This window comes from Coregonus lavaretus (assembly GCF_964263955.1).
Source record: "Coregonus lavaretus genome assembly, chromosome: 9".
NCBI classification, from domain to species: Eukaryota; Metazoa; Chordata; class Actinopteri; order Salmoniformes; family Salmonidae; genus Coregonus; species Coregonus lavaretus.
Genome location: NC_139996.1, coordinates 54,639,523 through 54,711,611, shown reverse-complemented (window position 1 = coordinate 54,711,611; position 72,089 = coordinate 54,639,523).

The following is a 72,089-nucleotide window of genomic DNA, read 5'->3' as shown; positions in this document are numbered from 1 at the left end:
TTATTTACATAAGTATTCAGACCCTTTGCTATGAGACTCGAAATTGAGTTCAGGTGCATCCTGTTTTCATTGATCATCCTTGAGATGTTTCTACAACTTGATTGGAGTCCACCTGTGGTAAATTATATTGATTGGACATGATTTGGAAAGGCACACACCAGTCTAAATAAGGTCCCACAGTTGAAAGTACATGTCAGAGCAAAGCCCAAGCCATGAGGTCGAAGGAATTGTCCGTAGAGCTCCGAGACAGGATTGCATCGAGGCACAGATCTGGGAAGGGTACCAAAAAATAGATGCAGCATTGAAGGTTCCCAAGAACAAAGAACCACCAAGATCGGCCAAACTGCGCAATCGGGGGAGAAGGGCTTTGGTCAGGGAGGTGACCAAGAACCTGATGGTCACTCTGACAGAGCTCCAGAGTTCCTCTGTGGAGATGGGAGAACCTTCCAGAAGGACAACCATCTCTGCAGCAACTCCACTAATCAGGCCATTATGGTGCAGTGGCCAGACGGAAGACACTCCTCAATAAAAACCAAGATTGAACTCAGTGGAGGCACCTAAAGGACTCTCAGACCATGAGAAACAAGATTCTCTGGTCTGATGAAACCAAGATTGAACTCACGTCTGGAGGAAACCTGGCACCATCCCTACGGTGAAGCATGGTGGTGGCGGCATCATGCTGTGGGGATGTTTTTCAGTGAGAGGGACTGGGAGACTAGTCAGGATCTAGGCAAAGATTAACAGAGCAAAGTACAGAGAGATCCTTGATGAAAACCTGCTCCAGAGCGCTCAGGACCTCAGACTGGGGTGAAGGTTCACCTTCCAACAGGACAACGACCCTAAGCACACAGCCAAGACAATGCAGGAGTGGCTTCGGGACAAGTCTCTGAATGTCCTTGAGTGGCCCAGCCAGAGCCCGGACTTGAACCCGATTCAGGTCCCTGGAGAGACTTAAAAATAGCTGTGCAGCGACACTCCCCATCCAACCTGACAGAGCTTGAGAGCATCTGCAGAGAAGAATGGGAGAAACCCCCCAAATACAGGTCTGACAAGCTTGTAGCGTCATACCCAAGAAGAATCGAGGCTGTAATTGCTGCCAAAGGTTCTTCAACAAAGTACTGAGTAAAGGGTCTGAATACTTATGTAAATGTCATATTTCCGTTTTTTATTTGTAATGAATTTGCAACAATTTCTAAAAACCTGTTTTTGCTTTGTCATTATGGGGTATTGTGTGTAGATTGATGAGGAAAAAAATAATGTAATCAATTTTGGAATAAGGCTGTAATATAACAATATGTGGAAAAGGTCAAGGGGTCTGAATACTTTCTGAATGCACTGTATGTATTACAAATATATTAGTTTTCGGTATGGGTGCATTCATGTCACATCAATCAAATTCAATCAATCAAATGTATTTATAAAGCCGTTTTTACATCAGTAGATGTCACAAAGTGCATATACAGAATCCCAGCCTAAAACCCCAAAGAGCAAGCAATGCATATGTAGAAGCATGATGGCTAGGAACAACTCCCTAGAAAGACAGGAACCTAGGAAGAAACCTAGAGAGGAACCAGGCTCTGAGGGGTGGCCAGTCCTTTTCTGGCTGTGCCCGGTGTAGATTAAAAGACTACATGGCCATTAAGGCCAGATCGTCTTCAAAATGTTCAAACGTTCATAGAAGACCGGAGAGAGAGCGAGAGAGCAAGATGGGAGAATTAGAGGAGCATACTTAAGATAAGACAGGAGAATTACACCAGATAGGACAGACTGACCCTAGCCCCCTGGCACATAGACTATTGCAGCATAGATACTGGAGACTGACACAGGGGGGGGGGGGTTGTTGGACACAAACATTCAATATTTCAGATAAGAATGGATAGGAGATGCCACATTCAGTCATCAGTCGTATAGGCCTATTGACATCACCCAAGGCTGCTGTACATTCCCTTCCATAAAAAGAAGGGAGTTGCTGTTGTATGGTCTTGTTGGTGCTTTAATGACAACATATGTAAGCGAATGGTCCAATGGGCATGTGCTTTACTGCTGGGCCTTCACAGCACTCTCCATGAGTGGAGTGGGGCTTGTCTGGGCATTACCCAGCACTCCTAGACAACAAGGAACAAAATGTGTGCAGCAAATGGCTCCAGCCAAGCAGAGCGCAATAAGGCAGCGGGCCCTCTCTGTGTGCAGTGATGTTGCAGCGAGAAGGGGAGGGTGTGTGTGCGTGTGTATGTAGGGAGGGGGAGGGTGTGTGTATGTGTATGTGTGTGTGTGTGCGTGCGTGTATGGGGGGGTATAGGTGGGAGAGAGAGATTGAGTGTGGCCAAGCATTCTGCCGTGTAAAGTGCGCCCCCAGGTGCAAGACTTGAGAAGTGAATATGGACAAGTGTTTAATGGTGCCCTTGTTTGCAAACCTGTATGAGTAGCAACTCCCATTAGTATTGCTAGGCAATGATCCCATATCTCTAGACCAGGGGCCGGCAATCTTACCCTGCGAGGGCCGGTGTGGGAACAGGATTTTGTTCCAGCCAAGCAATAACATCCCTGATTCTATGATTAGTTGATCAGTTGAATTATGTGTATAACCGCTTGGCTGAAGCAAAGGCCTGTGCGCACCCCAGACCTCACAAGGTCAGATTGCCCACCCTTAGTCTAGAGATATAGTTGCAACCTCAGCTCAAAATTACAGATAGAGACACAAGAGATACACACATTATGCAGAAAGAGGCCAGGACAGTAAGCAAACAAATCAAAAAGCATCTAAAAGTCACACACACACACACACACATCGGACAGAGATATTGTATGTTTTTATTTGTTATGAAAACAAAATGCATTGTCAGATGTATTATTTGTCCCCCTCTCTATCTGATTTAGCAAGCCCCCTTGTAATGGGCAGCCTTTTGAACAGGTAACAAAGTGCTTATGTTCAGAGGGAGCTTTTATTGGAGACTGAACAAACTTCAAAATGAAACAAAAACAAACACTCATGAAAGCCAGTCGAACCCAGAAACCCATCTCTTTTTTCTCATTACTTGAATGACTACTATTCTGGGTTAGTTGTTAGAAGGGGGTTGGGGGAGTGGGTGGGGGTGATTGTGTTGTGTGGAGATGAGAGTGCAGTGCTATCTGGGCTTTTGTACAAAAAAAACGTGTCCCTAATCTACTCTTTTCGGTTTCCTTATCTCCCCCCAACCACTCCACCCACTCTCCATATCATCAGCGCCAGCCATTTCTTGGACCCCCCCCCCCCTAAAAAAAAAGGTCAATTAATGCAGTCGCTTTCATCTGCCCATGTCACATCTGGTTCTCCATCTGACATCAGAACCAGTTGGCTGTTAGATGTGGTTCCCAATTAGCCAGGCCTGATAATACCCCCCTTGCCTTTTGAGCCCGAACTTGAAAGGAACCTCTCAAAGCTGGTGCAAATGCTGGGGGTGTGAAAACAGAACTAATTGCCGCTTGGCTGCACTTTATGAAGTCGTCATTGTTTAGTTTTTTTGTCACACCAAGGCGACAAGTACAAACTATAAACACCACTGGGTTGGGTTGTGGTCACTGCCTTCAAAGACAAGTGTGCTCAAGACAAGTCTACTACTGTATGTGAGAATGTATACTAAGTATACAAAACATTAAGAACACCTGCTCTTTCCATGACAAAGACTAACCAGGTGAATCCAGGTAAAAACTAGGATCCCTTATTGATGTCACTCATTAAATCCACTTCAGTCAGTGTAGATGAAGGGGATGAGACAGGTTAAAGAAGGATTTTTAATTGAGACAAGGATTGTGTATGTGTGCCATTCAGAGGGTGTATGGGCAAGACAAAAGATTTAAGTGCTTTTGAACGGGGTATGGTAAGCTTTTTTACGCTCAACAGTTTCTTGTGTGTATCAAGAATGGTCCACCACCCAAAGGACATCCAGCCAACTTGACACCACTGTGGGAAGTATTGGAGTCAACATAGGCCAGCATCCCTGTGGAACGCTTTTGACACCTTGTAGTGTACATGCCCCAACAAATTGAGGCTGTTCTGAGGGCAAAAGGGGAGGTGCAACTCAATATTAGGAAGGTGTTCCTAATGTTTGGTATACTCAGTGTATGTGTGTATGTGTATGTTCATGTGATACTTTCATGCTGTGTGAAAGAGGGCGTAGTGAGCACTAGTGTGTGTGTGTGTGACACTCTTTATGAGTGCATGTGCATGACGCTAACATGTTACCCTCTGACGCACAAGCCAAATCCACCCTTAGTTTGCTGGTGGCTGGTAGGGCTGTGCGTCACTGTGGAGAGAGGGAGGTAAAGGAGATGCATATATCTGCCCTCCAGATCTCCCACATTTGCCCTCCAGAGAGTTTCTCTGCACTGCGTTGCGTCGACCCACAAAGCCCTGTCTGTCTGGCCAGCCTTAGCCCAGATGTGTGCGGCCCAGCCATTGCCCCTGCCTCTGTCTGGCACCTGTGTCTACACACAATTGGCCTTTATAGGGGTGGACGGGGGAGGGCGGAGTGCACAGTGCATACACAACATGTTGATTTGGGGTGTGAGTGTTTGGGCTGAAGAGGGCCAAGACAGCTCCCTTGTAGAAGACCACACTGGACATGAAAGAAAACCCTCTGTGTTTTATTGGATAGATAGCTCTCTATCCATGATATGGATAACAAATACATTTTTTCAATAACAAATTATGGTCAATAACATCAAAGGCTGCACTGAAATCTAACAATACAGCTCCCATAATCTTCTTATCAATTTCTTTCAGCCAATCATCAGTCATTTGTGTCGGTGCAGTACATGTTGAGTGTCCTTCTCTATAAGCATGCTGAAAGTCAGATGTTAAATTGTTCACAGAGAAATAGAATTGTATCTGGTCAAACACAATATTTTCCATAAGTTTGCTAAGAACTGTCAGGAAGCTAATTGGTCAGCTGTTAGAGCCAGCAAAGGGAGCTTTAACGTTTTTGGGTAGCGGAATTACTTTAGCTTCCCTCCAGGTCTGTGGACACTTTTCTTCAGGGTCAGATTAAAGATGTGGCAAATAAGACTAGCAATATAGTCCGCTACCATCCTCAGTAGCTTCCCATCTAGGTTGTTAATACCAGGTGGTTTCTCATTATTGATGGACAGCAATAATTTTTCCACCTCTCCCACACTAACTTTACAAAATTCAAAATGACAATGCTTTTCTTTAATTATTAGGTATTTTATGCATGAATATGATAGCTCAGTTTGTTGTTGGAATTTCATGCCTAAGTTTACCCACTTTGCAAATGCAATAGTCATTACAATAATTGGCAATGTCAAAAGGTACTCTAAAGCTTTTTTCCATTATATTTTATATAATTTATCTTAGTTTCATAATACAAATTCGTATAATTTTTGTTCACTTTTGTCACATAATTTCTCAATTTACAATATATCTGCCAATCAGATGTGAAGCCGGACTTATTTGCTACTCCTTCTGCTTAATTTCTCTCAACCATACAGTTTTTTCAATTCCTCATCAATCCAGGGGGCCTTAACAGTTTTAACAGTCCGTTTCTTAATAGGTGCATGCTTATTGATATCTGGAAGAAACATAAATCCATCAAGTGCAGCGTCTGGATGCTCCTCATCACACACATCAGGCCAACAAATATTTTTTACATCTTCAACATAGGAATCTCTACAAAACCTTTTGTAGGATCTCTGATACACTATTTTAGGCACAGCCTTTGAAACATTGCCTTTTCCTGACATAGCCACTATATTATGGTCACTACATCCAATAGGTGTGGATACAGCTTCTGCAGCATTAGTAAATATATGATCAATACACTTGGATGATGTAGTTCCTGTACTGTTTGTAAACAGGATGGACTGGATGAAGAAATCATAGACCCTGGAGCTTTGTTTTTTTTTCTTATAGGCCCATTCGTTAACTTCAGTAGCGGTGCGTGGTAAACGTACTGTTGAAGAAAAAGCCCCTTTATAATAAAGCCATAATAACATTGGCAATGTGGCATATAGTTGATCAGAGGTGTTTTTAGGATTTCCACACATGGGATATTTTTGTTGTTGCAGCGTCTGAAAATAAAATGCCTTTTATAAATGCATTTCATGCAATTCTATGTCATTTACATGACAGAAGACATTAACTGAATATTTTTTAATAACACAAAAATTAACTAAATTTGTGGATACTTCAAACAATAGCCCAGGCCGATAAAGAGACACACAGATTGTACAATATTAGGAGGAAATATATACAGTGCTTTGAAGAAGTATTTGCCCCCTTTCTGATTTTCTCTATTTTTGCATATTTTTTATGCTGAATTTTATCAGATCTTCAACCAAAACATAATATTAGATAAAGGGAACCTGAGTTTACAAATAACAAAAAGAAAATGTACTTATTTTATTTCATTAATTAACAAAGTTATGCAACACCCAATTCTCCCCACTTAGACTGGGACAAAATTCCTCCACAGCGATGTGAGAGCCTGATCAACAACTACAGGAAGCACTTGGTTGCAGTCTTTGCAGCTAAAGGTGGCACAACCAGTTATTGAGTGTAAGGGGGCAATTACTTTTTCACACAGGGGAATTGGGTGTTGCATAATAAGTAGATTTTGTTTGTTTGTTATTTGTAAACTCAGGTTCCCTTTATCTAATATTAGGTTTTGGTTGAAGATCTGATAACATTCAGTATAAAACATATGCAAAAATAGAGAAAAAAGGGGGCAACTACAATTGAAGTCGGAACACTTAGGTTGGAGTCATTAAAACTCGTTTTTCAACCACTCCACAAATTTCTTGTTAACAAACTATAGTTTTGGCAAGTCGGTTAGGACATCTACTTTGTGCGTGACACAAGTAATTTTTCCAACAATTGTTTACAGACAGATTATTTCACTTATAATTCACTGTATCACAATTCCAGTGGGTCAGAAGTTTACATACACTAAGTTGACTGTGCCTTTAAACAGCTTGGAAAATTCCAGAAAATGATGTCATGGCTTTAGAAGCTTCTGATAGGCTAATTGACATCATTTGAGTCAATTGGAGGTGTACCTGTGGATGTATTTCAAGGCCTACCCAGTGCCTCTTTGCTTGACATCATCATGAAATCAGCCAAGACCTCAGAAAAGAAATTGTAGACCTCCACAAGTCTGGTTCATCCTTGGAAGCAATTTCCAAACACCTGAAGGTACCATGTTCATCTGTAAAAACAATAGTACGAAAGTATAAACACCATGGGACCACGCAGTCGTCATACCGCTCAGGAAGGAGACGCGTTCTGTCTCCTAGAGATGAACGTACTTTGGTGCGAAAAGTGCAAATCAATCCCAGAACAACAGCAAAGGACCTTGTGAAGATGCTGGAGGAAACAGGTACAAAAGTATCTATATCCACAGTAAAACGAGTCCTATATCGACATAACCTGAAAGGCCGCTCAACAAGGAAGAAGCCACTGCTCCAAAACCGCCATAAAAAAAGCCAGACTACTGTTTGCAACTGCACATGGGGACAAAGATTGTACTTTTTTGAGAAATGTCCTCTGGTCTGATGAAACAAAATTAGAACTGTTTGGCCATAATGACCATCGTTATGTTTGGAGGAAAAGAGGGAGGCTTGCAAGCCGAAGAACACCATGCCAACCGTGAAGCACGAGGGTGTCAGCATCATGCTGTGGGGGTGCTTTGCTGCAGGAGGGACTGGTGCAGAAAATGTGTGGGCAGAACTGAAAAAACGTGTGCGAGCAAGGAGGCCTACAAACCTGACTCAGTTACACCAGCTCTGTCAGGAGGAATGGGCCAAAATTCACCCAACTTATTGTGGGAAGCTTGTGGAAGGCTACCCGAAATGTTTGACCCAAGTTAAACAATTTAAAGGCAATGCTACCAAATACTAATTGAGTGTATGTAAACTTCTGACCCACTGGTAATGTGATGAAAGAAATAAAAGCTGAAAGAAATTTTTTTCTCTACTATTATTCTGACATTTCACATTCTTAAAATAAAGTGGTGATCCTAACTGACCTAAGACAGGGAATTTTTACTAGGATTAAATGTCAGGAATTGTGAAAAACTGAGTTTAAATGTATTTGGCTAAGGTGTATGTAAACTTCCGACATCAACTGTACTTTTTCACGGCTACAGTAGGCTACTAAATAAACTTTCCAGTGGCAGACCAATGATGAAGATGAAGCCATACGCTACTCACCGGTGATGGCCGATGCGCTCGTCCTGGCAATAGCCTAGATAAGCTACTTCGAAAAACAGTGCTGCTGTTCGCTCAAAATTGTTGTTGAGAAAAAAGACAGATTAGTCTTCTCTTTTCAGCAGTAGGCATTTGCTTTCCAAACGGTACTTTTTTCCCACGATGGATTTTGAAATTTGTGAAAGGCAACCAACCATTGAAAAAAAATCCATAAATGGCAGTTCCCATTCAAATCAGGACTGGCAGCCATTGTTAGTGTATCCATGAGTTTAAAAGTCAAATTACCAAGGTAAGAGGTTCCAAAATAGTCTGAGTACTAGTTTCTTTAGCTAACATTCCACTCCTTGCCACTCATTGTCTGTCACGACTTCCTCCGAAGCTGCCTCCTCTCCTGGTTCAGGCAGGCTTCGGCGTTCGTCGTCACCAACCTTCTAGCCACTGCCGCTCCTCATCTCATCATTCCATTTGTTTTGTCTTGTCTATTACACACAACTGGTTCATATCCCCTCATTAGTACGTGTATAAGTGTTCCCCCTGCCACCTTGTCCTTGTGGGTGATTGTTTATTGTGAGGAGAGTGTAGCTCGGTTGAGCTCTGTGTATTTTGTATTTTTCGCTGTGTGCCTGTTTGGTTCCAGTGCACCTGTTTTGCACACTGGACTGTTTGACGCATTTCTGCGTAACTCTGTATTCCGGAATAAACTCTGTATTCTGTGATTTACCCTCCTGCGCCTGACTCCTTCAAATCACCCATCACATTGTCATTGCCAAAGAGACTGGCCTTTCGTCAATCTCAACGTTCAATATGCACTGGATTTACGGCAGAGTTGCTCATTGGTTGTTGGAAATAACATTAATATTTTCCATGACAACATGTGGAGCTTAAAAAATAGAATTGGAATTGGAAACCAAACATTTAGCTGTAAGCTAGGCAAGTTGTTGTATTTTGATGCTTAAAATCAAAACAAGACGTTTTGTCGTTGGAATTGTATTATGTATTCAGTTTGAGAATTTAGACTGGTTTAATCTGGACAAACAAAAAATGGTTGCTTAGCACCCGGAAACCACAGTGTTGTGTGGAGAAAAAAAGTTCAAATATTAGCATAATCATTGTGATTGGAGGATAGCTGTGAGGGTGATCGAATCAGGATGAAATTCTCTGTACTCCTCGAGCTCATTAAAGTCTCATTTACGTTATTTGTGATTATGAAATATCAAATTGTCTGGGCGACAAAACAAACCCAGCCAAGACATCATAACGTGCTCTATCGGAGAGTTCTAATTGAGTGACTGTCAGTGACTGACACAATAAGAGAAACTGCTGATGCAGAACTACATTTCGAAATTGCACCTTGTGTATTTTACTATTCTAACATGCTGACTAGACCGGCATGCGTGTGCGTCATCAGGTGCATGTTGATTTTGTCCATCCACACCAGACGCGATCAGGACATGGAGGTTAAAATATCAAAACGAACTATGAACCAACTATATTAATTTGGGGACAGGTCGAAACACATGAAACATTCATGGCCATTTAGCTAGCTAGCTTGCTGTTGCTAGCTAATTTGTCCTGGGATATAAACATTGGGTTGTTATTTTACCTGAAAAGCACAAGTTCCTTTTTTTCTGGATCTTTGTAGAAATGTGACCCATTTTGAGTCACACAAAATCATTTGTTCTCTACTCCGACAATTAAAAGGGGAAACCTAGTTAGTTACTAGTAATCTCACCTCCTTCAGTCTTCTTCTTCTGTGGACTTTATATGGCGGTTGGCAACGAACTTTAAGGTGCATTACCACCACCAACTGGACTGGAGTGTGGACCTCAGTTCATCTTTCAATCACCCATGTGGGTATATGCTCCTAAAAACCAATGAGGCAGTTCATCTTTTAATCACCAATGTGGGTATATGCTCCTAAAAACCAATGAGGAGATGGGAGAGGCGGGACTTGCAGTGTGTCAAAAATAGAACCAAGTTCAACAAGCAGGTCCTGGACCTCTCTGGTCAGATTGTCCATTCTTTTGTTAGTTGTCCACCAGTTTTTGGACAAAGCTCTAAAAGCTATTCTCCTGTTGCTGTAACAATTGCTTGTAGACATCTTTGTGTTGATTTATATGATCACACACCTGTGATAGCGAATCACCGTCCTCTACATTACTCCCACCTACTTTAGCTTTGTGCAGCATGATGGTAGCAATGTAGGCCAACGCTGGTACTTCGTGCAGTTCCAGCCAGGACAGCTTGCAGAGCCGATGGAAACAGTGATGGAAACAGCACCAAACAGCAGGGATTTAAACAGCCACAAGGCCGGGACTATTCATGGTCCCAGCCACAAGGGCTAATCGCGTCACGGGCTGTGCTCAGGTGGTCAAGGAAACCTGGCTAGCTTGATATATACAGTGACAGTCTTGATAGTGACAGTCTTCATATCATTGTTTTCATATCGGTGTAATGAAGTGATGCGGCAAATCAAAGACATTACCATATTATTTGTCTATTGGCAAGCGTCTGTGAATTTCAATGTGTAGATCGACCAGGTCGTGACTAGAACGAAGGTAGAGTGCATGGAAACTATTCAAATGTTTGAAGGTGTGTGACAAAAAGAGGAAAACACATCTTTAGTTCAAAAGCCAGCCGAGATTTGACCTTCTAACATAGTCGTATTTCGATTTGAATCTACCTTTTTCAAATCAGGCCTGGCCAGGAAGGCAGCCCACATTCATTACAAAATATATACAGAACACAGACAACATTACAAAATACTATATTATATACAGTGACAGTCAACTCCAGATAAGTGCACATTCACAAACAGTCTACCCACTAAACCAAGAGATGATTTGGAAAGCCAATAGACATGCTTTAGACAAATGACACCAGTCATTCCGAGAGTGTTTACTAAACGGGCTGATGAAGATCTTAAATGTTTTTCTCTGAGATTTGTTTCTGACACACTGTAATGGAAAACCTGGGATTTGTACCTGTTGTAATGTGTGACATACATGTGCTACAGGTCTCAGATCGCTTGTGAAACAGGTGAGGGGAGAACAGAGGGAACAGAGAGCAAGAAGGAGAGGAAAGAGGAGAAGAAATCTGGGGAGAATAGCAAAAGTGAAGGGAATATAATCCATACAGGAAGGAGAGTGGGGGAATGGACGACAATATTAGAGGTAAGGAGAGGAGAGGAGAAAAAAAAGGGGGTGAAGAAAAGAGTGACTAGGGGAGGGCAGCATAAAGAGCAGGAGGAAAGAAGAGAGGATGAATAATGGAAAAGTATATAGGAAAAATCAAAGGGTGAGAGGAGAGGACCAAAAAAAGGGAGTAAAGGAGGAGAATAAAGGAAAGGAGAGGAGAGTAGGAGTGGGTCAGCCAGCTATGGCAAGCAGTAATAATTGTATCTCTCTCTCTTTCTCTCCCTTTCTCTCTACCTCTTCCCCACTCTCTCTCTCCTCTCTCCCCCCCACTCTATCTACTCCCTTTCTCTCTCTCTGTCTCCCATTTTCTGTCTCTCTCCCCCTTCTCCCCTCCGTCCCACCCTCTGTCTCTCCAGCCGCCATTTATCATCACCAGCAAAGAAAAACAGAAGAGTCTGTTGTCTCTGAGCCAGAGCAAACAGTGATATCCAACCTCCCCTGCCACTCTCTCCCTCCTCTCTCCACGGTTCCTCTGGCTCCAGTCCATAGTCAAACATACATACTGTACACACATACAAACACACACCTGACACACACCAGCAGGTCACAGGAAAACACAGGGATATTCAATCAGGGTAGACCCATGGTTCCCAGACTGGTGTGGACACGGAGACACCTATTTTAACATGAGGCTAATCATTTGGCAAATCTGACCATAATTCTATCCTCCTGATTCCTGCTTACAAGCAACAACTAAAGCACCAGTGACTCGCTCAATACGGTAGTGGTCAGATGACGCGGATGCTACACTACAGGACTGTTTTGCTAGCACAGACTGGAATATGTTCCGGGATTCATCCAATGGCATTGAGGAGTATACCACCTTAGTCACCAGCTTCATCAATAAGTGCATCGACGGTGTCATCCCCACAGTGACCGTACGTACATATCCCAACCAGAAGCCATGGATTACAGGCAACATCCGCACCGAGCTAAAGGCTAGAACTTCCGCTTTCAAGGAGCGGGACACTAAGCCGGAAGCTTATAAGAAATCCCGCTATGCCCTCAGACGAACCATCAAACAGACAAAGAGTCAATACAGGACTAAGATTGAATCCTACTACACCAGCTCTGACGCTCGTCGGATGTGGCAGGGCTTGCAAACTATTACGGACTACAAAGGGAAACCCAGCCGCAAGCCGCCCAGTGACGCAAGCCTACCAGACGAGCTAAATGCCTTTTATGCTCGCTTTGAGGCAAGCAACACTGAAGCATGCATGAGAGCACCAGCTGTTCTGGATGACTGTGTGATCACGCTCTCCGTAGCCGATGTGAGCAAGACCTTTAAACAGGTCAACATTCACAAGGCTGCGGGGCCAGACGGATGACCAGGACTTGTACTCAGAGCATTCGTGGACCAACTGGCAAGTGTCTTCACTGACATTTTCAACCTCTCCCTGACCGAGGCTGTAATACCTACATGTTTCATGCAGATCACATAGTCCCTGTAACAAAGAAAGCGAAGGTAACCTGCCTAAATGATTACCGCCCCGTACACTCACGTCGGTAGCCATGAAGTGCTTTGAAAGGCTGGTAATGGCTCACATCAACAGCATCATCCCGGAAACCCTAGACGCATTCCAATTCGCATACCGCCCCAACAGATTCACAGATGACGCAATCTCAATCGCACTCCACACTGCCCTTTCCATCCTGGACAAAATGCACACCTATGTGAGAATGCTGTTCATTGACTACAGCTCAGCGTTCAACACCATAGTGCCCACAAAGCTCATCACTAAGCTAAGGACCCTGGGACTAAACACCTCCCTCTGCAACTGGATCCTGGACTTCCTGACAGGCCGCCCCTAGGTGGTAAGGGTAGGCAACAGCACATCTGCCACACTGATCCTCAACATTGGGGCCCCTCAGGGGTGCGTGCTTAGTCCCCTCCTGTACTCCCTGTTCACCCATGACTGCATGGCCAAGCACGACTCCAACACCATCATTAAGTTTGCTGACGACATAACAGTGGTAGGCCTAATCACCGACAATGATGAAACAGCATATAGGGAGGAGGTCAGAGACCTGGCAGTGTGGTGCCAGGACAACAACCTCTCCCTCAACGTGAGCAAGACAAAGGAGATGATTGTGGACTACAGAACACGCCCCCATTGACATCGATGGGGCTGTAGTGGAGCGGGTCGAGAGTTTCAAGTTCCTTGGTGTCCATATCACCAACAAACTATCATGGTCCAAACACACCAAGACATTTGTGAAGAGGCCACGACAACACCGTTTCCCCCTCAGGAGACTGAAAAGATTTGGCATGGCTCCCCAGATCCTCAAAAGGTTCTACAGCTGCACCATCGAGAGCATCCTGACCAGTTGCATCACCGCCTGGTATGGCAACTGCTCGGCATCCGACCGTAAAGCGCTACAGAGGGTAGTGCGTACGGCCCAGTACATCACTGGGGCCAAGCTTCCTGCCATCCAGGACCTATATACTAGGCGGTGTCAGAGGAAGGCCCAAAAAATTGTCAAAGACTCCAGCACCCAAGTCATAGACTGTTCTCTCTGCTACCGCACGGCAAGCGGTACTGGAGCGCCAAGTCTAGTCCAAAAGGCTCTTTAACGGCTTCTACCCCCAAGCCATAAGACTTCTGAATAGTAAATCAAATGGCCTCCCGGACTATTTACATTGACGCCAGTTCCTTTAATTTCCTCTGACCTCTGTCTCAATACATCCTGTATGTCTGCCTATTGAAATGCCTCTACATTCAATCAATGTGTTTCTGTATTTCAAACAACCCTGAATGCTAAAAGAGCTTTGATAACTACATGTCAAGTACATATAGTAGATCTACAACTATAGTCAACTCCAATGCCTTGAAACTCACATGGTGTACACTTAACTGACATGCTGACAGAGAGCAAGCATAAAGAATGTATCTGAATTTGAACTGCACGGTATTTAGTAACATTACGTGTTCTCCAATACAGTTTTTTGAATGGCATGAAAATAGGCCAAGCTGTTGTTTTGAGAACATTTCACAAACTCTTTGGAAACATTTACGGAACGCTCTGAAAACCCCAGAATTGCAGTGCTGGGTTGGGTTGGTGATGGTGGTGGGCCAGCTAAGAACCCTTTAGGGAGCAGGTAACTCAGCCACGCCACGGGGCCCCATGCTGACAATGCTCATTTAACGTTCACAGGTCGTTAATTACACGTAATAAAGGACATGTAAACACATCTGTTCACACTGTGTTACAAGACAATAAAGGGTTAAACTATGGCCATAAAACACCAGGCCCTCAGGTGCAGTAAAGGTTGACTATTATCAGATCAATGCCATTGACCGTCACAAACACAATCAGAGCACAGTAGTAAGAGCCACAGGAGTCTGGAATTAACCAGCTGAAATCTGCATGTAAATATGGTCCAGCACAAAGCCAGCTTTCTTGGTGGAGCTCCTTTTCAAACACCCCGCATGGGCTCACAAAGCATTTGAGTTAGTTTCCCCAGTGAGTCTGAACTCTTAGTTTGGCAATGCATTTTTGCAGCACACTTGCAAACACATACACTCACACACACAGACACAATCATCCACCAGAGGCTCCTCAATGTAGAGATTAGAAGAATAATCAGCCTCAGAAACAATAATCAGCCTTTTTTTTTATAGGTGACCCCCTTAATCGGAATAAATAATTAACCATATCACCGAAGCTGTGATACTGTATATCTATACTGTTCAATTGTAAGGTTGTAATCTGTAAATATGCAAATGTATGAGTGGTGGCCTTGCTAAAAAGGTGTGTCAAACCTAATGAGCAGGTCATATGAGAATGTCCGTAGGGACTGAGTGCCACGTGTCCTCATCTCGTTAACCAGACCAGAGAATGCCCAGAGCAGATGGGTAGGATGAAGGGTCAGAGAGCAGTGAGGTGGAGATGGGATCAATAGGCCTGATTAAAACAACCTCTAGGATGCAATGACAGAAGCGGTGAAACTGTCCCTCGACACCCATTTACATTATCTTGTGTCTGTTTGCATTGCAAGCAGGTACACATACATACATGGTTGTGAACAATACCACCGGCAACATATGACACACATACTTACATTTACACGAACGTAAGTGTATGCACACACACACACACTCACACACTACAACCGATTCAAGAGACCAAGGACTGAGAAATCCACCTTGAAAATCATAAAAGTGAAAAAGCTACATTACATAAAACACTACAGGCATTTCTGGCACGCTCCTCTTTTTCCATGGCAGGTACATGAATAATTGAAAAATCAGAAGCTGGCAACGTCTCAAGGCTGAAGCAGCAGCACACATGTTTCTAATACAGCTCATATGTATAGAGAGAAAAGACAAAGAGAGAGGGAGAGGAGGACAAGGACTGATGAAAATGCAATGCAGCTTTTTTGATGCCCGATATCACATATTCAGCATGCACCTCCTTATTCAGTATGCACCTCCGCAGGTACTTCAACTCGCACTTCAATGCATGGAAGTCTCACCAGCCTTGTGCAAACTTGGTAACGCTGCTCAACCATTCTCTCTCTTTCCTCTCTCAGCGAGAATGAGAGATCTGGGGCAGTGAGGAGAGAGCCAAAAACAGAGAGCGGAGACCTGACCCAACTTGCTTTCATTCAGCCTCCCAGAGTTGTTTTTGCCAAAACGCCAGAGGGGGGTGGGGGTGAGGTAGAGAGAGAGAGAAGGTTGTAGTGTGGATAGGAGGGTGGAGGGTTGTTAGTGGAGGATGTGAGTGCAGGGGGTGGGTGGACGAACAATAGACATTTGTTCGGCAACATATTACTTTACAGTGGTTTGTGAAAATGAGAGCAGTAGAGGTGCACTTTCTGCAAGGCTGCCCCTCTCTCTCTCCTCCTTATGAAAAAGTGCTGAAAGCAAGAGTGATAGTGAGAGAGAGAGAGAGAGAGAGAGAGAGAGAGAGAGAGAGAGAGAGAGAGAGAGAGAGAGAGAGAGAGAGGGGGGAGCAGGGTCCTTGACTGAGAGATATGCCACTTTACAGCACTGTTTACAAACCCTGACAGCCATTGTGAAGGCTGTGCCAACTTGGATGAATAGCGCGACTGTGTAGGTGTGTCTGTGCCGGGGGTATACTTTTGCAGGTGTGCCACGCAGTGAGAGACTCCACATGCTGACTGTTGCAGGTCTGTCTGTGTATGATAATTGGCTATACAGGTGGGACTGTGCAGGTCTTTCCGTGAAGGATTAAAGGGATACCTCAGAATGTTGGCAATTTACATTTTACATTTTAGTCATTTAGCAGACGCTCTTATCCAGAGTGACTTACAGTTAGTGAGTGCATACTTTTTTCAAACTGCCCCCCCGTGGGAAAGTGGCCCTTTATCTACTTCCTCAGAGTCCGATGAACTCGTAGATACCATTTTTATGTCTCTGCGTGCATGTTTTAAGGAAGTTGCTAACTTTCCGCAATTTCTAACTAGCACAATGACTGGAAGTATATGGTAACTGCTAGCATGCTAGTAGATACCATAGACTTCCAGTCATTGCACTAATTCTAGTTAGCATTGGCTCGCAAAACTCACTCTATCTTCCTTCATACTGGATGACTCTGGGGAAGTACTGTAGATAAATTGCTTCATTGCCAAAATCCCAAAGTATCCCTTTAACTGTGCTGGCTTTACTGTGAAGGCTTGTGTGTAGGCCTTTTTGTGAAAGTTTGATTTATTAATGTGTAGATACACAAAAAGCAATAAGGTTTCACAGTTGTACGTCCTATGTAACACTTTGTGACTCGTGGTTGTGAATGTAATTCACACAATGACCCTTCTGAGTCATTGTGAATATGAATAATTAATATGTAAATGTATAAATGTTTCAGAGGAAGCATATAAATGCATGAGGGTTTTCAGAGAATACATAAATGTATGACTGTTTAAGTCAACATTAATAAATTATTTCATGCAAATTTACCAGGTGGTTGGGATCATACATTTAAGAGGCCTTGCTCAGGCAGCCATATTTGAGCATTGTGAAGAACTGTCTTTGAAGGGCATTGCAAATGAACTACATATCCATGGCACATCCAAACACCTTTATAAACGTACATTAAAATCCACACAATGTTTCTTTTTTGTCCTATATTTGATTTCGTGTCCATTTCTTTGTCATGTCCATTTCTCTCTATTGGTCAATAGTAAGAGCCTCTTTTTCTGTATAGTAAAGTGACTCTACTAAAATTCTACTGTGTTTTGGCCTATGATTGACCCTGCTCTCCAGCTGGGCCCAGAGCGGGTCCTCCAGACCCTTAGTGGTCCGCGGCACAAGAAGCGCTGCCCACTAGGGCCTGTCATGCCAAATAGTGTCCCCCTGCCAAAAAGTGTCCTCCCCTGCGTCACAGTGGGATTCAATAAGCTATTAGCGACCGTTGCTACAGTGCATTTGGAAAGTATTCAGACCCGTTCACTTTTTCCACATTTTGTTACATTACAGCCTTATTCTAAAATGGATTAAATTGTTTTTTCCCCTCATCAATCTACACAAAATACCCCATAATGACGAAGCAAAAACATGTTTTCAGACCATTTACTCAGTGCTTTGTTGAAGCACCTTTGGCAGCGATTACAGCCTTGAGTCTTCTTGGGTATGACGCTACAAGCTTGGCACTCCTGTATCTGGGGAGTAGCTCAGTTGGTAGAGCATGGCACTTGCAACGCCAGGGCTGTGGGTTCGATTCCCAAGGGGGGCCAGTATGCAAAATGTATGCACTCACTAACTGTAAGTCGCTCTGCTAAATGACTAAAATGTAAAAAAAATGTTAATTATTCTCTGCAGATCCTCTCAAGCTCTATCAGGTTGAATGGGGAGTGTCGCTACACAGCTATTTTCAGGTCTCTCCAGAGATGTTCGATCGGGTTCAAGTCCAGGCTCTGGCTAGGCCACTCAAGGACATTCAGAGACTTCTCCCGAAGCCACCCCTGCGTTGTCTTGGCTGTGTGCTTAGGGTCGTTGTCCTGTTGGAAGGTGAACCTTTGCCCCAGTCTGAGGTCCTGAGCGCTCTGGAATATCTTTGTACTTGCTCAGTTCATCTTTCCCTCAGTCCTGACTAGTCTCCCAGTCCCTGCCGCTGAAAAGTGTCCTCCCCTGCGTCTTCAACGAGGCGTTCGCGAAGGATATTCTACAGACTCCCGACAAGGCCCAGATCCCCGTCATTCGCGTGAGGAAGAGACGGAGATATCGTGGACGCAGATCCGGGTGCCTTGTAAGGATCCGACGGCGAACGAGTAAACTGCCTCTCCCATCAATCCTATTAGCCAATGTTCAATCTTTTGAGAATAAAATGGACGATTTAAGATTACGGTTATCCTACCAACGGGACATTAAAAACTGTAATATCTTATGTTTCACGGAGTCGTGGCTGAACGACAACAATGACAACATTCAGCTAGCGGGCTATACGCTACATCGGCAGGACAGAACTGCAGACTCTGGTAAGGCAAAGGGTGGCGGTCTGTGTATATTTGTAAACAACAGCTGGTGCACAAAATCAAATACTAAGGAAGTCTCGAGGTTTTGCTCGCCTGAGGTAGAGTATCTTATGATAAGCTGTAGACCACACTATTTACCAAGAGAGTTTTCATCTATATTTTTCATAGCTGTCTATTTACCACCACAAACCAATGCTGGCATTAAGATTGCACTGAATGAGTTGTACAAGGCCATTAATCAACAGGAGAACGCTCATCCAGATGCAGCGCTCCTAGTGGCCGGGGACTTTAATGCAGGGAAACTTAAATCCGTTCTACCTCATTTCTACCAGCATGTTAAATGTGCAACCAGAGGGGAAAAAACTCTAGACCACCTTTACTCCACACACAAAGACGCATACAAAGCTCTCCCTCGCCCTCCATTTGGCAAATCTGACCATAACTCTATCCTCCTGATTCCTGCTTATAAGCAAAAACTGAAGCAGGAAGCACCAGTGATTCGGCTAATAAAAAAGTGGTCAGATGACGCAGATGCTAAGCTACAGGACTGTTTTGCTAGCACAGACTGGAACATGTTCCGGGATTCTTCAGACAGCATTGAGGAGTACACCACATCAGTCACTGGCTTCATCAATAAGTGCATCGATGATGTCGTCCCCACAGTGACCGTACGTACATACCCCAACCAGAAGCCATGGATTACAGGAAACATCCGCACTGAGCTAAAGGGTAGAGCTGCCGCTTTTAAGGAACGGGACTCTAACCCGGACGCTTATAAGAAATCCCGCTATGACCTCCGACGAACCATCAAACAGGCAAAGAGTCAATACAGGTCTAAGATTGAATCATACTACACTGGCTCTGACGCTCGTCGGATGTGGCAGGGCTTGAAAACTATTACAGACTACAAAGGGAAGCACAGCCGCGAGCTGCCCAGTGACACAAGCCTACCAGACGAGCTAAACCACTTCTATGCTCGCTTCGAGGCAAGCAACACTGAAGCATGCACGAGAGCACCAGCTGTTCCGGACGACTATGTGATCACGCTCTCCGTAGCCGATGTGAGTAAGACTTTTAAGCAGGTCAACATTCACAAGGCCGCAGGGCCAGACGGATTACCAGGACGTGTACTCCGAGCATGTGCTGACCAACTGGCAAGTGTCTTCACTGACATTTTCAACATGTCCCTGACTGAGTCTGTAATACCAACATGTTTCAAGCAGACCACCATAGTCCCCGTGCCCAAGAACTCTAAGATAACCTGCCTAAATGACTACCGACCCGTAGCACTGACGTCTGTAGCCATGAAGTGCTTTGAAAGACTGGTCATGGCTCACATCAACAGCATAATCCCAGAAACCCTAGACCCACTCCAATTTGCATACCGCCCCAACAGATCCACAGATGATGCAATCTCTATCGCACTCCACACTGCCCTTTCCCACCTGGACAAGAGGAACACCTACGTGAGAATGCTATTCATTGACTACAGCTCAGCATTCAACACCATAGTGCCCACAAAGCTCATCACTAAGCTAAGGATCCTGGGACTAAACACCTCCCTCTGCAACTGGATCCTGGACTTCCTGACGGGCCGCCCCCAGGTGGTAAGGGTAGGTAACAACACATCTGCCACACTGATCCTCAACACGGGGGCCCCTCAGGGGTGCGTGCTCAGTCCCCTCCTGTACTCTCTGTTCACCCATGACTGCATGGCCAGGCACGACTCCAACACCATCATTAAGTTTGCCGACGACACAACAGTGGTAGGCCTGATCACCGACAACGATGAGACAGCCTATAGGGAGGAGGTCAGAGATCTGGCCGTGTGGTGCCAGGACAACAACCTCTCCCTCAACGTGACCAAGACAAAGGAGATGATTGTGGTCTACAGGAAAAAAAAGAGGACTGAGCACGCCCCCATTCTCATCGACGGGGCTCTAGTGGAACAGGTTGAGAGCTTCAAGTTCCTTGGTGTCCACATCACCAACGAACTATCATGGTCCAAACACACCAAGACAGTCGTGAAGAGGGCACGACAAAGCCTATTCCCCCTCAGGAGACTAAAAAGATTTGGCATGGGTCCTCAGATCCTCAAAAAATTCTACAGCTGCACCATCGAGAGCATCCTGACTGGTTGCATCACCGCCTGGTATGGCAACTGCTTGGCCTCTGACCGCAAGGCACTACAGAGGGTAGTGCGTACGGCCCAGTACATCACTGGGGCAAAGCTCCCTGCCATCCAGGACCTCTATACCAGGCGGTGTCAGAGGAAGGCCCTCAAAATTGTCAAAGACTCCAGCCACCCTAGTCATATACTGTTCTCTCTGCTACCGCACGGCAAGCGGTACCGGAGTGCCAAGTCTAGGTCCAAAAGACTTCTCAACAGCTTCTACCCCCAAGCCATAAGACTCCTGAACAGCTAATTATGGCTACCCGGACTATTTGCACTGCCCCCACACCCCATCCTTTTTACGCTGCTGCTACTCTGTTAATTATTTATGCATAGTCACTTTAACTCTACCCACATGTACATATTCCCTCAACTACCTCAACTAGCCGGTGCCCCCGCACATTGACTCTGCAACGGTACCCCCCTGTATATATAGCCTCCCTACTGTCACTTTATTTTACTGTATATATAGCCTCCCTACTGTCACTTTATTTTACTTCTGCTCTTTTTTTCTCAACACTTTTTTGTTGTTGTTTTATTCTTACTTTTTTGTTTAAAATAAATGCACTGTTGGTTAAGGGCTGTAAGTAAGCATTTCACTGTAATGTCTGCACCTGTTGTATTCGGCGCATGTGACCAATACAATTTGATTTGATTTGATTTGATTTGAAAAACATCCCCACAGCATGATGCTGCCACTACCATGCTTCACCGTAGGGATGGTGCCAGGTTTCCTACAGACGTGACGCTTGGCATTCAGGACAAATAGTTCAATCTTGGTTTCATCAGGCAAGATGATCTTGTTTCTCATGGTCTGAGAGTCTTTTAGGTGCATTTTGGCAAACTCCAAGTGGGCTGTCATGTGCCTTTTACTGAGGAGTGGCTTCAGTCTGGCCACTCTACCATGAAGGGCTGATTGGTGGAGTGCTGCAGAGATGTTTCTCATACAGGAATGTTCTCCCATCTCCACAGAGGAACTCTGGAGCTCTGTCAGAGTGACCATTGGGTTCTTGGTCACCTCCCTGACCAAGGCCCTTCTCCCCCGATTGCTCAATTTGGCAGGGCGGCCAGCTCTAGCAAGAATCTTGGTGGTTCCAAACTTCTTCCATTTAAGAATGATGGAGACCACTGTGTTCTTAGGGACCTTCAATGCTGCAGAAATTTTTTGGTACCCTTCCCCAGATCTGTGACTCGACACCATCCTGTCTCGGAGGTCTACTGACAATTCCTTTGACCTCATGGCTTGGTTTTTGCTCTGTCATGCACTGTCAACTGTGGGACCTTATATAGACAGGTGTGTGCCTTTCCAAATCATGTCCAATCAATTGAATTTACCACAGGTGGACTCCAATCAAGTTGTAGAATCATTTCAAGGATGATCAATGGAAACAAGACACACAAGAGGTCAATTTCGAGTCTCATAGCAAAGGGTCTGAATACTTACACATTCAGTCAAAAGATTGGACACACCTACTCATTCAAGGGCTTTTCTTTATTTTTAATTTTTTTTACATTGTAGAATAATAGTGAAGACATCAAAACTATGAAATAACACAAATGGAATCATGTAGTAACCAAAAAATTGTTAAACAAACCAAAATATATTTTATATTTGAGATTCTTCAAATAGCCACCCTTTGCCTTGATGACAGCTTTGCACAATCTTGGCATTCTCTCAACCAGCTTCATGAGGTAGTCACCTGGAATTCATTTCAATTAACAGGTGTGCCTTCTTAAAAGTTAATTTGTGGAATTTATTTCCTTCTTAATGCGTTTGAGCCAATCAGTTGTGTTGTGACAATGTAGGGGGGTATACAGAAGATAGCCCTATTTGGTAAAAGACCAAGTCCATATTATGGCAAGAACAGCTCAAATAAGCAAAGAGAAACGACAGCCCATCATTACTTTAAGACATGAAGGTCAGTCAATATGGAACATTTCAAGAACTTTGAAAGTTTCTTCAAATGCAGTCGCAAAAACCATCAAGTGCTATGATGAAACTGGCTCTCATGAGGACCGTCACAGGAATGGAAGACCCAGAGTTACCTCTGCTGCAGAGGATAAGTTCATTAGAGTTACCAGCCTGAGAAATTGCAGACCAAATAAATGCTTCATAGAGTTGAAGTAACAGACACATGTCAACATCAACTGTTCAGAGGAGACTGTGTGAATCAGGCCTTCATGGTTGAATTGCTGCAAAGAAACCACTACTAAAAGACACCAATAAGAAGAAGAGACTTGCTTGGGCCAAGAAACACGAGCAATGGACTTTAGACCGGTGGAAATTTGTCCTTTTGTCTGGAGTCCAAATTTGAGATTTTTGGTTCCACCGCCGTGTCTTTGTGAGACGCGGTGTGGGTGAAGAGATGATCTCCGCATGTGTATTTCCCACCGTAAATCATGGAGGAGGAGGTGTTATGGTGTGGGGGTGCTTTGCTGGTGACACTGTCTGTGATTTATTTCGAATTCAGGGCACACTTAACCAGCATAGCTACCACAGCATTCTGCAGTGATACGCCATCCCATCTGGTTTGGCCTTAGTGGGACTATCATTGTCTGTGTAAGGGCTATTTTACCAAGAAGGAGAGTGATGGAGTGCTGCATCAGATGACCTGGCCTCCACAATCCCCCAACCTCAACCCAATTGAGATGGTTTGGGATGAGTCGGACCGCAGAGTGTAGGAAAAGCAGCCAACAAGTGCTCACATATGTGGGAACTCCTTCAAGACTGTTGGAAAGCATTCCAGGTGAAGCTGGTTGAGAGAATGCCAAGAGTGTGCAAAGTTGTCATCAAGGCAATGGGTGGATATTTGAAGAATCTCAAATATAAAATATATTTTGATTTGTTTAACACTTTTTTGGTTACTACATGATTCCATATGTGTTATTTCATAGTTTTGATGTCTTCACTATTACTCTACAATTTAGAAAATAGTAAAAAATAAAGAAAAACCCTTGAATGAGTAGGTGTTCTAAAACTTTTGACCGGTAGTGTATATATATTTATATATATATATATTTATACATTAGCATAAATTAATACAAAGCTGTTTTGCTTTGTCTGTCACGGTTTTCTAAGCCAGAACCCAGAAGCAGACCAGGACAAGGTGAGTAGAACGAAGGTGAGTATTTATTAACAGATTCAACAAAAACGATGCAGAATAATCCAGGGGACAGAGCGGGCGGCGGAGATGAGTTGGTGGAGGTGCAGTGGCAGATCCAATAATGGCTCGGCAGCCGCCGACAACCAGGCAGGGGTTGGGTGAAGGTTCCGGGCGATTGACTTAAGATAGAAACAAACGGAGGTCAGTACACGGCTAGCCAACAAGGTGCAAAACAACAAAACTAACGCTAGTAACTCAACGGCTGATACGCTGACAAACATACTGTTCATGGCTAACGATCCGGCAGGGAATGGATGTCAGGTCAGAGCTTAAGAAGGGTGATGATCAGGACCAGGTGTGCAGATCGCTGATGAGATGCAGGTGCGGGTAATCGGGAGATCTCCCGCCTAGCAACGTCGCCCGGCAACCAGGCAGGGAGCGTTCAAGAACCTTCAGGAACCAGGAGATACAGAGCAGAAAAATAGCAACACAGGCAGGAACCGACTCAGGACGCAGGGTTCATGACATTGTCATTATGGGGTATTGTGTTTAGATTGATGAGGGGGAAAAAATATTTCATCCATTTTAGAATAAGGCTGTAACGTAACAAAATGTGGAAAAGGGGAAGGTTTCTGAATACTTTCTGAATGCACTGTATATCAACGGTTTGATGAGCTAATGCATTGAGTTTTGGAGATCATTAAAGACAAAATGACATTCTTTTCATCCCTGCTATGTAAACAAAGCTTATTTCCACGACAATTTTGCTGATTAAGATGAAAAACATTACTTTGAATTACTTTTGGGTACCTTAACATTTCAACAACATGAAAGGTACCTTAACATTTCAACAACATTAAAAGTCATGTCTTAAACGGTTCTTAGTTTTCGAAATAGCGAAGAAAACATGTCAACTGCACTTTAACGTATCTTTCAGATCGCAAAGTGAGCTCCCATGAAGCTATTAACACTTAATATGTGCAAATCAGTTCAAGTCATACACTGGCTCCTCTGGCTGGTATATTTTTATTTTGAGCTTCCCTTGTCTTGTCTTGCTAAAGTATGCTATTAGTCCAATTATGATGATTTTTCCCTACCTCCCTTCCTCCACCACGTGGCATAGGCATAGGCATAGCTCATTAATACAATAGTACACTTGTGGTTGAATATAATGCAGGACACAGACAGTTGGATAATGTTAAAGTCACAAATACCAAAAGGGATTCACAACAATTAATTAATTAATTAATTAAATTAACGCCCTGTGGAAAAAAACAACCTGACAATATTTAAGATTAAAATATGAGAAATTCGTTTTTTGTGGAACAGGTGTTACATGAACTAGTTGATTTTATTTAATGTACCCACATGGCAGTTATTGGCAGTTATATTTTGGGGGTTTGTATCATTTGATTTACACAACATGCCTACCACTTTGAAGATGCAAAATATTTTTTATTGTGTAACAAACAAGAAATAAGACAAAAAAACTGAAAACTTGAGCGTGCATAACTATTCACCCCCCAAAGTCAATACTTTGTAGAGCCATCTTTTGCAGCAATTACAGCTGCAAGTCTCTTGGGGTATGTCTCTATAAGCTTGGCACATCCAGCCACTGGGATGTTTGCCCATTCTTCAAGGCAAAACTGCTCCAGCTCCTTCAAGTTGGATGGGTTCCACTGGTGTACAGCAATCTTTAAGTCATACCACAGATTTTCAATTGGATTGAGGTCTGGGCTCTGACTAGGCCATTCCCAGACATTTAAATGTTTCCCCTTAAACCACTGTTACTTTAGCAGTATGCTTAGGGTCATTGTCCTGCTGGAAGGTGAACCTCTGTCCCAGTCTCAAATCTCCGGAAGACTGAAACAGGTTTCCCTCAAGAATTTCTGTATTTAGCGGCATCCATCATTCCTTCAATTCTGACCAGTTTCCCAGTGCCTGCCGATGAAAAACATCCCCACAGCATGATGCTGCCAACACCATGCTTCACTGTGGGGATGGTGTTCTTGGGGTGATGAGAGGTGTTGGGTTTGCGCCATACATAGCATTTTCCTTGATGGCCAAAAAGCTCAATTTTAGTCTCATCTGACCAGAGTACCTTCTTCCATATGTTTGGGGAGTCTCCCACATGCCTTTTGGCGAACACCAAACGTGTTTGCTTATGTTTTTCTTTAAGCAATGGCTTTTTTCTGGCCACTGTTCTGTAAAGCCCAGCTCTGTGGAGTGTACGGCTTAAAGTGGTTCTATGGACAGATACTCCAATCTCCGCTGTGGAGCTTTGCAGCTCCTTTAGGGTTATCTTTGGTCTCTTTGTTGCCTCTCTGATTAATGCCCTCATTGCCTGGTCCGTGAGTTTTGGTGGGCGGCCCTCTCTTGGCAGGTTTGTTGTGGTGCCATATTCTTTCAATTTTTTAACAATGGATTTAATGGTGCTCCGTGGGATGTTCAAAGTTTCAGATATTTTTTTATAACCCAACACTGATCTGTACTTCTCCACAACTTTGTTCCTGACCTATTTGGAGAGCTACTTGATCTTCATGGTGCCGCTTGCTTGGTGGTGCCCCTTGCTTAGTGGTGTTGCAGACCCTGGGGCCTTTCAGAACAGGTGTATATATACTGAGATCATGTGACACTTAGATTGCACACAGGTGAACTTTATTTAACTAATTATGTGACTTCTGGAGGTAATTGGTTGCACCAGATCTTAATTAGGGGCTTCATAGCAAAGGGGGTGAATACATATGCACGCACCACTTTTCCATTATTTATTTTTTAGAATTCTTTGAAATAAGTTATTTTTTTCATTTCACTTTACCAATTTGGACTATTTTGTGTACGTCCACTACATGAAATCCAAATAAAAATCCATTGAAATTACAGGTTGCAATGCAACAAAATAGGAAAAACGCCAAGGGGGATGAATGCTTTTGCAAGGCACTGTAGGCTAATATCAACACAAACAATAAAATACAATTTAGTTGAGAAAATAGAAGTATGAATGACAAGTAAAGTACATATGTGAGGGGAGCAGTCTTGGCAGAAGTAGGGTAGGGAGATTTTTTTTAAATCTCAGTGGGTGCTACAGGTGGTTCTGCCAGTCACTTTTCCTCGACACGTAGCCAGTCTCAGAAGGTGGACTTGAAGAGGGAGACTGTGAAGTCCAGGCACAGCTGTTCGCTTTGATCTTGGAATGTTTGCTGTGCTAGTGTATGTAGTGCATCTGTGTATCTCACTGTGCCCAGGATGATATGTCAAGCACAGGTCCCTTAGTAGATTAGATTAAACCACATGGCATTAACAGTAGCTGTAGATAATGTAATGAAAAGTGGGATCTTGGAGGGTGGTTGATCATGGAGGATATCAGGTGGATCCAGGTCTGGGCAAGGGATACGGTAGGCGTCTCAGAGCATGACAGAACCCCTAGATCCTGAATTACATTTTAGTCATTTTAGCAGACGCTCTTATCCAGAGCGACTTACAGTTAGTGAGTGCATACATTTTCATACTGCATAACAGTAGCAGAGTAAAAGGGAAAGAGACAGAGGCATAGAAGGATGCAGAAAGAAAACACACATGTTACAGGTAGATCCAGGCCAGGTTGAATTGTCCCCATATAGCGTACACCTATCCAGTCCACTCAGGTCTACACAAGAGTGTAAGGGCTAGGGGTTGATTTGGGATTCAGGGATAAGCTCTTTCTCAATTTGTCTTTCTTTGAATCCTCACGTCCTCTTCGCCTCCTTTTTAAAAAATGGATTGGAGGAGAATATCTGAGATTCCTCGCCTGTAAGGGCTAAAGGACTGTATTATTCTTAGGTTGCTGGTTTGGTTTGGGCGTGTTCGCCTCCGGGCGTCAGTCAGAACGCAATGATAGCAAGGCACAGTGAACGGTTGACTTGTAGATTTCTTGGTGGAATACCAGAATATAACAGGCAGAGTATGTACAGGGCTATGGGTTGATCACTAGGAAGGCTACTGGTGTACCATTGATCCATAACTATGGGTGTGGAAGAGTGACTGTGTGGTTCTTCTAGGAATGAGCAGAATACAAAGTGCCATTAATATCAGGATTACATACATAGAAATACAATGACGCGTTGGACAACTACGGGGGCGTTCGCTTGCCTCTTCCGGGCAGTCTTCGATCATCCCTCCGAAGGTAGAGAGGCGGGCGAGCGTCTGGTCCATCTGAGGCAGGGGACGAGGACCGTGCAAGACTTTGCCCTGGAGTTTAGACCTCTAGCGGCTGGGTCAGGGTGGAACAAGCGGGCCCTCATCGACCACTTCCGATGCAGCCTGCGTGAGGACGTCCGACGTGAGCTAGCCTGCCAAGATACCACGTTGACTTTCAACCAGTTGGTGGACATGGCCATCCGGTTGGACAACCTGCTGGCTTCAAGAGGACATCCTGGAAGGGGCCTGCCCGTTTCACCGCCCTTCAACCCAGATGACGTTCCGATGGAGCTGGGTGCTGCAACGATCCGGGAGAATGGAGGACGACAGATCCAGTGTCACTCTTGTGGCAAGAGAGGACATTCTGCTGCACGCTGTCGTCAGAGTTCTTCTGGGTCTGGAGGCGGCAGGCAGGGCACTCTCGCGACACCCCAGGTAGCCTAAACCCACACTCGTTCAGAGCCCTCTGCTACGCACTTCACCATACACTTCAACTTCCCTGATTACACGGTAGTTCCCCAGTGTAAGGTGCTGGTCGATTCAGGCGCAGCTGGAAACTTTATGGACAGGTCTTTAGCTAATAGTCTATGTATTACATTGGTTTCCCTACCCATTCCATTGCCCATCAAAGCACTTGACAGTCGACCATTAGGGTCAGGTTTTGTTAGGGAGGTTACATCACCAGTCACGATGATTATGCAGGAGACCCATAGGGAGCAAATCATATTTTATATTATTGAGTCCCCTGATTTCCCTGTTGTGTTGGATCTTCCCTGGCTCGCACTACACAACCCCACCTTTTCATGGCCGCAAAGGGTTCTCACGGGGTGGTCGCAAGAGTGTCAGGGGAGGTGTCTAGCTGTTTCTGTTGGTACAACCACGGTGGAAAGTCCAGACACCACCTCCACTGTGCGCATTCCCCCTGAATACCTCGATTTGGCACACGCGTTTTCCAAAACGCAGGCAACCTAATTACCACCCCATCGGGCGGGGAATTGCGCAATAAATCTCCGGTTCGACACTGTGTCACCCAGGAGTCATGTATATCCCCTGTCGCAGGCTGAAACGGAGGCTATGGAGACATACGTCTCAGAGTCCCTGAGCCAGGGGTTCATACGTCCCTCCACTTTGCCTGCCTCCTCAAGTTAATTTTTTGTGAAGAAGAAAGACGGAGGTCTGCGCCCTTGCATTGATTACCAGCACTTACCATTCACTATAGTTACCCTCTACCCCTCATCTTCTCTGTTATCGAATCAATGCATGGGGCGCGCTTCTTCACAAAATTAGATCTCCGGAGAGCGTACAACCTGGTGCGTGTCCGGGAAGGGGACGAGTGGAAGACACCATTCAGCACAACCACGGGGCATTATGAATACCTAGTGATGCCGTACGGGTTGATGAGTGCTCCATCAGTCTTCCAGTCCTTTGTGAATTAGGTGTTTCGGGACATGCTTGGTCGCGGTGTGGTGGTCTACATCGACGACATTCTGGTGTGTCGCTGGTTCGCAGAGTGCTGGGCCGACTGTTGGAGCATGACCTATATGCCAAGGCAAAAAAGTGTCTGTTCTGCCAACAGTCCGTCTCCTTCCTCGGATACCACATCACCACCTCAGGTCTGGAGATGGAGGGAGACCACATTACAGCTGTGCGTAATTGGCAGACTCCAACCACGGTAAAGGAGGTGCAGCGCTTTATTGGCTTTGCCAATTACTATCAGAGGTTTATCCGGGGCTTTGGCAAGGTAGCAAATCCCATCACCTCTCTGTTGAAGGGTGGGCTGTCTCGGCTCCGCTGGTCTGCTGAGGCTGACAGGACTTTCAGTAACCTGAGGGCTCTGTTCACCTCAGCCCCGGTACTGGCCCATCCCGATCCATCATTACCGTTCGTAGTGGAGGTGGATGTGTCCGAGGTAGGGATATGCGCTGTCACGCCACCCAAGCTCCGCCATTGTGCCTTCTTCTCTAAGAAGCTCAGCCCGGCAGAGCAGAACTACGACGTTGGTGATCGGGAGCTGTTGGCTGTTGTCAGAGCCCTGACCACGTGGAGGCACTGGCTCGAGGGGGCGAAACACCCTTTCCTCGTCTGGACTGACCACTGTAATCTGGAGTACATCCGGGCAGCGAGGAGGCTGAACCCTCACCAGGCCAGGTGGGCCTTGTTCTTCACCCGGTTTGATTTCACGCTGTCATACATACCAGGCACTAAGAACATGAAGGCAGACGCACTGTCACAGCTGAGGAGAGGCCCATAGACAACCCCCCATACTCCCGGCCTCCTGCATTTTGGCACCGGTAGTGTGGGCGGTGGACATGGACATAGAGCGGGCGTTACGCACAGAGCCATCTCCACCTCAGTGCCCAGCTGGGCTGCGGTATGTGCCGTCTCTTGTCCGTGATCGTGTTATCTATTGGGCATATACGTCCCTCTCCTCTGGTCACCCAGGTATCGGCCGTACAGTGCGCTGCCTGACCGGAAAGTACTGGTGGCCTACCTTGGCTAAGGACGTGAGGGTGTATGTGTCCTCCTGCTCGGTGTGTGCCCAGAGTAAGGCACCTAGGCACCTTAAATCCCTTACCAGTTCCACAACGGCCATGGTCCCACTTATCAATTGACTTCCTCACTGATCTTCCTCTCTTTCAGGATAACACCACCATCCTGGTCGTTGTGGACCGCTTTTTTAAAGCCTGCCGCCTTCTTCCTCTGCCGGTCTCCCCACAAACCTGCAAACTGCGGAAGCCCTGTTTACTCACGTCTTCAGGCACTACAGGGTGCCAGAGGACAAAGTGTCTGACCGGGGTCCCCAGTTTACGTCCGGGGTCTGGAAGGCGTTCATGGAACGTCTGGGGGTCTCGGTCAGCCTGACCTCTGGGTTTCACCCCGAGTCTAATGGGCAGGTGTAACGGGTGAATCAGGATGTGGGTAGGTTCTTGCGGTCCTACTGCCAGGACCGGCCGGGGGAGTGGTCGGTGTTCTTGCCATGGGCCGAATATGCCCAGAACTCTCTCCGCCACTCCTCCACTAACCTATCTCCATTTCAATGTGTTTTAGGTTATCAGCCGGTCCTGGCACCGTAGCATCAGTGCCAGACCGAAGCTCCTGCGGTGGATGACTGGTTTCGGTGCGCAGAGGAGACGGCGTGCGTCGCCAGAAGGCCAATGCTGACCGCCACCACAGTGAGGCCCCGGTCTTTGTACCGGGTGATCTGGTCTGGCTATCGACCCGGAACCTGCCCCTCCGCCTGCCCTGCCGGAAGCTGAGCCTGCGGTTTGTGGGGCCGTTCAAAGTCCTGAGGAGAGTAAACGAGGTCACGTATAGGTTACTACTCCCTCCTGATTACCGTTTTAACCCCTCGTTTCACGTGTCTCTCCTCAGGCCGGTGGTGGCTGGTCCGCTCCAGGAGTCTGAGGTGCGGGAGGTCCCTCCACCCCCTCTGGACATCGAGGGGGCCCCGGCGTACTCCGTCCGTACTCCAGGTAGTAAGATTCAAAGAAAAGGGAGAGATGATAGGTTTTACATCGTCCAGATATTTTTAATTAGTGCAGATTAAGAAGACACAGGGTGAGAAAGCCAGTTGGACTGTTGAGATGTTCCCCTTGTTTGTTTGTCACTCACCATTTACTCATTGACATGGTTGAAGTTGCACTCGCTGCAGTGATGGTAGGGACTCCAGAGGAATGGAGCTTAGAAAAAGGGCAACATACTGTTTGTAATTGAGACATTATGCTAATAAAAAATTTACATAATCAGATAATAAATTGTGCAATGTAAACATGGAAAATGTCTGGTTGTCTTGCCTCCTGATGTGATTTTTGAAAGCTCAGCTTACATTTCTGGTGTTGCTGGGAGGAAGTTGTTTGACAGAGGCCCACACCATGGCAGCCTGGTATGGAACAAGAAAAACAAAGGATAAACTACCTATCATGAATGTAGTAATTCAGCAAGAAATCAATTCATTTACACACATACATTGGTATTCAATAGGTACTGTTATTGTTAAAATAACCTCACTGCAACAGGGTTTCCTATGATCTACTAATACAGGTCCTTGCCCTTATGCATTTCCCTGGTATAGGCCTGAATAGGCCTGTAGTCTGAAACCAGCCTCTTTAATGGTAGACCCAGGTACAATCTGATCACTCATGATGACCAGAAGATTAATTAATGGAGTTCACCTTTTTCCCATAACATTTTACAGCTGATAAAGCACTTGTCATGTGCTACTTAGTATAAGAGATAGCTATTTAAATCAATTGAACTTCTACGAACACATATAATACAATACAAAACTAAGCTTAGCTAAGTAAAGAGATTTGGAAAAGTGGTCTTACCTCACAGTAGTGTTTGCATCAATCGTTCGCAGTTTCCATGCTTGTTGCAGAACGCTCATGTTAGCTAAATCAAGGTTTGTAATCATGTTTTGCAAGCAAGTAAACATCAATGACCATGCATGGATCATGTTTTGTACTTTATCTACCAACAATCAGAGAGATTTAAAGCTAAAACATATCGTAAATAGTGTAAATAACCTGTAACAATGATCGCATTTTCCCCTGTCTTTTGACTGCACATTCTTCTCTCTCAGCATGCCTCAGAACAATCAGAACATAACAACCAGCATAGCAACGAATGCAATCGATTTTTTTTTTTTCATTACCTAGCCCGGGCAGAATTTGGTGATGGTTCTATGTGGAACCATAATGACTCAAAGAACCCTTTCAGCCCTTCAATGGTTCTTTGCAGTTCACAAAAGGGTTGTTTACTCTTTTCATAGTTAAATTGTATGGGCAGCAGCTCATTAGAATATTTGGGTGCATGGTTTGTTCACAGCTGTTTTTGTGCAACCGTGAGTGAGAGTGTCATTCCAGTTCCTCTAATCTGTTGTGTTATGCCATTGCATGTTATAAAAGACTATGGGCCAGTGATGGTGACTTGTGAAGGACTCTCGTATGGCCTTGTGTCAATTGAAAACGGTTGACTAAGTCAGTGGTTCTTAATTCTCTCCTCAGCGAACCCTAGCTGTTCCAGAGCTAGCCCACCTGATTAAACTTACCAATGAACACAGTAATAATGCCTATAGAATTTTAACAAAATAATGTCTAACCAGAATATAAAACCCTGTATGGTCCTTCAAAAGGATCTACAAAGAACCTTTGAGATTGAGAAAGGTTCTTTATAGAACTATTCTCTATAATGGTTCTATAAAGAACAATAAAAAAGGGTTCTATAGCCCCAAAAAGGGATATAACCATAGCGGAACCCTTTTTTAGTGCTCTATAGAACCTTTTGGGGTTCTTTATAGAACCTTGGGAAAGGGTTCTTTATAGCACCATACAGCTTCCATTTAGAACCTTATGTGCATGGTTCTTTATAGAACCTTAAAAAATATTGCATACATACATGCATGCGCACGCATGCACATGCAGTCGCTCAAGCATGTAGACTGTACACATACGTACTGTACAGGCACATGTGCACACTCAGCTAGAGCAGACCCATGGAGGTAGTGTATTGAGTGGAGAAATTGGGGCAAACTCTAGAGGGAATGGCCAAACAACTGGGCTAATGGGAGACACATTCCACCCATTACCTCTATTATGCTGCCTCACTGCTTTCTTTTCATAGAGACTTTGGCACAGCTTCAGCAACTCAGAGATGTTGAAATACAGTGTACACAAACGAACACATGCATGCATGGACGTGTGCACAAACACATGCCTGCGCGCACGCGCACGCGCACGTACACACACCCACTGTTTAGGGAAAGTGTTACTTTATTAGTTGTGTGTGTGCATGTGTGTGGGCACGTGTGTGTCATGCGGTATCACCCCCCCCCCCCCCCCGTCACGCAATGCCTGGCCCCGCCTTTGCAGCTAACTACACCCAACCCTGGGGGTTAAGGAGAGTACCCAAAGTCACTTCTAGCTAAAAACCACTGATGCAACGTAGCCCACGTCACTCCACCAAACCAGCAATTTACTGTTACTGTAAATCTGCTAACTTCACTCTACTACACAGTGGGAGACGTAACACTGAGAACACACTTTAAAAGTGGTTATGTTATCTGTAGCGTCTGACAGCGTCTCTGTTTTTATTCTCATTACGTTTTACTACTGCTTTTGAAAGTACAGTATGTTCTTTATTGGTGAACATTATTCTTCTAGTGCTGCTAAACAGGCACTTTTACATGTCTCATCAATTTGTGAAGTTGGACAAAGAATCCTCTGATATCTTTAATTTGGTGTTCCACAAGGCTCTGTGTTGGGATCATTACCTTTCTGGTTTTACACTACTTCTCCCTGCATCTACAGAGAAAAGGACAATGGTGGACGAAAATAACAATACAGACAAAAATTATGAATGAAATGAAAAACTGACTGATAGTGATGGCCAGCAGGCGAAGGATGGGTTACCTTATAGTGTCTGGTTCTTCTCAATCTCCTCGAAGGAGTTCTTCTTTTTCACCATAGCCCAGGCCTCTGCTTTTTGGGCTTTAAGTTCAGGTTTTCTTTGTTAAGCCCTCAGTGACTAATGACTGGAAGAAATGGCTGCACAAATATAATTTGATTGACCGATTGACTGATTGGGCTTCCAAGCTGAAGTAATGTGAGGCTCCCTTTGGGAAGTTCTAAAGAGGATAGTTTCTTAGCCCTCAACCACTTGTGGCATGCTTCCACACTACACCGCTGGCCTGCCTCCATCGGCCCCAGCTTGACTTTCCATTACGCTGCATTTGCCTCTGAAAAACAAGGCTTCAATTTCTCACCTCTGCATTTTCGTGCCTATTTTCCATCGCAGAAAGCCAGACAGGCATTTGCAAGGCATTTCGCGTCATTCCATCCGTGTCCCTGCCGTTACCCCACTGAACGTCCAAGTGTACAAACGCCAACCAGAGAGGCACGTGATGCCCCCCCCCACCTCAGGACATAACTGCAGCCATTGTTCCTCCCGCCATGCAGATAGACACTCACACGAATGAGGGAACACATGTCACCCACAGACACACACACTTTCGCTCTCAATCTCGCTGTACACAAGCACAGACTCTGCATCTGGTAAGCGCTGCCTTCTCACACGAGTGTAAATGAATACCTTGGCTCATTCAGTCACACATTTGAACCTGTCATTCCGGTCATTCCCCCCCCCCCCCCTTGGCTTGCCTGCCTTGGCAGGCCTCAAAGGTCTCTCTCCAATTGTTGTAACATAACACCTGCCAGTCTTTCACTTGACTTTGCAGTCTCCATCTGTGATTTCTTTCTCTTTTTCTCGGTCTTTTCAGGGTTCATTCTTTACTCTTACACATTTAATCTCATGTTCATCACACCTTTCTCTTCATCCCCATTCATTCCAATTCCTCCATTTCCCCCATGTGTCTTTATCCACACATCTCTTCCTTTTGCCTACAATCTTTCTTTATGAACCTTCCACTTACCCCCTAGGGTCACACGTGACATAATTTGAATATTAAATAGCTCCTTGTGAATTACTGCTAGGGACATACCGCCGATATAAAGCTTGCGCCTATTCCATCACATGGGGCTTGTGAAAACGGTGTTTTCTACACTTGAGAGGATACGGACAAGAAAACCGTCACGAAATCGTCTGTACAACCCGAACCGTTTGAGCTAGCGACTCATACGACCCCATCATCGAAAGAGAAGACTCTCACGAAGAGCAAAACAAGTGAATGGTAAATGTTCCTGAGAGTCCTACATGTCAATGTTGGTGACTTATTAATTTGTAGCTCAAACGGTTCCGTCTGGACAGTTGGTTTTGTGACCAACATCGACAGGTAAGACTATCACTAACATTTAGCACTCACTTGTTTTGCTCTATAATGCACACAAGCTTCAGGGGAGCCGTAAAAATGGCACAAAAGTGAATAGGGTGTAAAAAGTGCCATAACCAAAGTGACTTAATATGGTTAAAGAAAATCTGTTTTCTTATATGTCCTAGATATAGGACAGACACTTCAAAACCTTATTACTTATGATTTTTTTTTTTATATATGTGTTGCCATTTTTTATGTGTTATTCAATGTGTTTCTATGGGCTATAACATTAAAGGCCAAATTCAATATTTTATCAAAACAAAATTCAACATATATTTTTTATACATACAAAAAAAAAAAAAATCTAATAGCGAAATGATCCATGTTATGACCATCTTAAAACAATTCCATATGTTAACTTATTAGATATCGTTAACCAAGGGCTTAGACCCTTCAAACGTAACTCTGGACCTCAAAGCCAGTCCCACTACATTTTTTCATTGTTTCCATCTAATCAGGGACTGATTTAGACCTGGGACACCAGGTGTGTGCAATTAATTATGAGGTAGAACAGAAAACCAGCAGGCTCCGGACCTCTTAGGGTAAGAGCGGAATACCCCTGGCTTAGACTAAGAGGGTTTATTAATACCCTCCCTCCAACTCTTCTTGTCCCGTTCCCCACTCTTCCTTTCCTTTATCTCTTCCGTCTACACTCCTATGTCTCTCCATCTCTCCCTGCTCGTTTAACTCTGGTGCCTCCAGGTCTGCTGGGGCTAATCTTTAGCTCTCTGCATTGGCCCTATTGGCTTCGATCCTCAGCACTCTGGCTTTAGCCAAAACAATGAAAAAGGCTGCTCTCCAAGCTGGCTTCACTCCCTCTCTCACACTGACCACAAATATTGGGCTATTTGTTGGTGCTGCTGGCCTGATGCTGTGTTGAATGCACACCAGACGTGTTTTCAACCCAACAAGGAAAATGCCTTTCTGCAACTGATTTCTTCAATAATAGTTTGAAGGAATGTTCTAAAACTTTTGCTATTTGGAAAAATCATGACTTGGCAGAAATCTCAACTGAGTATAATTGTATTATTGATACTACTTCTACTACAAATCACATCTTGTTATGTCATAATTTGCAATGGCAGTTTAGACCCAAAACAGCTACACTGTTTGCAGCATGTAGGCTACCTATTCCGTAGGCAAATTCAGAGAGATCTTAATATTCATCATTGAGCAACAAACATCTGCAGCAATGTCACAACCATTTGGCACACCGCAAATGGAGATAATCACCCCCATAAACACTGAAGCACTCCCTAATTACAAAATTGATTCCCATTTGCAATCTGTGACAGACAAACACACGCACACGCACCACACACGCACACGCACACACACAGGCACACGCACCACACACGCACAAGGTGCGTGGATGACCCAAGAAGGACCAACCCCTTTGATAATAAGGAAAATTCCTCCTCAGCCTGGTATTACAAGTTCAGCCAGCAAGGCAGTCACTGATGTGCATAGTGGAGTGATGGAGGCCAGTTTAGCACCTGGTAGTTGAGGTCTTCATGGTTCCACAGACCCAAAATTACGAGATCCTTAATTTTGACTTTTGCCTTGGATCTGGGTCGGGTCTGATAGAATTGCCACTTGTCTTTGGTATGTGCAATTATTAAAATCGATTTACCGACTGGACCCGATTGGACCCATCCTCTGTTAATTTAATGTGTGAGGTGATGAGAACTGCACAAGCTTGTTATCTGTGTCAGCCAATTGTAACTCAATAAAATGTAGGCCTATAGCGTAGGCCGGCCAGGTTATATTGTTGTTGGGGAAATCAGCTAACTTACTGCTTTTCAACACATTTTGCCATGGTGCAGAGAGAAAAATGTGCAGTTTTATAATGCTATTCTTGTCATGAACCCTGCGTCCTGAATCTGTTCCTGCCTGTGTTGCCGTTTTTCTGCTCTGAATCTCCTGTTTCCCGAAGGTGCCTGAACGCACCCTGTCTGGTTGCCGGGCGACGTTGCTAGGCGGGTGATCTCTCGATTACCCGCACCTGCTTCTCATCAGCTTCGGCACACCTGGTCCTGATCATCACCCCTTCATAAGCTCTGACCTGACATACATTCCCTGCCGGATCGTTAGCCATAAACAGTATGTTTTGCCAGCGTATCAGCCTCTGAGTACTAGCGTTAGTTTTGTTGTTTTTTGCACCTTGTTGACCTGCCTTGTACTTACCTCCGTTTTTTCTGTCTACAGTCATTCTCCCGGAACCTTCACCCAACCCCTGCCGTGCCATCAGTTCATCTGCGACTTCACCACCACCTACTCATCTCCGCCACCCGCTCCGTCTCCTGGACTATTCTGCATCTTTTTATCTGTAAATAAACACTCACATTCGTTCAACTCACCTTGTCCTGGTCTGCTTCTGGGTTCGGTCTTAGAGAACCGTGACAATTCTACACATTTTGCCATGGTGCAGAGAGAAAAATGTGCAGTTTTATAATGCTATTCTGTCATGAGGCTAAGAGACAATGCAGTTTTAAAGCTAATTTCCTACAATTCTACACATTTTGCTATCATATGCTATCTGGGGGCCTTGACCCCGGGGTATGTGGACTGCGTGCCCGTTTGGTAATCTGGCCCTGCCTTTATGTTCACCTGCTGCTGAGGAGAGAAAGAGAGCAAGAGAGAGGCAAACTGACAGCCAACCAACGATATAAATATAATCCATAGATGGGAGCTCCCATTCAAGTCAGGACTGGCAGCTATTGCTAGTATACCCATGAGTTTAACAGTCAAATTGCTTCCAAAACCATATTTTTTATCTCCCCAATTGGTAGTTACAGTCTTGTCCCATTGCTGCAACTCCCCTACGGACTCGGGAGAGGCGAAGGTCGAGAGCCATGCGTCCTCCGAAACATGACCCTGCCAAGCCGCACTGCTTCTTGACACACTGCTCACTTAAAGTGGAAGCCAGCCGCGCCAATGTGTCGGAGGAAACACCTACCAGCTGGCCGACCGAAGTCAGAGGTTTCTTTCTCTGTGTCTTTCTTCCCTGGGATCTGAGCGGGTCTTTCGGATCCAATCGGGTACGGGTCTGTTTGGGTCTGTTTTTCCACTGGCCTTTCCGGAATGGGTCTGACTGTCCTTGTGTCCATTCGGGTCCGTGTGGGAAAGCCACGGGTACATTTTGGAACCTCTACATTGTCACGACGAACTGACGACGTAAGCTTTCGTACTAATTACGTAAGATAGTTAAGAATCTACAACGTCAAAGTGAAAGACCCATTATGGTTGGTAAAACATGAGTTACTTAAATTGTCATTTCGTCATCAGTATGTTGTGATAATGTTATGTATTTAAAAGAATAATCCAGCCTCCCGAGTGGGGCAGCGGTCTAAGGCACTGCATCGCAGTGCTAAAGGAGTCACTACAGACCCGGGTTCGATCCTAGGCTGTGTTCCAGCCGGCTGCAACCGGGAGACCCATGAGGCGGCACACAATTGGCCCAGCGTCGTCTGGGCTAGGGGAAGGTTTGGCCGGACGGGATGTCCTTGTCCCATCGTGCTCTAGCGACTCCTTGTGTCGGTCTGGGTGCATGCATGCTGACCTCGGTCACCAGTTGTACGGTGTTTCCTCTGACACATTGGTGCAGCTGGCTTCTGGGTTAAGTGAGCAGTGTGTCAAGAAGCAGTTTAGCTTGGCAGGGTCGTGTTTCGGAGGATGCATGGCTCTCTCCTGAGTCCATACAGGAGTTGCAGCGATGGGACAAAACTGTAACTACAAATTGGGGAGAAAAATGAGTAAAAAAATAAAGGGAAAATCCACCCATTCCTTTAATTTAGTGTTAAATAACACTAATATGTGAGAACAATCTTTTTTGTGAATAAATGTTTCACTTTGCGGTTATAAGATGGCTAGCAACATGGAAAATAGTTGTGGAAATCTGTTGTGGCTCAAGTCGTCTACAAAATCCACAATGCAAACATAGATACACACAATAATACCAAAGACAAAATCAGCATGTAATGTAGCTAGTTAGCTGTAAAATCGGCCAAACAAACTGCACTATCAATTTAGGACTCTGCAATCTCACCATGTTCAACCTGCAGATCGAGTATAACATTCGCAACAGCAGGTATACTTTTGAGGAGATGGGAAACGTTGCCCATGCTATGTCAATGGGTCACACGGTGCATTCTGGGCAATTCTGGGACGAGCAGCGAGTCTATTGGGCGCTAGCTCAACAACCCAACATTAGCACGAATTTCGTCAACAAGAAGCACAACATTACAAGTCTTTTCCGAGATGTGAGATATTTAACTTGCTATCTGTAGTATCGTACAGCTTTGGAATCGTGACATTACATACTTTTGAGGAAAATAGGCACGTTTCTCGACATACAGTGCATTTGGAAAATGTTCAGACCCCTTGACATTTTTCACATTTTGTTAAGTTACAACCTTATTCTACAATTGATAAAGCAAAAACAGGTTTTTTGAAATTTTAGCAAATCTCCTTGAGTGGCCCAGCCAGAGCCCGGACTTGAACCCGATCAAGCATCTCTGGAGAGACCTGAAAATAGCTGTGCAGTGACGCTCCCCACCCAACCTGACAGAGCTTGAGAGGATCTGCAGAGAAGAATGGGAGAAACTCCCCCAAATACGGTCTCCTGTAGCTCAGTTGGTAGAGCATGGCGCTTGCAATGCCATGCTCTCACTAACTGTAAGTCGCTCTGGATAAGGGTGTCTGCTAAATGACTAAAATGTAAAAATACAGCTGTGCCAAGCTTGTAGCGTCATACCCAAGAAGACTCGAGTCTGCCTAAGGTGCTTCAACAAAGTACTGAGTAAAGGGTCTGAATACTTATGTAAATTTGATATTTCAGTTTTGTATTTTTTATCAATTTGCTAAAATGGTTAAAGCACTGCAGATCCCAGGCGATACTGTCGACCAAATTAAACTTGAACGCGTACATCGTAGGCCGTCATTGTAAATAAGAATTTGTTCTTAACTGACTTGCCTAGTTAAATAAAGGTAACCAAAAAAATTTAAAAAATCGTTTCGGACAGAGATCTCCCAATTCTTGCCAAATTTACATCCTTTAAATATAAAATAATGGTTAAAAGCCTGGGCAAAAGACTCTCCGGCTTTAAAATAGGCATGAAGCATGAGCGATCAGTTCCGAAAAGAAATTACGGATTGACACAAAGTTTTGTATCCACTCTTCAAAGACAATAGACTAAAAGGGCGACGTGTCGCTCTCATAGTCGACAAGCTATACATTTGTATACAATGGGTGGCTCTAATCCTGAATGGTGATTGGTTAAAACCGCATTCCAGCCAATCCATTCCACAAGTTACCACCAGCTAAATCTATGACGTTAAAATGCCTCTTTACTCTGTTCCATCTGACTGCCCAATCCACTGTCTCATCAGCCCAGCCAGGCAATTTATAAACTTGATCTCCACTATAAAAAGCATCTAGACTCTCCGACATTTGCAACATTGTTTCAATATTCAAATTCGATCTCCAGCTGTCCCATAGTAAGGAATGTGTTGGGAGTCAGGACGAGACAAATAGGCAGGCAGCGTTTCTCAGCCAGTCGAAATCATGAATCAGCTGACATCATTTTTATGAATATATACAAAGGAATGTCAATTGAAAAAAGGTACAACGAAACGAAGTGCAGCTAGTTTTCAGTCTTTACAGCTTCAGTTTTAAGTAATTGTGTTAGCTGTGTTGTTGGTTAGCTCCTCTGAACAACAGTGTCCTGACAAGTGAGCACATTTTCTATGCCAGGCAAAATTGTGCCTCATTATCTCATTGTTATGGATGTATCCAAATAAATGTCACTAAAAAACAGCTTAAACAAATGCAAATGCAGCTACTTTGCTGTTATTCTGGCTGCACTTTTTGACGTGACTGTAAGTTAGCCGTAGTTGGCTAGCTAACAAGCAAGGGATAAGAACGTTGCCATCCAGTATGGCAATGGAACATTTAGAACGAACGACTGGGTTGCGTCCATAGATACAGAACAAAAAGACTGAACGACTGGGTCGCGTCTCCGGCAACCGAACCGATAGAATGAACGATCAGCCGGGTAGCAACCCTAGATTTGTGTCGGGACTATATATTGTAGAAGGATGAAATAGTGTGAATGAATAAATAAAAATAACGTTTTTAATGAAAATATGTCAATCATTGTTTGAATATGTTGGTAAACCGTTGTATAAAAGTGATAATGCCTTCGAAACCGGTGTTTGGAGGATATATTGGCACGGTTTCGACTTCGTCTTGGGCCTAACAACACCCGTGCCAATATATCCTCCAAACACCGGCCTCTCGGCCATTATCACTTAAATAATCAAGCCACTCCCATGGCTATTCTAAATAAAATGTAACATTCAACACTATTAATGGTAGGGATTATAATACATTAAAACATTAAATAATAAAATACAACAATTCATAAAGAAACTATAAAAACACTATACTATTCAAGTTAGGGAATGTTGTAAAATAATTAGTATTCTATTTCTTATGTATAGTTCTTATTAATAGATAAAAAATAGGCCAATTCATTAAATAATAAATCCCCAAATACAAAGAACTGGAACACAAAAGTACCCAAAGCCCGTAATTAGGCAGGGTAGAAATAAAAACATGACAAATAGACGACATAAAAGGCACAGTATGTGGGTATATACGAGTGTATATGTGAGGGGAGTGCGGGTGTGTTGGAAGTGTGATGAGTTAATGCCAGAGCCCATGTGTGTCTGCGAGCAGAGCGAGTCGTCACTTTTGTGCAGATATGGGATATACATTTTTTTATTAAAATATATAGTTTGTTTATTTTTGTCCTATCATGATGGAACGGTGCCAACCCTATATCCCAGACACCCACCTGAACGACCCACCCACTAAGGAGAAGTCCTTATCCGTTTTATAGGTCTACTGCAAGTAGCCTACGCAGACATGACAGAAAGGTGAACGCGGTCAGAGACCCACTAAAGCAGCACCACCCCCTCAAGAGTCTGAGCCTGCCTGGCAGGGTAGGTCCAAAGGCCAAAGCCCCAGGATGGGTGAGCATAATGTACAAGGATTTTCTCAAAGCTGCTAATGATAACCTTGATGACCTCGTACCTAGCCGGTGAGAATTCCGGTGGAGTACCCCCAACCAGGTAGTGGCAGTGCTGGCAACACTGGCTGCAGTAACCCATGGGGAGGGAGTCACACTCGTTATTGTGGCCCTGGCGGCACAGAATAATCAAATGATCTGACTGCACAGAGGTGCTTGGGAAGATGGGTCTCAACGGGGGACCAGCATGTGTTGGGGGAAGGGGGGTATCCAAGCTCCATCTGCTAGGACTAGATATTGGTCAATCAAATGTTCCCATTTCTGCTCAATTTATCATGCCTTCTTAAACAGACAAACTGTATACACATTCACACAACAAGTCTTCTCTTGAGTTGGGCTCGGGGATTGAACAACTGTTGAACATTTGAGTTTGTGGTTGTGTGTGTGTGTGTGTGTGTGTGGGGGGGGGGGTTGATCTATGGGTGGATGGGGAGAGAGGGGCAGAAGTGTTTGTTAGGGAGGGGTGGGGTGAGTGAGTGTGTGTATTCCTACTGCCAGCCCTTGTTATAGGTAACAATCCTTCGTAGAAGTGATTATATTAATATGCATATTATGTGTCAATTGTGGGAATAAATTAAGATATGAAAGATTTTTAAATAACTAGATGCAGTACAACCAAGGTGAGGGCGCTTGAAATTATGTTGGCTGCGGATCTGGTTTGTACTGTAGGTGGCACCATGTGCTCTTTTTAAAGGATGGGCCCCTATCTCTTAAAGGCCCTAGGATCCATGTGTACAGGGACGGTCAGCCAGTCACTGGGACGACAACCCAATTTAGGATGAGGGAAGGTTTTAGAATATTGGAGGACAATTAGAGATTCCCAGCTTAACAGAGCAAATATCATGTTACAGCTACAGTGAGGGAATAAAGTATTTGATCCCCTGCTGATTTTGTACGTTTGCCCACTGACAAAGAAATTATCACTCTATCATTTTAATGGTAGGTGTATTTGAACAGTGAGAGACAGAACAATAACAAAAAAATCCAGAAAAACGCATGTCAAAAATGTTATAAATTGATTTGCATTTTAATGAGGGAAATAAGTATTTGACCCCCTCTCAATCAGAAAGATTTCTGGCTCCCAGGTGTCTTTTATACAGGTAACGAGCTGAGATTTGAGCACACTCTTAAAGGGAGTGCTCCTAATCTCAGCTTGTTACCTGTAGAAAAGACACCGGTCCACAGAAGCAATCAATCAATCAGATTCTAAACTCTCCACCATGGCCAAGACCAAAGAGCTCTCCAAGGATGTCAGGGACAAGATTGTAGACCTACACAAGGCTGGAATGGGCTACAAGACCAGAAGGTGACAACAGTTGGTGCGACTATTCGCAAATGGAAGAAACACAAAATAACTGTCAATCTCCCTCGGCCTGGGGCTCCATGCAAGATCTCACCTCGTGGAGTTGCAATGATCATGAGAACGGTGAGGAATCAGCCCAGAACTACACGGGAGGATCTTGTCAATGATCTCAAGGCAGCTGGGACCATAGTCACCAAGAAAACAATTGGTAACACACTATGCCGCGAAGGACTGAAATCCTGCAGCGTCCACAAGGTCCCCCTGCTCAAGAAAGCACATATACAGGGCCGTCTGAAGTTTGCCAATGAACATCTGAATGATTCAGAGGAGAACTGGGTGAAAGTGTTGTGGTCAGATGAGACCAAAATGGAGCTCTTTGGCATCAACTCAACTCGCCGTGTTTGGAGGAGGAGGAATGCTGCCTATGACCCCAAGAACACCATCCCCACCGTCAAACATGGAGGTGGAAACATTATGCTTTGTGGATGTTTTTCTGCTAAGGGGACAGGACAACTTCACCGCACCAAAGAGACGATGGACAGGGCCATGTACCGTCAAATCTTGGGTGAGAACCTCCTTCCCTCAGCCAGGGCATTGAAAATGGGACGTGGATGGGTATTCCAACACGGCTGAAACACAACAGAGACGTCTTTGTTTTATTTTTTATTTTTTTCTCCCCCACACACACACAATTCAAGAGGAATGCATCTGTTCCTACGGTCCTCTAAAGCATGCTACCGTCGTTCCTTATTTCTCATAGTTCCTTCCTAAATTTCTGCTACCTTGAGTTTGCATCGAACATATACCTAGTCAACTATAAGTCGAGGGGTAACTTACAACCGAATGTATCTACCACAAATTCCAGTTCCCGGAACTGACCTTAAAAATCAACCTAGTGAGTTTTCAGGATATTCGGCCCATCCTAATGATCGCCTCGTTTGAGGGCTTCCATAGATCAACAACGTCCTAATTAGTATAAATTTTTCCTTAGTTCCTGGCCTTATTCCTTCATTCTATTCATGAAGGAATTTTCTATTTCAATTTTATTCAAGCCAAATATCCCTGTGCCCAGTGTTATCAATTCCTATAGACACTCCAACGCAAACAAATTTAGAAATTTAGAACGGATTCTTATCCCACAGAAAATAACAGCAAAGTGCACACATAAGTCTTTCAAATGGTACATCTCCTCAGCGCACACACCCACATAAGCAAATGAACCGACCAGCGCACAAAATTGTGAGAAATCTCACCTTATGTGCCGGCATCTTGAGCGGGAGTCACTTCGTAGCTCATGAATGGAACGCTGGAGAGACGCAACACGTCCCAAAGTTCCCCGTCGCCATTCTGTGGTATCGAAATAACGATGCTAATTATGCTGTGATGACAAGAAATCCGCTGACACTGTCCTTGATTATAATAGTTTATTACACCAAATATTTCAGCATCAATTTACAGACTCCTGCAGACATCTGGAGAACAACTGCCCCAATCTCTAATATGTTGTTTCTCCCCGTCCTTTGTTTCAACCATGGTATTTACAATCTGTAACATGATATGGGTGGTTTTCCCATAAACCAATCACAGGACGCCACATAACAGACTTCCTCTGTTTTAGGGGGCCCCTATAGTAATGCTTTCCAGATGCTTCCGCAAGCTGAGTCAACTTCCTCTAACACACCATTTGCAAACATCAGCAAAGTCATAAACTGTTTAGACACTACACTAACAACCACTGTCAGCTAACTGGCTTATCCTGCTATGGCAACGATTAACATGCGTCTGTTACATTGTTAGCTAGACAATAAACCAACTCTCCGAGTTGGGCATCTCCGGCGCTGCTCACTCTTGGATTGCGTCCTACCTGACAGGTCGCTCCTACCAGGTGGCGTGGCGAGAATCTGTCTCCGCACCACGTGCTCTCACCACTGGTGTCCTCCAGGGCTCAGTTCTAGGCCCTCTCCTATTCTCTCTATATACCAAGTCACTTGGCTCTGTCATATCCTCACATGGTCTCTCCTATCATTGCTACGTAGACGACACACAATTAATTTTCTCCTTTCCCCCTTCTGATAACCAGGTGGTGAATCGCATCTCTGCATGTCTGGCAGACATATCAGTGTGGATGTCGGATCACCACCTCAAGCTGAACCTCGGCAAGACGGAGCTGCTCTTCCTCCCGGGGAAGGACTGCCCGCTCCATGATCTCGCCATCACGGTTGACAAATCCATTGTGTCCTCCTCCCAGAGTGCAAAGAGCCTTGGCGTGACCCTGGACAACACCCTGTCGTTCTCCGCTAACATCAAAGCGGTGACCCGATCCTGCAGGTTCATGCTCTACAACATTCGCAGAGTACGACCCTACCTTACACAGAAAGCGGCACAGGTCCTAATCCAGGCACTTGTCATCTCCCGTCTGGATTACTGCAACTCGCTGTTGGCTGGGCTCCCTCCCTGTGCCATTAAAACCCTACAACTTATCCAGAACTCCGTAGCCCGTCTGGTGTTTGACCTTCCCAAGTTCTCTCATGTCACCCCGCTCCTCCGCAGACTCCACTGGCTTCCAGTTGAGGCTCACATCTACTACAAGACCATGGTGCTTGCCTACGGAGCTGTGAGGGGAACGGCACCTCCTTACCTTCAGGCTCTGATCAGACCCTACACCCAAACAAGGGCACTACGTTCATCCACCTCTGGCCTGCTAGCGCCCCTACCTCTACAGAAGCACAGTTCCCGCTCAGCCCAGTCAAAGCTATTTGCTGCTCTGGCACCCCAATGGTGGAACAAGCTCCCACACGACACCAGGACAGCGGAGTCACTGACCACCTTCCAGAGACACTTGAAACCCTACCTCTTTAAAGAATACCTGGAATAGTATAAAGTCATCGTTCTACCCCATGCACGAATGGCTTATTTTGTGAATCCTTAGTCCTTAGCTAACGTTAGCTAGCTAGCTATGTTGCTAACGACAGGCTGGGACCGATAGCCAAAAGGCGCCTCATTTCCACTAAGATGTCACATGAAATCCACTGATTATCAATACAAATTCAATTTTAAATTTGAACTACATTCATATCTTACTTTAAATTTACCTTGGTTGTCCTTGGTCATCGTTGAATGTCGTTGCTCCTTTGTCCTCGATGTCGTTCAACAACATGTGAACAAGTGAACATCTTTTTTTTTGCTGATTAACGTAACTACAATTTCCTGCACGTGGTTATTTCACGACAATTTCTACAATTTCCAGCTGGATACAAATTTAAACTCTTAAAGTGCGCGCCCAAATCCAATACTGTTTTTTTACCTGACCCAAGGATTTTTCATTGAACATGGCTCGTGTGCTAAGTGATATGTGACCGACTGGCTCGATTCGGTCTTATGAATTCAACATTTGAAATTGTGTTTTTTACATTGGGTAAAAGTAGAGACTCAGAGCAAGAAAATTGTATATCATACACTACAGTTGAGGAACAATGGGAAAGTAATTCTGTTTTGAAAGTCAGTAAACTTGTAACCTCACTTTTGAGAAAATGGCCTTTGAATGTTTTGGTACTCCTACTGGAGAGCTCTTCTTTGTCTACACCCATTCAGCATCATTCACACCCTCTTAAACTTTAGCCCCACCCATCTCTTTAAGGGTTGAACTGAGCGTTCTGTCCTAACAACAGCAGTCAAGCACCCAAGCTAACTAACATTGGCTAGCTTGCGAGCTATTTCCAGACACAAATGAGAGAACAGCTCACTCTGACCATTTTATTTGCCCTACCAGAGCTGGTTAGGCTGTTTTTATGTTATCCATAGCCAGTGGCGGCTCCTGAAAAAATTCTCAGGAGGGGCAATTTTTCTGATGATTTAGGTGACCTACACACATTTTTAAAAAGATATGTCCAGCAACAACATGAAGACAGGGGCAGCATATAAGTCAATACCAGAAGCATTTATTGACTGATCTGGGGAGATGGATTCCAGTTTCTGTGACAGATTATAAATAATCTCTGATGCCTTTGTTATATTAGCTTTTGGTTGAATGTACTGTCGTAGTAAATATATAATGTTATAGCTTGGTCTGACTAAAATCTTGTGCATGACCCATTTTGTGTTGGGCGTTTGTTTTCAATCAATGCTGTTCCTATCCTATAACAATGGACAAAAGAGTCCTATCTTGTCAGCCTTGTCAGCAGGTGGCCAAGGACAACACCCACGCCATAGGTCTCTCAGTTCTTCCAACTCACGAGTTCTTGCTCTGAGGACACACACACACACACACACACATCATCACTGATAACACACACACACACACACATCATCACTGTTAAACACACACACACACACACACACATCATAAGTGTTAAACACACACACACACACACACACACACAAAAATCCCCTCTCTTTAGGCTGAACATTTGAAGACAGAGAACCCGACTCAGAGCCAATGCAACAGTGGAGGGGACCTCGCCCAACTCATCAGGACCAATCAGAAGATCAGAACTACTAGATTCAACCTACATCATTTATTGTATAAAATGTCAGCACACAATGTTTTCGGGGCTCTCTTCAGATAGCTCCCTAAGAGTTTGACGAACGAGTCCGTGCACGCGATTCCAGATATCTTTACCTCTGAATAAACTGCCTTTATTATACCATATCCACCCTGTCCAAAGTCTCTACTTGGTCTCAGTTCTCCAGTAAACTTGTGATTATCAACAGTACACAACGGTATCAAACAATTGGGGGAACTCACGGGGCAGATAGTAAGGTCGCAGTGACACAGAAAGCAGTTCAATGTCGGGGCTTGGGGGTACAGAGTCGCTCTCTTACCAGGATCGATTTTCCCTGTGACTGTCAGATCGAGGTCCGCTCCGACCAGGGTGAAGCCGGCCGGCTCCACTTCTCTGTCCGGGACTCTGTCATCCAGCCAAGTCTCCCAGCTGTATTGGATTCCGCTGCCAGCAACGTTTTCATTATTTAGTCCGTTCGTAGCGGGTATGTACACGATCAACAAGATCAGTCCAAAACCCACCACTGCAAATCCATGGTTGGCAGAATGTTTGTAAACTAAGTGTACAAATTAAAAACATAAAATAACGCCACTAAGTGTACAAATTAAAAACATAAAATAACGCCACACTGCAGGTCGCAACAGAGACGCTGCTAGCCGCTATTTGCTTAGTTACGTTCATGGTTACGTCACGTATGACGAAAGCGCGTAAGTGCAAGCCCACAGACACCCATAGAGAATGTATTGAAAGCTTTGAAATTTGAAAAAAATAGATTTTACATGACAGGCTATGAGAGACTTCTGGGCGATTTTCAACCTGACTGAAATCGCCCAAAAACGGGCGGGGCCATTTGAAGCACGACTTTAGCCTGATTTGACATTTAGTGGCAGTCAGATCAGATTACAACACTGATAACTACTGTTGCCGTGATATAATTGATTAGAAAAAAAATTCCTTCCTTTTCCCGTTTGGCAGTGCGTCGCCCATATCGCCCTATTGAACAGGCCGTCCCTGTCCATAGCATTGGTGACTGCAACTTTGTTGCTGGCGACAATTTATGCTTTTTTTGCCAACATTTACTGACACCGGCCATATTCAACGGGTGTTGAGCGTTTGTAAATTTGTCAGTTATTCTGCGCTCTGGCACACTCAGACGAGAGTGCTCTGAAATCGGAGTAGATAGCCAGAGAGAATTTACCAGCTACATCTATCAACAGTTTTCACAGTGACATCATTAACATTCTATTGAAATGGTTACTTGCATAGTGGAGTCTTTTGTTAAGACAGCTAAACGATGAACCATAATCCCAACTCATGACGTTACTACCCTGCATGAATCTGCAGGTAGCTAACCAACAAGGTTCAATGTTAGCTAGCTAACATTAGGCTATAACTAGCAAAGCAAATGGCTCTGAGATACGAACAATATTATTACACAGATCATACACGTAACGTTAGCTAGCTAGCGAGCCAGACAGCTAATGTTAACTTGAAATGAAAACCACTTTCTGACAAAATTAGAAATGTGTAATATATGAAAATGTAGCTAGCTAGACTATCTTGCCCGTATACATGAATGGATGCTTCTCCCTCTGTCATGTCACGGATGCCATGGTTGCCCTTAGTTTGAAGATGTAATCTGGAGACAGGTGTTTTCTCCATCTCCTTAGCTATCATACTCTAATTCCACTGATTTAAAAACTCGGTCCTCCAGAAAGTGGAGAGCAACACTTATGCAGTTCTACTACGCAATATATATATATTTTTAAAGCCACGTTAGACAGGATTACCTACACATACTGACCAGCTCAAATAGACAGGAGCGTTCAACATGGCAGACCAATCCAAAATCATCTCTCGGAATGTCCAGCCCACTCATTATCTCAGCCAATCATGGCTAGCGGGAAGGTTGCTGTCTTTTTCTGTGGCTAAACCAACTAGGCTCGTAATTTAACAATTGTATTCGTATTTACAGATGGCATACATGTTTGTTCTTAAGGCACATGAAAGTTCATATGATCCAGAAGGCATTTCTGCAAAAAAACACATTTTTTATTTATTTTTTACGCCTAGTTTCCTGAAACGAGTCATATATATTGTCGGCAAAAAAACAGTAGAAAAACAAAAAAAGTTATCAAATACCTCCAGAATAAAGGCCTGATCAAGTAATTTGTGAGGTGTCCTATCTGTGGCCACAAGCAGAAAATGATCCAGCATGCGTGCAAAGATGGATACAAAAAAATAAAAAATAAAAAATCATAATAATGTATAAACTAACTAACTGTAAGTCGCTCTGGATAAGAGCGTCTACTAAATGACGTAAATGTAAAATGTAATACACAAAGCACTGTTGAGTGTGGGGCTCTCTACTACAGTGAGGGAAAAAAGTACTTGATCCCCTGCTGATTCTGTACGTTTGCCCACTGACAAAGAAATGATCAGTCTATAATTTTAATGGTAGGTTTATTTGAACAGTGAAAGACAGAATAACAACAAAAAAATCAACAAAAACGCATGTCAAAAATGTTATAAATTGATTTGCATTTTAATTAGGGAAATAAGTATTTGACACCCTCTCAATCAGAAAGATTTCTGGCTCCCAGGTGTCTTTTATACAGGTAATGAGCTGAGATTAGGAGCACACTCATAAAGGGAGTGCTCCTAATCTCAGCTTGTTACCTGTATAAAAGACACCGGTCCACAGAAGCAATCAATCAATCAGATTCCAAACTCTCCACCATGGCCAAGACCAAAGAGCTCTCCAAGGATGTCAGGGACAAGATTGTAGACCTACACAAGGCTGTAATGGGCTACAAGACCATCGCCAAGAAGCTTGGTGAGAAGGTGACAACAGTTGGTGCGATTATTTGCAAATGGATGAAACACAAAATAACTGTCAATCTCCCTCGGCCTGGGGCTCCATGCAAGATCTCACCTCGTGGAGTTGCAATGATCATGAGAACGGTGAGGAATCAGCCCAGAACTACACGGGAGGATCTTGTCAATGATCTCAAGGCAGCTGGGACCATAGTCACCAAGAAAACAATTGGTAACACACTATGCCGCGAAGGACTGAAATCCTGCAGCGTCCACAAGGTCCCCCTGCTCAAGAAAGCACATATACAGGGCCGTCTGAAGTTTGCCAATGAACATCTGAATGATTCAGAGGAGAACTGGGTGAAAGTGTTGTGGTCAGATGAGACCAAAATGGAGCTCTTTGGCATCAACTCAACTCGCCGTGTTTGGAGGAGGAGGAATGCTGCCTATGACCCCAAGAACACCATCCCCACCGTCAAACATGGAGGTGGAAACATTATGCTTTGTGGATGTTTTTCTGCTAAGGGGACAGGACAACTTCACCGCACCAAAGAGACGATGGACAGGGCCATGTACCGTCAAATCTTGGGTGAGAACCTCCTTCCCTCAGCCAGGGCATTGAAAATGGGTCGTGGATGGGTATTCCAGCATGACAATTACCCAAAACACACGGCCAAGGCAACAAAGGAGTGGCTCAAGAAGAAGCACATTAAGGTCCTGGAGTGGCCTAGCCAGTCTCCAGACCTTAATCCCATAGAAAATCTGTGGAGGGAGCTGAAGGTTCAAGTTGCCAAACGTCAGGCTCGAAACCTTAATGACTTGGAGAAGATCTGCAAAGAGGAGTGGGACAAAATCCCTCCCGAGATGTGTGCAAACCTGGTGGCCAACTACAAGAAACGTCTGACCTCTGTGATTGCCAACAAGGGTTTTGCCACCAAGTACTAAGTCATGTTTTGCAGAGGGGTCAAATACTTATTTCCCTCATTAAAATGTAAATAAATTTTTGACATTCGTTTTTCTGGATTTTTTTGTTGTTATTCTGTCTCTCACTGTTCAAATAAACCTACCATTAAAATTATAGACTGATCATGTCTTTGTCAGTGGGCAAACGTACAAAATCAGCAGGGGATCAAATACTTTTTTCCGTCACTGTAAGTAATTACATGTTCACCTACATTCACTCTGAGGAAATGTTTGTTCACTTACAAACTGTATGTAAAAGTTTTTAAAAAAATATAATCAGGCTTTTGGGATATTTCATGCAGTATTTACCGGACAGCTTAAAGGGGCACTCCAAGATTTTCAACATTTAGCTTGCTTTGCCAACCATCCCAACCAGTGTTTCCCACAGGTATTTAGGTTACTTGTCATGGTGGCAGGCCGGGAGGGGCAGCATGGCGTGACTGGGGAGGCTTGCACCACTGCTGCTGCCATAATTTATTATTCTTGTGAGCCTACACTATTCAAGCAAATTAAGTAAAAGCTGTTACAAATGTGTTTTGAGTACTGTTGTTAGAGCTGCAACTAACAACTATTTTGATAATCAATCTGTCAGTTATTAATTTGATTGCTCAATTTGTTTGAATTTTAAAAAGCCTGTTTTGCTGACTGAATATAGGCTGAATGTTTGATCAAATATTAAAATGTTTAGAGTGCATTACAGTGCAAATAGCAACAACAGACAAACTCAAACTCAGTTATTTTGTGACAACTTCCATTAAAGTGCATTTCCACATGAGACAGGAGCAGTGTCAGCTCAAGACGATTTCAGACCCTAAGTGAGATTTGATTTCGGTGCCCCTCCTATAGAAGTTAATGGTCATGCTTCCCTGGGACACTCAAGTCTTCTCATATCACTAACATTTGTCTTACCTCTCATTATTGAAGGTCTGCAACAAAGCCCTGAGGAGGTTCAAGAGGAGGAAGGGATTCCAAAGTGGGTCAAGTCCTCTATGGAGATTGGTGGTGATAGACGAATCCAAGTTCTCGCACAAGAGAAAGGTATATAGCATTATCCATTTTGATGTAGTAACATTCATTATCTGTGCTTGGTAACTGAGAGATAATTTGTTGAAATATTTCACTTATGGTAATCAGCTGCCTTTTTAAAGTACTCCTCAGTAGATATACTGATATGGATAAAATAATAGAGGGCTTGCCCAGTTCATATACTGAATTATTTGATAAATACATCTCTGTGCTCTTGGACACATCATCAATGTTTCGGGGCTTTCAACATACAACTTCACACATCAGACTTTAGCTTGTGTCATTAGTGACATTATGCTAGTTCCCATGGATTTACTGATCCCCCGCCATTCCAAGGCATGACTAACCACTGGCCAACTCCCTGTCACAAAATAACGATATACACTTGTTCCTATCTTTCAGTACAATCGTGGCAGGATGGGGCCAACATGGAGAAGACAGTGTTGGGTGTTTGGGATGATGGAGGTCAAACACAACAGACGGCGCCCAGTTCTTAAAATGGTGGAAAACCGTCCATAGGAAACCTTAAACCCTATCATCAGACGACATGTGCAAAGAGGTACCACCATTCTGAGTGACTGCTGGAGAGTGTATGTCAGGTCTCTGAATAGGCTTGGTTACAATCACCAGACAGTCAACCACACAAACAACTTTGTGGATCCTCACACAGGATGTCATACACAACACATTGAAAGAGCGTGGCAGACAATAAAGGGGCAGGTCTGGAGGCTAAGGGGCAATCGGACCAAAAAAGTTTAAAGAAGCATCTCCAATTTATTTAGTGGATGTACTGGTTGGGTATAGAAAATAAGAAAGGAGTACTCTCTCAACTCTTCAAAGACATCCGATTAGTATATCAGCTGCAAGTCTTTCACGCTTAGCATGCACCCCCTAGAGGAAATGGTGCCGGGTACTTTGCTTGTTCCTGCGTAGAAACATTGTATTTACAATACTTTTCTTTATAACGACATTTTAATAACTTAACTTTTGATATACCCTGCAAAATATTTTATAATATTGAAGGTGCATTTCAATTACACTTAAAGGTGCTGTAACAACGTGTTTCCTACATTGAGATGGATTTCCATTGATCACAACTACAAGTACTATATTGGGTGTCTGCCTAAATTGTAACATAGTAACTATATAGTAATTACATGAGTAATTCATGATGTGTTTCACTTTACATTGAGTTGCTTGTTCCTGTGTAGAAACATTGTAGCTACGATACTTTTCTTTATAACAACATTGTAATAACTGACATTTTGATATATCCTGTGAAATATGTAATTGCATTGAAAGTACATTGTAATTACACTTATAGGTCCTGTAACAACAGTTATTCTACATTGAAGTGTATTTTCCCAATGATAGTGTCGTGACGTGCCTTTCATTATTGTGATGACTACTATTTATCGAATAATTACCTACTATGTTTAATTGTTACTAGATTAAATTAATCATGTAACAATTAACTCATTAGGAATTTGGGGCACCACGGGAAAAGTTGTTTAACGAGTTACCGTTTCCCGAATTAACTCTAAAGATATCTAGATATCTCTTATCATTTATTAATCATTTACCTCAGATCAGTCTCATTTTGAAAGTCATAGGCTCTTTAAGTCTGCACAAACCCGGGTCTTACTGATCATTCCGTACCACACAAATTGATTTAATTATTTATTTACTAACTAATTAAAAATGATAACACAAGATACAAAAACATACACGGTATAGGTAGGGATTAGAAACTTAATGCAATGAAAACGGGTCCCTAGCGAACTAACACAATATGACACTTGTTACAAAAGATGGCGAGTTAAAGAGAGAGAGAGAGAGAGAAACACTTGGATACACATGGACCTAAGCTCATAGTAATCGTAATACCTTGCCAGAACTGCTGCCCGTTTGGTAAGAAGTAATGCATGTATTTACGTGTTTGTCTTCGTCATCTCCGTTGGACCCAGGCCTTCGTGGGAAGGGTCGATTGGGCCTTCTCTTTTCGGATGGGCTTTTAGACATAATGCTCAGATGTAAGGCTCAGATTGTCCACAAGAGGTCACAATGTCCTTTTTCTTAGTCGTCTGTTTACTTTCACTCGTTTTGGAAGTGGTCTTCTGAGGACGGCTAATCAGCCGTGTCGATGATCCCCTGTTGGGTGATGAGAGAAGTGTAGTAGACGATGGTTTGAAGAGAGTAACAGGATGGTCCCACTTAAATTCACCTTCTTAGATACAGTACTTAGAACAGCTACTCAGCCGTAACATTGATTGTTAGTGGAGGCAACGTTGTCGTCTTCACCTTGTGTTGATTTTCAGGGTTGGGACCAATATGGACAAAAGCTGCAGCTTGAGGTCCGTCTAGTCTGATCTGATAATTCTTATCTCAGTCTTTTATACACTCTGGTAAAGAGGGGTGTTTCTGTTATACTGACATGCTCTCTGAGCTCCCTCAGGCGTGGCTAGTTACAAGGCAAAATTATTATTATCACTATGATTTTGTTAGAAAGCTAAAATCACATTCCTATCTTCACGAAAACATTGTCTTCCTCCTTGATATTTTCTACACAAGGTAAAGGATGTAAGCCTGATATACACAGTGTAAAAGCTATTAAAGTCACAATGTTTTAGTTATAACGCCTTTATACTATTTTTATTGACATCACAAAATAGACATTCATTTTCCATATTCCATTTCTCATCATTCCCAACATTTGGATGTTGAAATATATTGTCCCAATGTTCATTGTTGGATGTTTAAGTTTTGGGCGGCAAAAGTCTCTGAAACAAAGGACATTCCTTTCACCATACTAGAGGCCAGAGATAGATTCTCCTATCTCTAATTTATTGCAGTATTAAGGTGTCAAGACTGAGACTGAGTCTCACAAATGTTATTCTTTGTGATCTGAACACCTCAAACTTCGAGTCATCTGTCCATAACACTTTTTTTCCAATCTTCCTCTGTCTAGTGTCTGTGTTCTTTTGCCCATCTTTTCTTTTTATTGGCCAGTCTGAGATATATGTATTTTTCTTTGCAACTCTGCCTAGAAGGTCAGCATCCCGGAGTCGCCTCTTCACTGTTGACGTTGAGACTGGTGTTTTGTGGGTACTATTTAATGAAGCTGCCAGTTGAGGACCTGTGAGGCGTCTGTTTCTCAAACTAGACACTAATGTATTTGTCCTCTTGCTCAATTGTGCACCGGGACCTCCCACTCCTCTTTCTATTCTGGTTAGAGGCAGTTTGCGCTGTTCTGTGAAGGGAGTAGTACACAGCGTTGTACGAGATCTTCAGTTTCTTTGCAATTTCTCGCATGGAATAGCCTTCATTTCTCAGAACAAGAATAGGCTGACGAGTTTCAGAAGAAAGTTATTTGTTTCTGGTCATTTTGAGCCTGTAATCGAACCCACAATTGCTGATGCTCCAGATACTCAACTAGTCTCAAGAAGGCACGTTTTATTGCTTCTTTAATCAGCACAGCAGTTTGCAGCTGTGCTAACATAATTGCAAAAGGGTTTTCTAATGATCAATTAGCCTTTTAAAATGATAAACTTGGATTAGCAAACACAACAAGCCATTGGAACACAGGACTGATGGTTGCTGATAATGGGCCTCTGTACGCCTATGTAGATATTCCATAAAAAATCTGCCGTTACCAGCTACAATAGCCATTTACAACATTAACAATGTCTACACTGTATTTCTGATCTATTTTATTTTAATGGACAATTTTATTTATTTTATTTTGAAAACAAGGACATTTCTAAGTGACCCCAAACTTTTTAACAGTAGTGTATATATATAATTGATATATACATATACATACATACATACACACACATACATATACACATACATACAAATACATATATATACATATCCTTTTTAAAAATATATTTCCATTTATTACTTTCCAACCCCACCACCCCTTCCCTAATTGGAGTAAACTAGTGAACAACAACGCTTAGGCCTCTACTTCCAGCTTATACATACTATATACATTTTATGGACACAGTCAATTTTACTATAATTATATTTTGTTTGTTTTTACTCCTGAACCTCCTCTACCCTCAACCTCTCCGATCATTTTCATGATGTCCATCCAGTTTGCTTCTATATGCCATATCTTTCTAACTGTGCTCTTTCCCAAAAGCTCTCAACCTATAACCTATATACTTATTATGGACACAGTATCCTTTACATTAGTTATCTTGTTGTTATTAGTTTTTGTTAGTTGTTATTAGTCCCATCCTTCAGCTCCATTCAACGCCTCCCATCTACATCTCTTAACACCATCCATATTGGATTTCTATTTGCCATATATTTTTCAACTGTACTGTGATGTTTCACAAAAGTTCTGAACCCTTCTATTCTCATTGTTTCTACAGATTGTAAATTGAAAATATATTTTTTTGCTATAGGTATTATTATATTATTGATCAATTGACTATGACTTTTCAGATCACCCAGTAGTGCTATCTGCATGGTTAGCTCCAGGTAAATATTTCAATCCTCCAGCCATTCCTGGACCTGTGACCAAAAACAAGCAACAAATGGACATTTACATTTACGTCATTTAGCAGACGCTCTTATCCAGAGCGACTTACAAATTGGTGCATTCACCTTATAGCCAGTGGGATAACCACTTTACAATATGTTTTTTTTTCTTTCTTTCTTTGGGGTGGGGTAAGGGGGGGTGGAATGATTACTTTATCCTATCCCAGGTATTCCTTAAAGAGGTGGGGTTTCAAGTGTCTCCGGAAGGTGGTGAGTGACTCCGCTGTCCTGGCGTCGTGAGGGAGCTTGTTCCACCATTGGGGTGCCAGAGCAGCGAACAGTTTTGACTGGGCTGAGCGGGAACTGTGCTTCCCAAGAGGTAGGGGGGCCAGCAGGCCAGAGGTGGATGAACGCAATGCCCTCGATTGGGTGTAGGTACTGATCAGAGCCTGAAGGTACGGAGATGCCGTTCCCCTCACAGCTCCGTAGGCAAGCACCATGGTCTTGTAGCAGATGCGATCTTCAACTGGAAGCTAGTGGAGTGTGCGGAGGATCGGGGTGACGTGAGAGAACTTGGGAAGGTTGAACACCAGACGGGCTGCGGCATTCTGGATGAGTTGTAGGGGTTTAATGGTACAGGCAGGGAGCCCAGCCAACAGCGAGTTGCAGTAATCCAGACGGGAGATGACAAGTGCCTGGATTAGGACCTGTGCCGCTTCCTGTGTAAGGCAGGGTCGTACTCTCCGAATGTTGTAGAGCATGAATCTACAGGATCGGGTCACCGCCTTGATGTTAGCGGAGAACGACAGGGTGTTGTCCAGGGTGTCCAAGGCTCTTCGCACTCTGGGAGGAGGACACAACGGAATTGTCAACCGTGATGGCGAGATCATGGAACGGGCAGTCCTTCCCTGGGAGGAAGAGCAGCTCTGTCTTGCCGAGGTTCAGCTTGAGGTGGTGATCCGTCATCCACACTGATATGTCTGCCAGACAACCAGATTCGCCACCTGGTTATCAGAAGGTGGAAAGTACCAAAACAAATTATCTAATGATTCTGTCTCTTCGCAGCAAAATCTGCAGAACTGGGAAGATTGTATCCCCCATATAAATAACATTCTATTGGTAGCAATAATTTTTGAATCTGGCGTCGTTTTTTGCGTATCAGTTCATAAACACTATGCCTCAGCATACAACATCTTCTGCACTACTCTTACCCTGGCCACCTCAACCTGTCTATCTCGCACCGGACACCTCAGATTCCCAGCAACATGAGCACCCCTACAGTTGACACGCACAACTTTTTCAAACCGAAACTACACATCCTATGTCCCATGTCTTCCTGAACACTTCCCACATCTTGGAATCTCCCTCCTACATACTGCTGTGACATGCCCATAAATGTGACACCTACAGTGGGGAGAACAAGTATTTGAAACACTGCCGATTTTGCAGGTTTTCCTACTTACAAAGCATGTAGAGGTCTGTAGTTTTTATCATAGGTACACTTCAACTGTGAGAGACGGAATCTAAAACAAAAATCCAGAAAATCACATTGTATGATTTTTAAGTAATTAATTTGCATTTTATTGCATGACATAAGTATTTGATACATCAGAAAAGCAGAACTTAATATTTGGTACAGAAACCTTTGTTTGCAATTACAGAGATCATACGTTTCCTGTAGGTCTTGACCAGGTTTGCACACACTGCAGCAGGGATTTTGGCCCACTCCTTTATACAGACCTTCTCCAGATCCTTCAGGTTTCGGTGCTGTCGCTGGGCAATACGGACTTTCAGCTCCCTCCAAAGATTTTCTATTGGGTTCAGGTCTGGAGACTGGCTAGGCAACTCCAGGACCTTGAGATGCTTCTTACGGAGCCACTCCTTAGTTGCCCTGGCTGTGTGTTTTGGGTCGTTGTCATGCTGGAAGACCCAGCCACGACCCATCTTCAATGCTCTTACTGAGGGGAGGAGGTTGTTGGCCAAGATCTCGCGATACATGGCCCCATCCATCCTCCCCTCAATACGGTGCAGTCATCCTGTCCCCTTTGCAGAAAAGCATCCCCAAAGAATGATGTTTCCACCTCCATGCTTCACGGTTGGAATGGTTCTTGGGGTTGTACTCATCCTTCTTCTTCCTCCAAACACGGCGAGTGGAGTTTAGACCAAAAAGCTCTATTTCTGTCTCATCAGACCACATGACCTTCTCCCATTCCTCCTCTGGATCATCCAGATGGTCTTTGGCAAACTTCAGACGGGCCTGGACATGCGTTGGCTTGAGCAGGGGGACCTTGCGTGCGCTGCAGGATTTTAATCCATGACGGCGTAGTGTGTTACTAATGGTTTTCTTTGAGACTGTGGTCCCAGCTCTCTTCAGGTCATTGACCAGGTCCTGCCATGTAGTTCTGGGCTGATCCCTCACCTTCCTCATGATCATTGATGCCCCACGTGGTGAGATCTTCCATGGAGCCCCAGACCGAGGGTGATTGACTGTCATCTTGAACTTCTTCAATTTTCTAATAATTGCGCCAACAGTTGTTGGCTTCTCACCAAGCTGCTTGCCTATTGTCCTGTAGCCCATCCCAGCCTTGTGCAGGTCTACAATTGTATCCCTAATGTCCTTACACGGCTCTCTGGTCTTGGCCATTGTGGAGAGGTTGGAGTCTTTTTGATTGAGTGTGTGGACAGGTGTCTTTTATACAGGTAATGAGTTCAAACAGGTGCAGTTAATACAGGTAATGACTGGAGAACAGGAGGGCTTCTTAAAGAAAAACTAACAGGTCTGTGAGAGCCGGAATTCTTAATGGTTGGTAGGTGATCAAATACTTATGTTATGCAATAAAATGCAAATGAATTACTTAAAAATCATACAATGTGATTTTCTGGATATTTGTCTCTCACAGTTTAAGTGTACCTATGATAAAAATTACAGACCTCTACATGCTTTGTAAGTAGGAAAACCTGCTAAATCGGCAGTGTATCAAATACTTGTTCTCCCCACTGTATAACACCGCAGTGTATTCAGCACAAAAGCTCTAACAACATAATTCATATATCCTAACATTACTTTGTCAGGTAAAGACTCTGAATCAAAGCTCAAAAGAACAGACTGTGTCACTTTTGTTTCACCATGCTCCCCACCGGATCTGTGTCGCACCAAACAGCGGACGTCACAAACACCAGGAATCTTCAACATAAATTGCTCCACCTCCACACTTAACACTACCCCAGAAATCACTCCTTTCAATGGTGCCCTGTACCTAAACACAAAGGAAGCTCCCTCTGACCTGAAGAAACACAACAAACATCACAAGTCCACTTCGGGTTACTTTCACCGACCATCTTTTCCACTCAACCTGAAACCACCCATGGATCAGCCAAAAGGCCTGGTTCCACCCTCTTCAAAAATCAAACTCCCACTAGACCAAACGTATCTTTACCATAACCATGTCCATCAATGCGAGGCTCGGGCTCAGAGTTCCTCACAACACCTTCTACCCTTTCCATTTCACCTCCAGAACTCAAACTGGCATCAGGCTCAATCTGTTTGAACTTGATACCAATTTCCTCGACATACCCTCTCTCTTGTTATTACTAGCTTCAACAGATTCAAACCCATCCTCTGCCTCCCTTAGTCTTTTTAACCTCCTCTCTCTTTCCCTCCAATCCTCCTCCCTTAACCAATTACCTGATTCCTTCGGACAATATTACACTTTTCCAAGCCAAAATGTGTTTTTAACTTCCTCGAGAGACATGCTAAGCCCTGTATTCCCTGTGGTCCTCTGTAGCTCAATTCGTAGAGCATGGCGCTTGTAATGCCAGGGTAGTGGGTTCGATCCCCAGGACCACCCATACGTAAAAATGTATGCGCACATGACTGTAAATCACTTTGGATAAAAGCATCTGCTAAATGGCATATTATTATTATATTATATTATTCCCTCCACCTCAACTCAAGCCATTAGACAGCAGTAATGGTCCCTATAATTGGTATGGAACACAATATGCTCTATACATGTAGGTTTCTCACTTACGGGTGGCGCAAATTGTGATATGGGGGAGGGGAATGGGCAGGGTATATGCAAATTAAATACTGCAGTATTTACTATAGTTTAAAAAGTGTCGTGTTTTTGCGGACTGTAGTGTTTTTGAGGACATTACTGTAGTATTTACTACAGTGTTGTTTGGGGATAATACTGTAGTATTTACTATAGTATTCTACAGTATACTACAACATTCTATAGTAAGTACTACACATGCTCGAGGGATGTGTAGTATAGTATTCTACAGTATACTACAGATTACTACAGAATTCTATAGTAAGTACTGGTGTATTCTATAGTGAACTGTAGTATTTTCTTCATGTGGGTAGATAGACTCTCTGCCTCCATCCTGGGCCTCAGCACCCTTTTATCTGTTAGGTTAAGATAGCCTTGCTGAGAGATAGCAGTCCCCTCCTTCTGCCCCCATAGTGATATGAAGTGATATCAGCCCGAAGGGGTCCTCCATGGTACATCAGACTCAGGCCACTTCACTGCAGTCTCTCAGCCTCCCTGTCTTCGAGGACAAAAGGCACTTGACTTTAGGGCCACCATAACCGGCTGTAGATGTGACAGAGGCCAGTATAGAGTACCCACCTCAGATACTTACTGATAACGGTGTAGAATTCATCTTTAGCTTCGTAACACCTGACAAAGCAAGCATTTAGTGAAATGTTCATATAAAAGAGTATTATTCAATCAAAATGTTGTTAAATCTCAGGTGTCATGGATGTTAACACAAGACTACAATGGGACAAGCAATGAGGTAATCTCACACTGAGTTACGCAAACAAACACACACATACACACACACAATCACTTTCACATAGTCGGCACTAACGGGGAAACACAGTGTAAACATGGCAGTGCTGAAAGTGCAACACTTCCCTGTTGGTAAGACAATACATATGAACACAATAGAGTTGGGCCTTTGTGATTTCAGCTCACGAGTGTTTCCCTCCACATGACTGTGAGGAGTGTGCACCTTTTCCCCCTCTCGCTCCCCCAGTCAACATCCCCACTACACTTCACAGCCCTGATGGAGGGAGAGAGAGGGAGAGAGAGAGAGAGTTTAGAGTATTCATGTTATTGTATTTTTTCTGTACAGTAGAACTATAATATGAGAGAGAAAGAATGAGAAGGGGGGATATAATGGAGGGGTGAGAGAGAGGGAAAAATAATAGCTTTATACCGAGGGGTGTGAGAATGTATGTAAAAATACAGTATGTGCATGTGTGTGCGTATGTGTGTGCCAAACGCCAACACCCCTTCTCCTCCCCTCCATCCTCCCCTTCTCCTCTTTCGTAGCCCAGGGGAGGGCTGGATGGGCCGGGTCCTGTGGGGGCTGGAGCTGCCTCTGCCTGGGGAGAGAGGTTACCCAAGTCCAGATGCCTGGAGAAAGGCCAGTTTCCACCGTTTATTGCACTGGATCATTACCAGTTGCTTTCCTGACCCAGAACATTGTGTACCATTCAAACAATTATAGGCAACAGCGGTTGTTCCAATGCACTTTCTCTCCCACTCCCTCTCTCTCACCCCAGCCTCCCCCACCCCATAAATATGGCTACATACAAACACAGAGAGCTACACATTCCTCTCTCAATCGTCTCTGTCTTACTCACAAGCACTGTGGTGATTGAATTCATGCACTTGAGTACATAGACATACCTGCACGCACATGCATGCATGCCATGCACACACACACACACAAATGCAGACAGTATGACTCAAATGCGTTCAAATCCTAGAGATATGCTAGGGATAGTCTCAAACTCAAGCACACAGACTGTTACCCTCCCCACACAAAAACAGAAAGACATACACTACCTTTAATAAGACCATATTCCACCCTCACCACCCCCCACCTATTCCTCAAACATACACATCCCTCTAACCTTGACACCCACATCCATAAGTCTGCTCTGAGCTGATGAGTTTAAACTTAGCTGCGGTCAGCTTGAGCAGCCCCCCATCCTACCCCTAATGGGGGCTATCAGCCAGCGCAGACACTGGCGTCCCCTGTCTCAACCAGGCCTAGCCGCCCAGCCATTTAGAGCTTCACCAACGCGACTCTCAACTAAGTATAGCCATGCTGGCTAACCACACAGAGAGCCAAGGGTTTGGACCAGAAACAAGGCTGCTGCACTAGCTTTTTTTTAGAAGTGCGTCTGTCTCACATAAACACAAACTCACTCTAGGGCCAGAGGCTGCTATTTTCAGCCCTGTGCTAAAATAAGAGCACTACCCATGGTGCGGCAGAAATACACACACACATAGATGCACAAATGTAAACACACACACACAAATGTAAACACGTAAACACACGCATAAACAGTGTACACACACACGTAACTCGCATATGTTCCCTCACGCACAAGCACACACTCATGCACACATGCACACGCTTAATAAACACCTTGTGGCTGATGATGATGCCATTCTATTTTAGCTCAAATTGACTTTTAAAAGTTTCACCACCTACCATAAGCAAACAGTCGCGACATAGGGGATGAGGCTGCTTCCATTGGTCATCTCAAGCAGCAAAGACTATCATCAGAAAGAGTCTTTGTGTGTGCCATCTTTTTAATAGATTTGTACAAATCTGAACTGTAAATATCCAATGAAAATGATATGTTCCAGGGGAACGTTATGGAAATGTCAAATACAACCAAAAGGAAACTGTACATGAATGATGCAAACATTTTTAGAACACTTTGTGCTTGCTGGGTAGTGGTGGGAGGTCGCTATGCCTGAATATGGCTCCACTATGCTGATAATGTGCACTGTAATTCAAGTTAATGACTAACTACCAACTTATATTAAATCATGGCACCCCCTCCCCAAAATATATTAAAATGGCAGCCATTTACAACCCACTGCAAATGTGACCACCTCAACAACAAGGACCTCAATTATCCCCAAATGCAGCTCCACCCCTACCCCACCTCACCAGTAATAAGCTCCCGGAACTGGAGACACCTAAAATGTAGCACTTAAGCCACGGGTGGGCAATCGTCCAGCCCACAGGGCAGCAGCCCTGCCTCTCTCATAAACTGGGGATAAGTGACTGATTCATACATATAGCCCCATGTCAAGGGACCTCCTGGACAGTTAATTAGCTTTAGTTAATAAGTAAGGGCCACAATGAGCTGTATGAAACCAGTAGCCATAGGGCAGTGTTTCTTAATATCACATACTCCTGGGGTGTGTGCACATTTCTGTCACCTGGTTCAAAAGATCAGCTAAATCGCCAAGCCCTTAGTTAGTTGAACCATCCGTGTTAGTGCTGGGCTAGAACAAAAATGTGAATACAAGGAATGCATTGAGAGACACTGCCCGAGGAACCCAGGGTTAGACACCCCTCTTCTTGGATATCCCCTTGCCCCAACCATAAGTTGGCCCTGCCCTGAAACAACCCTTTACCCTTACCCTAGACCGCAGGAGAGAGGGAGTAGAGAGCATGAGTAGAGCGCAAATACCTTGGCAGCAAAGTGGTCCAATGAGCTGCCCTTTTGAACCCCATGAACACAAACCTCAGTGGCCAAAGAGCAGGCATTTCAACCCCTGACCTCAACGACCTCACACCATGGACCTTTTACCCTCCAAGCATTGGGTTATGTTTAGCTGGAATGGAATGTTTGTATGCTGTATATTTGACTGTGATATGTGGTTGTCTCACCTAGCTATCTTAAGATGAATGCACGAACTGGAAGTCACTCTAGATAAGAGCATCTGCTAAATGACTAAAATGTAAAATGTAAATGTTTTACATACCGATCTCATATGACTGTATTGGTAAAACATTTGTTTTGTTGTTTTTAGATATTGATGTCACAAATGTATCATTTGTACGGTTCTTTATTCAAGATGTAGTTATTTGTTACATTTTACTGAGTAAAACCTAGCAGTACTACTTATTTCTGGCGGATATATTGCGTGTTTGCAAAAAAAACATTATTATTTGTCCCTCTCAAATGAAACCATCAAGGGATAGATTTCAAACAAATATGTCTGTCATGCCATGATTAGATAGTGAAAAAACACACCAATCTCTTTCATACATTATTTTGACAATAAAAGCTAATTTACCAACATTTCTGAAAATTGATATATAGCATTTTAGAAAGAAACGCTTCAAACACTCCTCTTTGTTTTCCATTGCAAAACATTTTTCTTTTTTGCATTACATGTTCTAATGACTACGACCCCGTTGTTGACCACCTACAGATTGGGACGAAGGTACATGATTCTGAGCTGCAGCCATCGAATTGGTGGCCCACGTCCCTTAACCACACTCCCAAAGTCCCCCTGGTCTCTGACCACTCTCCCCTCCAGTGCTGTTGACTCTACAAATCACAAAGACAAACAGGCAAAGCTGGTTAAGCCCAATATCTACTACACCCTCCTAGGGTCAGAGGGGAGGATTAGTAGGTTATAAGCTCCAAGACAGCTTCTATCGCCAGGCCATCAGACTGTTGAACAGCTAAACCTTACATAGTAAATTGGCCAATGTTAGTGTTGATTTTTCAGTGTAACATTGCTAGTGTTGATTCAGGAGTTACACCACTCAGTGGTGTAAAATAACCCCAGTGTTCGTATTAATAACCAGCCTTGAATAAAAAGCATGAGCTGGCACACACCCAGAGAAATTATTTTGTGTAGAGGTGCTGACTAACGGCGAATAAACTGTAAGCTATACAAATAAATAAAGAGAGTCGCACACTCTATATATAAACTCCCAGTAATGTATTGGGTAAACCACCAATGTTTCGGCATCCCTGTGCCTTCCATCACTGTGCCTTCTTCCTAAGAAGGCACAGTGATGCCGAAACGTTGGTGGTTTACCCAATAAATTACTTGGAATATATATCGAGTGTGCGACTCTCTTTATTTATTTTAATAACCAGTATTGAACCAAAACCAGGCCCATCATTATCATATTTCCCAGGATGCTCTATTGCAGGTAGATTTTTTGAAAATGTATTTCAATATCTAGGTCTTTGCATGTACATTGTTTCAGGTTTCAAGTTTCAAGTTTTAATGTCACCTGCACAAGTACAGTGAAATGCCTTTCTAGCAAGTTACAAACCCAACAATTCAGTAATCTTTGATCCAAGATGGCGTAGCAGTGCGTTCGTGTTTTCTATAGTGTCCTCGTGTAAATAGCCAGTTTTTTGTATATATTTCTCAATCTCACTTTCCATCCGTTAACTAAATATACTTTCCTGCAACCCGCCTCACCCAATGTGGAACGGATTATATTATTTATTTTTATCCAGAACCTGGCTGAAACTAGTCAGCTAGCCAGCTAACTAGCTACTTGCTATTAGCCACCGGTAGCACTCTTCACCATTGTCCGTGGCCTGCACTATCTACCAGCCAGCTCTAGCCTGGACAATTATCGGCCAGTCTGCACAGTATGCACATCGGATATCCTGCCGGAATCACTGGACCTTAACATCAGATCATCGCAACAAGCTAGCTGCAACCGAGTGGCTGTTGTTGTTGTTGGCTAATCACCACTGTCCGAAGCTATTCCCAGTTAGCCTTGAGCTAGCCTCGAGCCAGGCCCAACTCCCGGCTATCTACCTCTCTGTCAACAGGACGGGACCTCCTAGTGTTGACATGGAGCCCCACCGATCCATCACGACTGGTCTGCCGACATAATCGCCTGATGTGGTTTCAACAGGCTTCCCGTTGCGACGACCACGAAGATCCATCTGCTAGCCCGGGCCCGCTAGCACGCGCACACCCGCTAGCACGCGCAATCAACAGCCGATCCTCCTGCTCGCCTGTGCTTTAGCAGCCTACGATCTGCTCCCGGACTTACTTAGTGCAGTTCACTGGACCTTATGATCACTCAGCTACACAGCTAATGCCTGCTGGACTGTTCCTTTACACGGTACCCCATCCTGTTTATCTGTTTAGCCTCAGCCCAAACCTTCGTCGCCATTACCAGTTGTTGTCTTAGCCCTCTCGAATAACACCTGTGATTGCGTTATGCCTCTCTCCCATGTCAATATGCCTAGCCATTTGCTGTTTGGGTTAGTTCTTATTATACAATTTTACTGTAGAGCCCCAAGTTTAGCTCAACCAGCCGCAGAGAGCTCCTTTGTCCCACCCCCCATACACGCGGAGACCGGCTCAATCGGTACCTCCAGTGATGCTATCTCTTTCATAGTTACCCAATGCTTAGGTGTATCTCCACTGTACATATCCTTCCATATCCTTGTCTGTACATAATGCCCTGAATCAATTCTACAACGCCCGGAAATCTGCCCCTCTTCTCTGTACCCAACGCACTAGAAGATCAGTTCTTAAAGCCTTTAGCCATATCCTTATTCTATTCCTCCTCTGTTCCTCTGAATATGTAGAGGTTAACCCAGGCCCTGTAGCCCCCAGTATCACTCCTACCCCACAGGCGCTATCATTTGTTGACTTCTGTAACCGTAAAAGCCTTGGTTTCTTGCATGTTAACATCAGAAGTCTCCTCCCCAAGTTTGAGTTATTCACTGCGTTAGCACCCTCTGCCAACCCTGATGTTCTAGCAGTGTCTGAATCTTGGCTCAGGAAGGCCACCAAAAATTCATACATTTCCATTCCGAACTACAATATTTTCAGTCTAGATAGAACTGCCAAAGGGGGTGGGGTTGCAATCTACTGTAGAGATAGCCTGTAGAGCTCTATCATACTATCCAGTTCTGTGCCCAAACAGTTTTAGCTTCTACTTCTAAAAATCCACCTTTCCAGAAATAAGTCTCTCACTGTTGCCACTTGCTACAGACCCACCTCAGCCCCCAGTTGTGCCCTGGACACCATATGTGAATTGCTTGCCCTCCATCTATCCTCAAAGTTCGTACTGCTTGGTGACCTAAACTAGGATATGCTTAACACCCCGGCCATCCTACAATCTAAACTAGATGCCCTCAATCTCACACAAATCATCAAGGAACCTACCAGGTACAACCCTAAATCCGTAAACATGGGCACCCTCATAGATATCATCCTGACTAATTTACCCTCTAAATACACCTCCGCTGTCTTCAACCAGGAGCTCAGCGATCACTGCCTCATTGCCTGCGTCCGTAATGGGTCCGCGGTCAAACGACCACCCCTCATCACTATCAAACGCTCCCTAAAACATTTCAGCGAGCAGGCCTTTCTAATTGACCTGGCCCGGGTATCCTGGATGGATACTGACCTCATTCCGTCAGTAGAGGATGCCTGGATGTTCTTCAAAAGTGCTTTCCTCTCCATCTTAAATAAGCATGCCCCATTCAAAAAATTCAGAACTAAGAACAGATATAGCCCCTCGTTCACCTCAGACTTGACTGCCCTTGACCAGCACAAAAACATCCTGTGGCGTACTGCATTAGCATCGAACAGCCCTCGTGATATGCAACTTTTCAGGGAAGTCAGGAACCAATATACACAAGCAGTTAGGAAAGCAAAGGCTAGCTTTTTCAAACAGAAATTTGCATCCTGTAGCACTAACTCCAAAAAGTTTTGGGACACTGTAAAGTCCATGGAGAATAAGAGCACCTCCTCCCAGCTACCCACTGCACTGAGGCTAGGAAACACTGTCACCACCGATAAATCTACAATAATCGAGAATTTCAATAAGCATTTTGCTACGGCTGGCCATGCTTTCCACCTGGCCACCCCTACCCCGGCCACCAGCTCTGCACCCTCCGCTGCAACTTGCCCAATTCTTGGGCCGACTCTATTCTCTGTGTATATCAATGATGTCGCTCTTGCTGCTGGTGACTCTCAGATCCACCTCTACGTAGACAACACCATTTTGTATACATCTGGCCCTTCATTGGACACTGTGTTAACAAACCTCCAAACGAGCTTCAATGCCATACAACACTCATTCCGTGGCCTCCAACTGCTCTTAAACGCTAGTAAAACTAAATGCATGTTCTTCAATCGAACGCTGCTTGCACCCGCCTGCCCGACTAGAATCACTACTCTCGGGGGGTCTGACTTAGAATATGTGGACAACTACAAATACCTAGGTGTCTGGTTAGACCGTAAACTCTCCTTCCAGACTCACATTAAGCATCGCCAATCCAAAGTTAAATCTAGAATTGGCTTCCTATTTTGCAACAAAGCCTCCTTCCCTCATGCTGCTAAACATGCCCTTGTAAAACTGACTATCCTACCGATCCTTGACTTCGGCAATGTAATTTACAAAATAGCTTCCAACACTCTACTCAGCAAATTGGATGTAGTCTATCACAGTGCCATCTGTTTTGTCACCAAAGCCCCATATATTACCCACCATTGTGACCTGTACTCTCTTGTTGGCTGGCCCTCACTACATATTCGTCGCCAAACCCACTGGCTCCAGGTCATCTATAAATCACTGCTAGGCAAATCCCCGCCGTATCTTAGATCATTGGTCACCATAGCAACACCCACCCGTAGTATGCGTTCCAGCAGGTATATCTCACTGGTCATCCACAAAGCCAACACCTCTTTTGGCCGCCATTCCTTCCAGTTCTCTGCTGCTAATGACTGGAACGAACTGCAAAATTCTCTGAAGCTGGAGACACTTATCTCCCTCACTACCTTTTAGCATCAGTTGTCAGAGCAGCTTACCGATCACTGCACCTGTACACAGCCCATCTGTAATTAGCCCACCCAACTACCTCATCCCCATATTGTTATTTACATTGTTATTTATTTTGCTAATTTGCACCCCAGTATCTCTATTTGCACATCATCTTCTGCACATATATCACTCCAGTGTTAATACTAAATTGTAATTATTTTGCACTATGGCCTATTTATTGCCTTACCTCCATAACTTACTACATTTACACACACTGTATATAGATTTTCTATTGTGTTATTGACTGTACGTTTTGTTTATTCCATATGTAACTCTGTGTTGTTGTTGTTTTTATCGCACTGCTTTGCTTTATCTTGGCCAGGTCACAGTTGTAAATGAGAACCTACCTGGTTAAATAAAGGTTAAATAAAATTACAAATTAAAAAATCAATCTCAATGTAGCACTAAAAATAACATAAGGTAGAACAAAAACACAAGGAAGAAGAACACAAGGAATTAAGAAGCTACGTACAGTGCATTCGGAAAGTATTCAGACCCCATGACTTATTCCACGTTTTGATACGTTACAGACTTATTCTAAAATGGATGAAATTGTTTTTTTTGCTTTTTTATTTTATTTAATCAAAAATAAAACACTGAAATATCACATTTACAGAAGTATTCAGACTCTTTACTCAGTACTCTGTTGAAGCACATTTGGCAGTGATTACAGCCTCAAGTTTTTTGGGCATGACGCTACAAGCTTGGCACACCTGTATTTGGGGAATTTCTCCCATTTTTCTCTGCAGATCCTCTCAAGCTCTATCAGGTTGGATGGGGAGCGTCGCTGCACAGCTATTTTCAGGTCTCTCCAGAGATGTTCGATCGGGTTCAAGTCCGGTCGCAGGCTGGGTCACTCAAGGACATTCAGAGACTTGTCCTGAAGCCACTCCTGTGTTGTCTTGGCTGTGTGCTTAGGGTTGTTGTCCTGTTGGAATGTGAACCTTCACCCCAGTCTGAGGTCCTGAGAGCTCTGTAGCAGGTTTTCATCAAGGATCTCTCTGTACTTTGCTCCGTTCATCTTTCCCTCGATCCTGACTAGTCTACCAGTCCCTGCTGCTTAGAAACATCCCCACAGCATGATGCTGCCACCACCATGCTTCACCGTAGAGATGGTG